Genomic DNA, 72089 nt, shown 5'->3' with positions numbered 1-72089 from the left:
TGCTCCACCACATTACTGCTTTGCTGCCTTCTGCTGCTATGAACAGTTTCTCCTCTGCACTGCCCCTCTGCCATGCCCTGCTGCCTTGGGGCCAGCTGATTTTGGACTGACACATCTACAAACTGAGTTACAATAAGCCTTCCCTCTAACTTTGAGTGTTGGGTATTTTGTCTCTTCAATGAGACAAGTAACCAAGACAGCTAACTAACCAGAATTAAACATTATACAATGTGTATTAAAACATCACACTGTACTTCAGAAATATGTACAAATATGTCCATCAAGAAAATAAAACACAGAGGAAAGGAATATGGCAGACCAGAGGTAGCATGTACACATGATCTACTCTGGGATATTCACTGAAAAGCAACATATATACAAATCTGTGAGGAGAGAGGTGCAAGAGTCATGAAACTTCATCTTCTGAGAGCTATCATTCAGGTAAAACCCAGAAACACTTATAATTAGAGGTATACTTTAATAAACTGAAGCAAAGCATTCTGGCATTGAACATGCAGCCATATGGAGTGGGGGTGGGAGATAGTCCTCTTTCATAAAATGGAAGAAGGAATGACACCACATTTTCCTATTAGACCTGGCTCTTCTTCAGGATGGACATATGGCCTATGCAAACAGGATACAGCTAATTGAATGCAGGCTCTCATTGTGTCCCTCCAGATTTAGACAGGGTCAGATTGGGTTATGATCTATTTTCTTCTCCTAATTCCCACAATAGTTCTCATCATTACTATTCTTTTGTTTCCCTAGGTATTTGGGAGAACTGAGAGCATTTTAAAAATTTTTAAATTATAGGTTGATATATGGTTGGTTCTTTGGATGTTGATATAACTGCTAGTTGTTATCTCTTTACAATGCAATGAGTGCTATGGTTTTAACAGAGTACTTTGAACAGATTATGTGGGTGCCTGCACACTGAATCATACCCAAAGCCAAGAGCAAAACAGGGAGATATACACTGACTAAAGTGATCTCCACAATAGTGTCAGAGCTTTCTATATCAACTGATCTACAACCTTCAGCACAAAAATACAAGAATTATGAGAAAACAAGGACAAAAGATGGCCCAAAATTTCATAACTCCCCAAAAGCTGATCTCACAGATACAGAAGTGCGTAAAACTCCAGGAAAAAAAAAATCCACAAAATGAATAGTTAAAAAGAGAAAATTATGTGGCTGAATTAATTAATTACTAAGATGTTCAGTGAGTTTAAAGAAGCTAATAAGCAGGGGCCGGGGATTTAGCTCAGTGGTTCCACCACCTGCCTCAGATGCAGTAGGACCCGAGTTCGATCCCCGGTACCCAAAAAAAAAGAAGCTAATAAGGAGCTTAATTAATTAAAGAAGATAATGTTGGACCTGAAAAAATCACTTCAGATGTTATGAAGTGAAATCATGCCAAAATATTGAAACTTAAAAACTCAAGTAAAAACCAGCCAGAAAATAGAATATCAAAATGTGAGATAAGGTAGATGTAATAGTACATTTAGTCCAAAATTATGAAAATAGGGCTGGGGATTTTGCTCAGTGGTTCCACAACCTACTCCACAAACAAGTTCGATCCCCAGTACCAAAAAATGAAAATAAAAAGCAAGATGAGGCAGAAATATGATTCAAGAGCTCCTAGACAACTCTTAAACAACAAAAGCAAGGATAATCAGACTTAAAGAAAGGGAATAGGTGGTCTAGTGCTATAAAACATTTATTGACTGACATTTTTGCAAAAATTTCTCAAATCTGAGGAATAAAATGAATACCCAACTAAATGATTCATTTTGAACCCCAACTAGACATAACCAGAAAAGAAACTCTCCAGGAAACATAGTGGTCCAAATTCCAGGGATGCAGAAAAACTACAGGCTACCAAAAGCTGTTATGGAGAAGTAATAAATAAGTTCCAAGGGCAAGCCCATCAGAAGCAGAGTTCTCAACACAGACCTTTAAGATCACAAAAGCATGATGTAAGGATTTTTGAACCCTAAAAGAAAATAATTGCCAATCAAGACTGCTATACCTGCAAAGATAACTCTCAAATTTTAAGAAGAAATAAAGACCTCCCACAATAAATATGAACAAAAGAAATTCACCACTACATGAAAATTACAGAAAATAGTTTGGGAATCCTAAACAGAGATGACAACATTCACCAAAGGAAAGAATACTGTAAATCTCACTTGGAGTGTAATTTTTAAAAAACAGAAAAGGGAAGGGAATCAAGTGCTAGAAAAACAATACAACAAGAATTAATATGTATATGTCAATAATAACACTCAAGGCAAATGAACTTAACTCTACAGTGCAAATACAATCTGGCAGATTGGATAAAAGAACAATAAGAACCAACAATATGTTGCCTGAAAAAGACAAACCTCAGTAACAAAGAGATAAACAGATTGAACAGAAATGCTGGGATAATGACATTCATGATGACCAATAGCACTCCGAAAAGTTTCTGAAGGATATTCTAGAAAAAGACAATGAAAACAACAATTCCGTGAATCCCAGTAGAATGAATCCACCAGGCTAGGCAAGCAATTAGAGAGGAAAGAAGGGCAACCAACAATAGGAAAATTATATGACAAAGATAAGTCAATATGTATCAGTTTTAACCATCAACACACTCTCAATTCACCAATCAAAAGAAACAGATGGACAGAATCAATAAAGAAACAAGATCCAACAATATTCTACCTAAAAGAAACACATTTAACTGAGAAAGAAATGCATAGACTGAAAGTCAAAGTGTAGAAAACAATAATTCATGTGATAGGAATCCAGAAAAAAAACAAAGGTAGCTATTCTATTTGCAGACAAAGTGCATTTTAAGCCAAGACTGATCAAGAGAGACAAAGGAGGTAATTACATGCTTCTTAAGGGAACAACCCAAGAGGATGAGATAACAACCATAAATATATATGCATCAAATACAGGCACTCTCAAATATACTTAAAAAACTAATGAATATGAAAAATCAGATAAGCACTTATACAATTCCATTGGGGAACCTCAATACCCCACTGTCACAAATAAACAGATCAACTAGACAAAAAAAACCAAGAAACAAATATCAGAACTGAAACAAACATTTCAATGAATGGACTTAGTAGATATCTACAGAGTGTTCAAACCCACAACCTCAGAATACACATTCTTCTCAGAAGCACATAGGATGCTCTCCAAAGTAGACCACAAACTAGCTCATAGAACATGATTATGAAAATGCAAAAGAACTTAAACTATCTCATGCATATTAGCAGATCATAGTGCAATGAAATTGGAAATCAATAGCAAAAGAAACCACAAAAACTGCATAAACACATTTAAATTATATCCTCCTGAACAAAGAATGGGTCACAAATGAAATTAAAGAAGAAATGAGACAATTTCTACAATTAAATGATAATGCCAATACAACATACCAGAACTTATGGGACACATTGAAAGCACTCTTATGAGGGAAATTTATAGCAGTGAGTTGCCACATCAGAAAAATAGAGTGAGCTCAAATAAAGAATATAATGTTCAACTTCAAGCTTCTACAAAAAGAATAAGTCCATCCCACCACTCCTAGCACAGAGGAAAGGGCTTCTGAGCCACCGTCCCACCACTCCCAGACAGAGGAAGGGGCTTCTGGGATGCCGTCCATCCTGCTGCTCCTGGCCCAGTGGTAGGAGCTTCTGGGCGGCCATCCAGCTGATCCCAGTGCAGAGGAAGGGGATTCCAGGCTGCCATTCTTCCCACTGCTCCTGGCCCAGAGGAAGGGGTTTCCAGGCTGCAGTCCATCCACCCAGTCCAGGCCCACAGGAAGGGGCTTCCAGGATGCCATTCCTCCTGCCGCTACCAGCACAGAGGAGGTGAGCCACGCGGGTGCCAACAGCACACCCCACCCCCAGGGTCGAAATGAGAAGACACATAAACAAGTATCAAAATCAGACTTCCAGATAGCCTACAGCAACATAAAATGGAAATGAGATGGAACACTCTGATACTCAACCACCTGGACCCCTGAACAGGCAACAAAAGAGGATATGGGAAAAATGAAATCAGAAATAATTTTTCAGATATCAGCAGATGTTGTGATCATAGTGCAAGACATGATTAATAAATCTAGAGAGGAGCTGAGGAACATGATGGAATACCAACATAGGAAACAAATGGAATCCATAAAACACATGCAAATAGATTTCCAGGACATGAAAAACTCCATTGAAAGTCTACACAGCAGAATGAGACAATGTGAGGACAGAATTTCAGATATAGAAGATAATGTTGCAATTAGTGACCAGGAAAAGAAAAATTGCTTCAAAATTGTAAGGGACCATGAGAAATAAATCCAGTAGCTGCTAGATGATGCAAAGAAGAATAACATAAGACTGACTGAAGTCAAAGAAGAAACAGGAGAGAGTGCAGAAGACATAAAAAAAAAATCTTCACCAAAGTAATGGCAGAAAACTTCCCAAGCAGGGAAAAAGAACTTGACATGCAGATAAGTGAGGCATATAGGACTCCAAATAGCATTGATCAAAAAAACTCTACACATAGGCATATAATTATTAAGATTCCAGAAACTCAACAGGAGAACAAAATTCTAAAAGCAGTTAGAGAAAACAAACCAATCACATACAAAGGAAAGCCCACCAGAATCACAGCAGACGTTCAACACAAACCAACAAGGCAAGAAGAGCTTGGAGTGATATATTCCAAGCCCTAAAGGAAAATAGCCTCCAACCCAGATTGATGTACCCTGAAAAACTGTCTTTCAAACTTGATGGAGAAATAATATACTTTCATGACAAAGAGCACCTTAGGAACTTCATGAATACCAAACCAGCACTCCATCAAATTTTACACAATATCCTAGGAACCGACAATGAGGCTCACAACCCCAGGAAGCACAGCAGAATGAACCCGTCTGGCATGACAAGAATTTAAATGTAAAAGGGGAGAACCCAAAAAAAGAAAAAGTCATGGCAATGACAAGTTAATACATTTCAGTTATAACCATCAATGTTAATGGTCTCAATTCACCATCAAGAGAAATAGACTGGCAGAATGGGTCAAGAAGCAAAATCCAACAATATGTTGCATACAATAAATACACCTAAATCAAAATGAAACTCATAGACTGAAAGTAAAAGGGTGGAAAACAGTACCCCATGTGATGGGAAACCGAAAAAACACAGGAGTAGCTATCCTCTTTGCAGATCAAGTAGATTTCAAACCAACACTGATTAAGAGAGATGAAGAAGGACACTACATCCTTGTAAAGGGAAGAATCCAAGAGGAAGAGATGGCAATCGTAAATATCTATGCACCAAACACTAGTGTGCCCAACTATATTAAACAAATACTAACAAACATGAAAAGTCATATATGCACTAATACAATTGTAGTGGGGGACCTCAATAACCCACTGTCACAAATAGATAGATCAACTAGACAAAAAATAAGTAATGAAATACTAGAACTCAATCGAACTCTTGAACAAATGAATTTAACAGATGTTTACAGAGTCTTCCACCCCATAAAACAAGAATACACATTCTTCTCAGCTGCACATGGGTCATTCTCCAAAACAGACCACATGCTCATGCATAGAACATGTTTAAGTAAATGCAAAGAAACTGAAATTATCCCCTGTATATTATCAGACCATAGTGAGATGAAATTGGAGATCCATAGCAAAAGAAACAAAAAATTTCATAAACTTGTGGAAATTGAACAACACACTTCTGAATAACCAATGGGTCACAGAGGAAATTAAAGAAGAAATCAGACAGTTCCTTCAATTAAATTACAATGACAATACAACATATTGCAATCCATGGGATGCAATCAAAGCAGTCTTATGAGGGAAATTCAAAGCAGTGAATACCCATATTAGGGACACAGAACAAGCCTAATTAAATAACCTGATGCTGAACCTCAGGCTTCTAGAAACACAAGAGCAAGACAACCCCAAAGCTCATACAAGGGAAGAAATTATAAAGATCAGAGGAGAAATCAATGCAATGGGGACTAAGAGAATGATACAAAAAATCAATGAAGTCGAGTTGGTTCTTTGAAAGAACAAACAAAATTGACAAACCCTTAGCCAAACTTATCAGAGAAAGGAAACAAAAGGCCCAAATCCATGCAATTAGGAATGAAAAGGGTGAAATTACAACAGACCGAGCTGATATCCAGAGGATCATCAATACCTACTTCGAGAAACTATGTGCCTATAAAGTGGAAAACACAGAAGAAATGGACAGATTCCAAGATACATATGAATCACCAATGCTGAACGAAGAAGACCTAGAAATTCTAAACAACCCAATATCAACCAATGAAATTGAAAATGTAATTAAAAACTTATCAACTAAGAAAACACGGGGTCTTGATGGCTTCACTGCAGAATTCTACAAGACCTTTAGAGAGGAACTACTGCCACTACTGTTTAAACTCTTCAATGAAATTGAAAGGGAAGCAATACTCCAAAATTCATTCCTGGAAGCAAGCATCACTTTGATCCCCAAAGCAGAGAAAGACCTAACTGAAAAAGAGAACTATAGGTCAATCTCACTAATGAACATAGATGCAAAAATGCTTACTAAGATACTGGCAAATAGAATGCAGAAGATCATCAAGAAGATCATACACCCTGATCAAGTGGGATTCATCCCAGGGATGCAGGGATGGTTTAACATATGCAAATCAATAAATGTAATACACTGTATCAATAGGGTCAAGGACAAAAACCATCTGATAATCTCCATTGATGCAGAAAAGGCATTTGACAAAATCCAACATGCATTTATGATAAAAACCCTACAAAAAATTGGAATAGATGGTCTCTACCTCAAAATGATAGAAGCCATCTATGAAAAACCAACAGTCAACATCATACTAAATGGTCAAAAACTGAAATACTTCACACTCAAATCAGGAACAAGACAAGAATGTCCACTATCACCACTCTTGTTCAATATAGTTCTGGAAACATTAACCATGGCAATTAGACAAGAGAAAGAAATAAAAGGAATAAAGATAGGTAATGAAGAAGTCAAACTGTCATTATTTGCAGATGACATGATACTCTATATAGAAGACCCCAAGAACTCCACCAAAAGTCTTCTAGACTTAATAACCAAATTCACTCAAGTAGCTGGTTACAAGGTCAACACATAAAACTCAATAGTTTTCCTCTACACCAATGACAGACTCACTGAGAGAGAAATAGGGCAAATAATTCCTTTCACAATAGCATCCAAAAAACTGAAATACCTAGGAATCATCCTAATGAAAGAAATCAAAGACCTCTTCTCTGAAAACTATGGCACTCTGAAAAGAGAGATTGAAAATGATATCAGAAAATGGAAAGACATCCCCTGCTCCTGGGTAGGAAGGATTAATAGAGTGAAAATGGCCATACTTCCAAAACTGCCTTATAGATTTAATGCAATTCCAATTGAGACCCCAGCAGCATACTTCATAGACCTCGAGAAAACAATCCAAAAATTCATTTGGAGCAAGAAGAGACCCAGAATAGCAAAAGCAATTCTAGGTAACAGAGACATGGCAGGGGCTATCACAATCCCCAACCTGTAACTATACTACAAAGCTACTGTGATAAAAACAGCATGGTACTGGCAAAGAAACAGACTTGAGGACCAGTGGAACAGATTAGAAGATGCAGAAACAATGCCAGACATACTCAGCCATCTCATCTTCGACAAAGGAACCAAACACCCTCACTGGAGGAAAGATAGCCTCTTTAATAAATGGTGCTGAAAAAATTGGGCTTCAACTTGCTAAAGATTAAAACTAGACCTGTATCTCTCACCATGCACTAAACTGAAATCAAAATGGATTAAAGATCTAAATATTAAAATAGAAACTCTGAACCAGTTGGAATAGAGGTTAGGTAGAACCCTTGAAGACATTGGTGTAGGAAAAGATTTTATGAACAAAACCTCAGTTGACCATGAACTAGCACAAACAATCACCAAGTGGGATCTCTTCTTATTAAAAGGCTTCTGCACAGCTAGGGAAACCACTAGCAGTGTGAAGAGACAACCCACAATGTGGAAAAAATCTTCACCTGCTCTTCCTCAGACAAAGGTCTATTATGTCGAATCTATAAAGAACTTAAAAAGATCAGACCTCCCAAATTTAAAGACCCAATCCAAAAATGGGCATCTGAAATGAACAGACATTTCTCAGATAAAGAAGTAGAAATAGCAAATAAATACATGAAAAAATGTTCAGCATCACTGGTCATTTGAGAGATGCAAATGAAAACAACACTGAGATTCCACCTCACTCCAGAAAGAATGGCTGCTATCATGAAATCACCTAATAACAAATGCTGGTGGGGCTGTGGGGAAAGAGGAACATTGCTCCACTGCTGGTGGGAGTGTAGACTGGAGCAACCACTATGGAAAGCAGTATGGAGATACCTCGAAAAACTAGGACTGGAAGTCCCATTTGACCCAGCTCTTCCCCTGCTGAGTATCTTCCTCAAAGAATTAAAAGAATCATACCACAGTGTTATATGTGCACCCATGCTCATAGCAGCACAATTTGTAATAGCTAAAACTTGGAAACACCCCAAATGCCCATGAACTGGAGACTGAATCAAGAAAATGTGGTTTTTTAATAAAATGGAGTACTACTCAGCCATAAAAATGAGAAATTAGAGACATTTATAGCTAAATGAATGCACATTGAGATGATACTCTTAAATGAAATAAATATGACACACATGTAAATACTGAATCATTTCTCTAGTGTGAGAAACTGAAAGTGTAAATGAGGACTAAAAGGTATAATAGATAATATGAAATAAGAAGAAAAGGGGCAAAATGGAAGGGGAAGTGGGAGGGGTAGGGGAAAGGAAAGAAGGGATTGGAATTAATATGAGAAAATGGAAAAATGGAAACAAAGTCTTTGTAAATAGGGAGGGATGGAGGGGTTGAAGGGAGGGCAGGAGAAGGGTGAAAAATAACAACCAAGAGAGATTATGTAAAGGTGCAAATTTCCAATGATGAATGTCATTGTATTGTATACCTAAAATGTACCAATGATTAGAATGAATAATCAATAATGTGAAACAGGAAGAAAAGGTCCAAAGGGGTAGGGGTAGTGGGAGGGGCACAGGAAAGGAAAGAAGGGAATGAAAAAAATATGAGAAATGGAAAAATGGAAACAAAATGTTTGTAAATAGGGAAGGGTGGAGGGGTTTAAGGGAGGGCTAGGAATGGGGAAAAAATAAGAACCAAGATGCATTATGTAAAGGTACAAGTTCCAAATGAGAAATGTAAATATGTTGTATACATAAAAGGTACCAATAAAAGAATTTTTAAAAAAGAATAAGTTAAACACAAAGCCCATATGATGGAGGAAATTATAAAGATCAGAGCAGAAATTAATGCAATTGAGACTAAGAAAATAATACAAAGAATCAATGAATCAAAGAATTGATTCTTTAAAATATGCAATAAAATGGACAAACTCTTAACAAAACTTACCAAAAACAGGAAAGAAAAGATTCAAATACAAATATTAGGAAATAAAATAGTAAAATCAAAATAGATCCTGCAGACATCAAGAAGATCATCAGTACCTGCTTAGAGAAACTGTACTCTAATAAGATGCAAAATGCAGAAGAAAGCAACAGATTCCTTGATACATATGAATTACCAAAGCACAATCAAGAAGATATAAAAATTCTGAATAAAAAATAGCCAATGAAATTGAAGATGTAATTGAAAACCTACCAACAATAAAAAGCCCAGGTCCTGATGGATTCATAGCTTAATTCTGCAACATATTTAGAGAAGACCTAATGCCACTACTCTTAAAATTCCTTAATAAAATTGAAAGTGAAGTAATACTACCAAACTCATTCCTGGAAGCAAACATTGCCCTGATATTAAAACCAGAGAGGGATCCAACCAGAAAAGAAAACTGAAGGCCAAACTCCCTAATGAATATAGGTGCAAAAATTCTCAATCAGATACCAGCAAATAGAATGCAGCAAATCATCAAGAAGATTATACACCATGACCAGGGATGCAGGAATGGTTTCCCATATGCAAATCAATAAATACAATACACCACATTAACAGAACCAAGGGGAAAATAATTTATCATCTCAATAGATGCATAAAAAGTATTTGACAAAGTACAATACCCATTCATGATAAAACCTACAGAAAATTGGAATAGAAGTTCTTTATCTCAATCTGATAAAAGCCATCTATGACAAACCAACAACCAACCTCATGATAAATGGTCAAAACTGAAAGCTTTCACTTCACTCTAAAATCAGGAACAAGACAAGGATGCCCATTATCACCACTTCTATTCATTATAGTTCTGGAAAATTAAGCAAGAGCAATTGAACATGAAAAAGGAACAAGGATTGAAAAGGAAGAATTTAAATTATCATTATTTGCAGATGATGTGATACTCTACATAGAAATCCTGAAAACTCCACCAAAAGACCTGTAGATTTAATAACAAATTCAGTAGCATAGCAGGACCCAAAGTCAACACTCAAAAATCAATAGCATTCCTATACACAAATAACAAACTCACTGAGATGAAAGTTAGGGAAACAACCTTTCACAATAGTATTATGAAAACTGAAGCACTCGAGAATCAATCTTACAAAGGAAACAAAAGTCCTTTACATTGAAAACTACAGTGCTCTGAAAAAGGAAATCAAAGAAGATATCAGAAAATGGAAAGATATCCTTTGTACTTGGATAGCCAGAACCATTATGGTGAATATGGCCATACCTTCAAAACTGTTATACAGATTTAATGCACTTCCAATCAAAATACCAATAGCATATCTCACAAGAGTAGAAAACACAATCATAAATTTCCTTTGGAATGAGAATAGACCTAGGATAGCAAAAGGAATTCTGGAAAAGAAAGGCAAGGTAGGTAGCACCCCAATCCCTCCCTTGAAATTATACTACAAAGCAACTATAATAAAAACAGCATTATACTGGCAAGAATATAAACCTAAAGATAATTGAAACAGAATAGAAGATGCAGAAAAAAAGGCCAAACATACTTGAAAAATGGGCCAAACACCTTCACTGGAAGAAAGATTGCCACTTTAATAAATGGTGCAGAGAAAACTGGCTTTCTATATGCTGAAGATTAAACCTAGATTCATATCTCTCATCAGGCACTAAACTAAAATTGAAATGGATAAAAGATATAAATATTAAAACAGAAAAGCTTAATCACTGGGAAATAGACTAGGTAAAACTCTTGAAGATATAGGTATAGGCAAAACTTTTATGAACAAATTCCCAATCACACAGAAAATATTAAAAACAATCAACAACTGGGATCTCATCATACTTTTTTCCTTAAATTCTTTTTATTGTTACATTTTACATATACAATATATTTACATTCATCATTGCATACTTATACCTTTACATGACATATCTTGGTTCTTATTTTCTCCCAATTCCCTGTACTTCTTCGCCCCTCCATCCTTCCCTATTTACAAAGACTTTGTTTCCATTTTTTGCTTTTCTCATAATTTTTCCTTTCCCTTCTTTCCTTTCCCATACCCCTCCGAATTCCCATACACCTTTGGAACATTTCATCCTATTTCACATTACCAATTATTCATTTTAATCCTTATTAACACTTTCAGTCTCTCACACCAGGAAACTATTTGGTATTGACACAAGTGTGTCCTATTTATTTCACTTTAGAGTATCACCTCAAAATGCATCCATTTAGCCATAAATGTTTCTAATTTCTCATTTTTTATGGCTGAGTAGTACGACATTTTATTTTTAAAAAAAAAAATCTCCTTTATGCAGGTAACACTTGATGGGCATTTGGGCTGTTTCCAAGCTTTAGCTATTGCAAACTATGCCACTATAAACATGAGTGCACATATTTCTCTGTGGTATGATTCTGTTCATTCTTTGGGAAGACACACAGCAGAAGAATAGCTGGGTAATGGAGCCTCTAATCCTAGTTTTTGAGGTATCTCCATACTGATTTTCACAGTGGTTGCACGAGTCTGCACTCCCACCAGCAATGGAGAAGGGTTCCTTTCTCCCCACAACCCTGCCAGTGTTTGTTATTGGTTGATTTCTTGATAGCAGCCATTCTTTCTGGGGTGAGGTGAAATCTCAGTGTTGTTTTCATCTGCATCTCTCGAATGACCAGTGATGTTGAACATTTTTTCATATGTTTATTTGCTGCCTTTACTTCTTTGTTTGAGAAATGTCTGTTCATTTCAGATGCCCATTTATGAATTGGGTCTTTGAATTGGGGGGGGGGTCTGATTTTTTCAGTTCTTTACATATTCTAGACAGTAGCACTTTGTCTGAGGTACAGCTGCTAAAAAAATTTTCCCACATTTTAGGTTGTCTCTTAGCTCTGTTGGTGGTTTCTCTTGCAGTGCAGAAGCATTTTAATAAGATTTTAATAAGATGAGATCCCAGTTGTTGGTTCTTTGTGCTAGTTCCCATGCTACTGAGGCTTTGTTCATAAAATCTTTTCCTATGCCGCTGACTTCAAGAGTTCTACCTAATTTATCTTCCAGCAAGTTGTGTTTCTGTCCTAATATTTAGATCTTTAATCCAATTTGATCTTAGTTTAGTGCATGGTGATAGATATGGGTCAATTTTTAATCTTTGACAGGTTGAAATCCAGTTTTTCCAACACCACTTATTAAAGAGGCTATTTTTTTTCCAGTGAGAATGGTTGGCTCCTTTGTCAAAGATGAGGTGGCTTAGTATGTCTAGAGTTGTTTCTGGATCTTCTAATCTATTCCTCTGATCCTCAGGTCTCTTCCTTTGCTAGTATCATACTGTTTTTATCACAGTAGCTTTGTAGTATAGCTTCAATTTGGGGATTGTGATACCCTCAGCCATGTCTCTGTTGCTTAGAATTGCTTTTGTTATGCTAAGTCTCTTCTGGTTCCAAATGAATTTTTGGATTGTTTTCTCTAGTTCTGTGAAATATATTGTTGGAATTTCAATCAGCATTGCATTTAATCTATATAGCAGTTTTGGAATTATGGCCATTTTCACTGTATTGGTTCTTCCTACCCAGGAACAAGGGATGTCTTTCCATTTTCTTAAATCCTCTTACATATCTTTTTTCAGAGTGCTGTAGTTTTCAGTGTAAAGGTCTTTTGCTCCCTTTTTTAGATGGATTCCTAGATCTTTCATTTTTTTGGATGCTATTGTGAAAGGAATTGTTTCCCTACCCTAATTTTTCTCTGAGTGAGTCTGTTATTTGTGTAAAACAGGCTATGGTTTTTTGAGTGTTGACTTTGTATCCAGCTACTCCAATGAATCTGTCAATTATGTCTAGAAGTCCTTTGGCAGAGATTTTTAGACCTTCTATGTAGAGTATCATATCATCAGCAAATAATGGCTGTTTAACTTCTTCCTTTCCTATCTTTATGCCTTTTATTTCTTTCTCTTGTTTAATTGCTGTGGCTAATGTTTCCAGAACTATATTGAACAGGAGTGGTAATAGTGGACATCCTTGTTTTATTCCTGATTTTAGCGTGAAGGTTTTCAGTTTTTGACCATTTAGCATGATGTTGGCTGTTGGTTTTTCATAGATAGCCTTAATCAGATTAAGATAAAGACCTTCTATTCCAATATTCTGTAGTAAATGTAAATGTAAATGTCCTGTAGAATTCAGCAGTGAATACATCAGGACCTGGGCTTTTCTTTCCTGGTAAATTTTGAATTAAGTTTTTAATTTCACTGATTGTAATTGGAGTGTTTAGAATTTTTATGTCTTCTTCATTTAACCTTGGCAATTCATATGTATCTAGGAATCTGTCCATTTCTTCTGTGTTTTCCATTTAATTAGAGTACAGGTTCTCAAAGTAGGTATTGATGTTCTTCTGGACTTCTGCTGAATCTGTTGTGACTTCAAGTTTTTCATTCTTAGTTGCATGGATTTGAGCCTTTTCTTTCCATTTCTTGATAACGTTGGCTAAGGGTTTATCAATTTTATTTATTCTTTCAAAAAACCAACTCTTTGATTCATTGATTTTTTTGTATCATTCTCTTCGTCTCCATTGCATTGATTTCTGCTCTGATCTTTATAATTTCCTCTCTTGTACAAGCTTTGGGTTTATCATGCCCTTCTTTTTCTAGGAGCTTGAGGTTCAGCATTAGTTTGTTTATTTGAGCTCTCTTTGTTTTCCTAATATGGGCATTCACTGCTATGAATTTCCCACATAGAACTGCTTTCATTGTGTCCCACAGATCCCTGTATGTTGTACTGCCATTATTGTTTACTTGTAGAAACTGTCTAATTTCTTCTTTAATTTCCTATATGTCCCATTGGTTGTTCAGGAGAGTGTTATTCATTTTCCATGTATTTGTAGAGACTTTGCAGTTTCTTCTGCTACTGATCTCCAATTTTATTGCACTATGGTCTGATAATATACAGGGGTAACTTCAATTCTTTTACATTTACTTAAACATACCCTATGAGCTAGCATGTGGCCCATTTTGGAGAATTACCCATGTGCAGCTGAAGAGAATGTATATTCTGATTTTCTGGGGTGGAACACTCTTTAAACATTTATTAAGTCCATTTCTTCAAAAGCTCGGTTCAGTTCTAGAATTTCATTGATTTTTTTGTCTAGATGATCTATTTTTGACAGTGGGGTATTGAGGTCCCCCACCACAATTGCATTAGTGGTTATTTGATTTTTCATGCCCATTAATATTTGTTTTGTATAATTGGGGGCATTTGTATTGGGTGTGTATATATTTATGATTGTCATCTCTTCCTCTTGGATTGTTCTCTTCACAAGGATGTAGTGACCATCTTTGCCTCTCTTAATTAGTTTTGATTTGAAATCTATTTTGTCTGCAAATAAGATTGCTACCTGTGCTTTTTTCTCTGTTGCTGTCACATGGTGAACTGTTTTCCATCCTTTTACTTTCAGTCTATGGATTTCTTTTTGAGTTAGGTGTGTTTCTTGTATACAGCATATTGGATTTTGCTTCTTAATCCATTCTGTAAGTCTATTTCTTTTGATTGGTGAATTGAGGCCATTAACATTCAGAGTTATAATTGATCAATATTGACTCATCTTTGTCATGATATTTTGCTGTTGTTGGCTCTTTTCTTTCTTATTTTCCCCCTTTCCGTTTAGTTTCTTATCTTGTCTGGTGGCTTCACTCTGTTGGGACTCATGGACTTATGAACTTCATTGTCTTTTTCTAGGCTATTGCTTAGAATTGTTTGGAGTGATAGTTTGGTGTTCATGAAATTTCTCAGGTGTTCTTTGTCGTAGAAGTATCTAATTTCCCCATGGATTTTGAAAGATAATTTTGCAGGATACAACAGTCTAGGTTGGAAGTTATTTTCTTTTAGGGCTTGACATACTTCACTCCAGGTTCTCCTTGATTGGAGTGTTTGTGTTGAGAAGTCTGCCATGATTCTGATGGGCTTTCCTTTGTAGGTGATTTGCTTCTTTTCTCTAACTGCCTGTAGGATTTTTTTCTTCTGTTGAGTTTCTGGGATATTGATTATTATAAGTCTACATGTAGATTTTTTTTGATCATGGCTAGTTGGAGTTCTATATGCCTCACTTATCTGTATGTCCAATTCTCCACCTCTGTCTGGGAAGTTTTCTACTATTACTTCTGTGAACAGCTTTTTTATGTTAATTGTACTTTGTCTTGTTTTTTCATGGACTATCAGTCTTATGTTATTCTTTCTTGCATCATCTAGCAGCTGCTGGATTGATTTCTCATGATCCCATACTAGTTTGAAGAGATCTCTGTTTTCATGGTCTGCATGCTTTCAGTGGAGTTTTTAATCTACTGAATATCTGTTTGAATCTGTTTCATGGATTCCATTTCTTTCCTCTTGTGCTATCATGGTTTCCATTTCTTTCTTATGCTAGGCATTCATGGATTCCATCATGGTCCTGAGCTCATCCTTTTTTTATCTGTTTTTGTTCTAGAGCCTCTAATCATGTCTCTCACTCTGCTAACTATCTCTGTGGTTATCTAGGAAATTATTTCTGCTTTGAATTTTTCTAGAGCCTCATTCATCTGTGTTGCTACTTCCTGGGCTATTGGTTCAGGGTGTCCACGTGGTTGATTATCATATTTTTCTTCCTTGTTTCTCCCCAGAATTTGCCTTTAGTGAGCTGGAAGTCTGTGTTTGTGTCCTGCCAAGGTGTCATCGCATTTTTAATTCTGTTGTTGGTGCTGTTTTTTGCTTTAATTCTTGGGCTGATACTACAATATTTCTTATTTTGAGTATCTTTATTACTGGTGTTTAGAGCCTCTATGGAGTGATTGCTTCTCAGAGATATCTTCCAGGTATAGCTGGACTTTTTAGGCTTTGAGTCTCTAATGACTCTTAGGCAATCTCATGTTCAGTATACCAGGGAGGACAACTGATTAGATCAATCACAACACCTTGGCCCATTTGACACAATCAGGATCAAATACAGCTTAGAAAATGACAACTTATGGCAGCAAATAATCTGTCACCCTTAACCACACGAGCTAGACCAAAATCTAGGGCCAGTCCAAAATATGTTTGTAGTATGTAAACCTTTCATTATAGCAAATTTTTCCTTTGGGATAAGGATTTAGCAAGGGTTGGGGATGGAGGGGTAGAGAGATAGAGGGAGAGTGAAAGGTTAGAGGTGAGGCTAGAGGACATGGGAAGATCATGCAAATTGTGGGGATCTGTTGAAGACAGGAGAAAAAGAGTGAAAGAACAGAGACAAGTACAGAACAAACTGACAACAATAGGGAAGCTAGAAATTGTATTCACCTTCCTATAAAAGTGACAGTCGGGGTGACAGAGAAAAAAAATTGAGACTGAGACAGGAACAGGAACAAAGAGGGAGAGAAATATAGAGCCAGAAAGGATAGAGAGAGAGAAAAAGGAAAGAAAAAAGAAAAAAATATATATATATATATAAAACAAAACAAACAAAAAAAGGTCTCCCTCAGGATATGTCTCTGCTGTCCTGGTAGGCAATGTGGGCTGCAGTGTGTGGGTCTAAGTGGATTAGTCTCAGCAAGCCAGCTGTAATCTACTGAGATTCAGGCTGATTTCTGGCTGCATGGTCCAAGTTGAGGTCCCTGACCTCCTGCAGAATTAAACTCTGCAAGGTTCTACTGCAGATTCCAGCTCTTGTCCCCCTATTCAAGTCTAGCTTTCTATGGGAAGTGCTGATCCCACCAACTTACCAACCATGATGGTCCAATGTGCTTTTATTTAAGAATTTTTCTTCACTTTCCCAGTGGGCTTTAATTTTCATTGAGGAGCATCAGAAAGGCCCTCTCTGTTGTTCACTTCTGCTCTATCTTCTGGGGCTCATAACCATGGCCTTTATGTTCCCCTGGCACCTCTGCTGTGCAGATTCAGATGCTGCGTGGGGTCCGTGCGGCATGGTTCTGGCAGGGCACCAGCTGTTGGTGTCCGCGGAACCCAGGATCTCATCATATTAAAAAGGTTTTTCACAGAAAAAGAAAACACTTACAGAGTTAACCCAAAGATACGACCCAAAGAATGAGAAAAATTTTACAAGCTATTCCTCAGACAAAGGACTATTATCTAGAATATATAGAGAAAACAAAAAAGTCAGACCCTCCAAATTTAAAGACCCAAACCAAAAATGGGTATCTGAAATGAATAGACATTTTTCAGATGAAGAAGTACAAATGGCAAACAAATATATGAAAAAATGTTCAACATCACTGGTCATTCTAGAAATGCATACTAAACAACACTGAGATTCTACCTCACTCCAGAAAGAATGGCTATCATCGAGAATTCAGTCAATAACAAGTGCTAGCAAGGCTGCAGGGGGAAAAAGGAACCCTTCTCTATTGTTAGTGGGAGTGTAAATTGGTGCGACCAATATGGAAATCAGTATGGAGATTCCTCAAAAAAACTGAAAGTAGAGGTTCTATTTGACCCAAATATTCCCCTTCTTGGTATCTTTCCAAAAGAGTTAAAAGCATTACACCACAGAGATATACGTATGCCCATGTTTATAGCAGCACAGTTTGTAATAGTTGAATCTTGGAAACAGACCAGATGGCCATCAACAGATTATTAAAGAAAATGTGGTATTTATATATAATAAGGTATTACTCTGCCATAAAGAAGCATATGCTTGAGACATTTTTGGTAAATGGATGCACTTTGAGACCATACTTTTAAGTGAAATAAATTGGAACACACATGTTTTAAATATCACATTGTTTCTCTGGTGTGAAAAATCAAAAATGCAAATAAGGACCAAAACGGATGATAAATATTGGGAAGTAGGAAAAAAACGTTCAAATGGGAAAGGGAACGAGGAAAAGGAGAGGGATAAGGAAGGAAGGAAAAGTAAAAGAGAATAGAAGGAAAGAATGGAAATAAAGCTTTGGTAAATAAAGAGGGGAAGAAAGGTTAAAGGGAGGGGAAGGAAACGAGAAAAAAATGAAGAATCAATATATATTATTACAGGTACAAATTCCCTACAATGAATGTGATCATTATGTATATCAAAAGAGTACCAATAATATTAATTAAGTTAAAAAATCACCTACCAAAAAAAAGTTTCAGTCAGCAGCTAGTTGGTTTCATATCATTTGGCATGTGTTGAAGCATCATATTAAGGCAATGAATATATGATAGAAAAACTGCTTACTTCATCCAACTGGGAAGTAAAAGAAAGAAAATAAAAGGTTGGATCTCAGAACCCTCTTTGATGGTAACTCAAAATGACCCAAATTCCTTCAACAAGGACCAACCTCTTAAAGGTTCCACCACTTTCCAGTAGCACCACATCCTGAGGATTAAGCCTGACATGTGGGATTTGGGGGAAAATTTCAGGTCCAAAATAAAGCACTAACCATGCCTCCCCCAGTACCAAGGCTACAAAGTATGTCAGTGTTGGAGAAAGAAAGAAGCTTTAAATTGAATGAGAATTTAGAATTATGTAATTATTAGACTAGATTGAATCCATGGTACACATGAAATTTTATCCAGGTGTAAGAAGTATTCCACAAAATGAGTTTATTTAATGGTGAGAAAGAACAAAATCACTTCCTTCTTGCACCATACTGAATGTAGCTATTTATTTATGGTGCCTACACCATTACTTTTACACTTACTGTCTTGTAAAGGAAAATAAGAAATCCATGTATTAAATTACTAATCAGAATGACGCTCAGTCTGGCGTGCTGACTCCTGAGTCAGTAAAGAGTGGGGCTGGGGGTACCCGGTTTGAAGTCGTGCGGGTCGGAGGACGCCCACATCTGACTCTGTCTCATACCCTTGCTCCCTGGCTGTGGTGGGAACAAACTCGGGTAGGTGGCTGGGCAGATGTCCAAGGGCCAGCGACCAGACGCCCCGCTCCTCACTGGCCGCTCCCCTCTGCTCCGTGGTCTGGGCTTGCGCCCCTCTGCTCTCTGGAAACTAGCGCCTCAGCGGCAGAGCGGCTCATAGCTCGCGGGAGCTGCGAACCGTTGGCGCCCGGCCATGGCCGTCTCCAGAGAATGAAGAATGGCTTTTTTCCCCTGCTAGCTCTTCTGTAAGAGAAGCTTTAACCAAAAGAATTATTGTGGCTTGATTGTCTTTTTATCTTACTGGATACTGGTACTACTCCAGTTACAAGAAAAGCTGCCGCTCAGCAACTTGGAGAAGTGGTGAAGCTTCATCCTCATGAATCAAATAATCTGTTATCTAAAGTATTGATATATTTAAGGAGTGCAAATTGGGATATCCACATTGCAGCAGGACAAGCTGTTGAAGCTATAATGAAAAATGTGCCTGAATGGAATCCAGTGCCAAGAACCAAACAAGAACCTACTTCAGAAAGTTCTATGGAAGATTCTTCTACTGCAGATCGATTGAATTTTGATAGATTTGATATATGTAGATTGTTCCAACATGGTGCATCACTTTTGGGGTCTGCTGGTGCAGAATTTGAAGTTCAAGACGAAAAATCAGGTGAAGTGTGTGGAGAGCGAAAGGTTGAAATAACCTTCAGAGACCTCTGAGTCTCTTGAGAACATAATGAATCCTGGATATGCAGCTGGCATAAAAACAAGGATGGTTACTTGTAACGAGAGTGGTTAAATAGAAAGAGTTTGAATGTCTGTAATGCAAGGGAATGTTATTCCCGGAGTTGTAAAGATACATTTGACCTTTTCCCTGGAAAATAGTTAGTCGCCGAATTATGTACAGAGGAGGGGTTGGGGGTTGTGGAAAAGGTATATAAAGGGCAATAAAGTGGGAAGAGGGGTCTCTCCTCTGCCTCTCTCTCCTTTTTCTTTTCCTCAGAGGTTTTGTTTTTCTTTCATCCTCTCCCCTCCTCTCAGGTACTGTTCGACTAGTGACGGCTGGCACCGTCACAAATGGCGCCCGAACAGGGACCTGAGCACGGAGGACAAGGTGAAGGACGCCGCCGGATTGTGAGCTCGGATAAGTAAGTAGGGGGCGGTGATATAAGGTATAAGGACTACTAGTAGTCGGATGCTATAAGATATGGGGACTACTAGTAGTCCGATGCTGTTTGCTCAGATATTAAAAAGGATGCTTCGGTCCCGTGGAGCTAAGGTAGGGCAACAGCAGTTAAGTCATTTTTTAGAATTTGTGGAGAGAGTCTGCCCATGGTTTCCCGAGGAGGGATCAATAATTTGGAACTTTGGCTAAAAGTCAGAAAACAATTACAAGATTATTATGATCAGGAAGGGCCTTCCAAATTCCCTATTGATGTGTTTAGCCTTTGGGGTCTTATCAAGGAGAGCTTAGATCCTCGTCAAGGGACTTTAGTGGGTAACTCACAAACAGACGCGGTTGCCTCTAGCCCGGAGGACATTCCAAATATAGATAAAGAAATTGAGTGCCCTTCTTCAGCCCCCCCCTCTTGTAGAAGGTTTAGATAAACCCCTTGACCCCTCTGGTGCCACAGATTTAGAGGAGGAGGCAACTAAATATAACTATGAGGAATGGCCTCCCTTCTCTCTAATAGCTCTTACTGAAAAAATGAAAATAAAAGATAAAAAAGATAAATCTGAAAATACCCATCCCTCAAATCCCTTAGATATGTTATGGTTTAATTGGAAATGGAAACAAAAGGAACAAGCACTGTTGAAAAAACGGTCACTTCAGCCCAGCGTCCTGGCAGGGCTTGATCCTTTTCCTGAGGTTGCCCGCCCCGATCCTCAGCTAGATTCCCCTCCGGTCCCACGACTCTCATCCCCAGCGCCCCGCCCTCTCTCGGCCCTGCAGGCTACTTTACAGGCGGCCGCCGAGAGAGGGGAGGATCTGGCTGGGTTCCAAATAGTCTGTCCTGTTTGAGTTCGCTACTTCCTTATCAAGGACTTGTAGTTCTTTTTATATTTACAGGTATAAAAGCGCTTTCATTCCTTCTGATTTTAATTTCAAGAGATCTCTGTTAATTGACTATTCCAAAGTTTTTGACCAGTCATACAATTATAAATGTAATAATCATAAAAAGGATATTACGATTCAATTTGGCTAAATATATTTGAGTGCACTCTTAATTTTATAAATTGTCTTATATGTTTGTCTGTTGTCTGTTGTTTGTCTGTTTATACAGTTGAGCTCAATTTTTTTTTCTCTTTTCCTTTTCACCTTTTGAAATTTTTTTTTTAAAAAAAGATATTCACCTATTGTTAAATTGGCTTACAGATAAATGTTATTAAATTAAAGGCATGCCTTCTTTCCCAGGTTGCTAATTGATCAAAGTGCCACTGAGATTTATTTTATAAAAGTAATGTGTATTGTCACCTACATGCAATAATCAAATTGCAATAAGCAGTTGTAAAATAAGAAGATATATATATATATTCTTATTCTTTGTCAAAATAGATAGAGACTGTGGGTACTCCCTTTGGTGAATAAAGAAGTGGCCACCCAGAAAATAATTATTCTGGTCTTAATTCACTAAAGGGACCCCCTAGTAATTTTTATAATCTTATGGGAGACACACCACAACAAATATTGTCTCAATATGTTGTTATAAATTGATTACATTGGTTATCATTGAAGTTTAAATTCTAAATATGTTATAAATTGATTACATTGGTTATCATTGAAGTTTAAATTCTAAATATGTTATAAATTGATTACATTGGTTATCATTGATGTTTAAGCACTAAATATGTTATTGTAAAATGTTTACATTGGTTAAGTTCTAAATATGTTATTGTAATATGTCCACATTGGTCATCTTCAAAAGCTTAATTTCTGTGTCATAAAACAGACAGTGTTATTAGAAAGATGGTTTTGGTACCAAACTACAGTGAAAAACATAAGGTTTTATGTAACTGTGATATTTATTACTGCTCCTTTTCTGGTGTTCAAAATGTATTCATGCCCTCTAATTATGTGGGTCTTCCAACATATTGTTTATGGTAATAACCTTTTGATTTGGGTATTTGCCCTTCTCTTATGCTCCAGCCACCTATGAAAATAGGCACACTTGTATGCTGATACATAAAACTGGTATACCCTATAATCCCCAGGGACAGGGGATTGTTGAACAAGCTCATAATACCCTTAAACATCAACTTCAAAAAATAAAAAAGGGGGAGTTATACCCCTTGTCTGCTCAGATACCCTTTTCATTTTGAATTTTCCAATGTATGAATAAGACACTCAACAATAACAGGATCATACCATGGGCCAGATGTAGAGTGGACTGGCCAGCCATCTATAACTTCACCAATCAACAAGAAGTGCTACAGGATTGGAGTGCCCAATTGGACAATTGTCAAGGTGGGGAGAACACAGAACAGCAGTTGACTGTGGGACTTTGGCGAGTGCCTTCCGGCCCTTTTCAGCCCATGATATGGAAACTTATGGTTGCTATGGGAGGAATAAAAAGGATTGGTGTGGGACCAGATTCCGGGTTGGAGGGAAACATTACGACTTGTGTGCCCCGGCCCTATTTACTATTATTGGAAGGTTTTAAGATTGAATATGAAAATGGAACTCATCAATTTGATGTAGTATGTGATAATTGTATATTGTCAAATTGTGTGAAATTTGGGTATCAAAATGTTTTAATAATTCATCAGCCCTCTTTTGTAATGTTGCCAGTTAACCTTTCAGAACCATGGTATGCAGAAAAAGGACTTCAAATATTGGAGAGTCTAAATGGTTTGTTAAAAAGAGAAAAAAGGGTGGCCGGCATGATTGTAGCCAGAATTGTTACTTTTATAGCATTTCTGACTAGCTTATCTACTGCTGCAGTTGCTTTATCTCAGTCTGTACAAACTGCAACTTTTGTAGATAATCTTTCAATGAATGTGTTTCAAGCCTTAGAGTTACAGGAAGACATTGATGTAAAAATGGAAGAAAAGTTAAATGCTGTTTTTGACACGGTAATATATTTGGGACGCTCCCTTGAAGCTCTCAAACATAGAAACCGTTTACAGTGCCATGCAGAATATCGTTGGATTTGTGTCACTTCACTAGCTTATAATGTGACAGATTATAATTGGCAAATGATCCAGGACCATCTAAAAGGGGCATGGTCGCATGGCAATAAAACCTCCGACCTAGTCAAGCTCCATCAGCAAATATTGAGTATTCAACAAACAAGAAAAACAAGTCTGTCACCTGCACAGTTGGCACAGTCCCTTTATGACTACTTGAAAACCTTGGTGCCTTCCTCACTTTTTGCTAAACAAATAGTGATATGCCTTGGGCTGTTGGCAGGTGGATTGTTACTTATGTTTCTTATTTTCATTATATTTGGCCAGTGTGTACGATCCATGTTCTCAATGATGGCTGTCCAGTTGCATTATCAGAAATTGATCACCCCTAAGCAAGAGGCCGGTTAGTCAATGACGGGTTTGAGACCAGGAGAATCTCTTACCAACCTAAGACAGGGAAGTTTCTCTTCCCAATGACTGGTAAGGTAGGATTCTGTCCTAGGATCTCACCTAAGACAGGCACGATCATCTAATAAATAAAAAAGGGGGAATTGTGGAGAGCGAAAGGTTGAAATAACCTTCAGAGACCTCTGAGTCTCTTGAGAACATAATGAATCCTGGATATGCAGCTGGCACAAAAACAAGGATGGTTACTTGTAACGAGAGTGGTTAAGTAGAAAGAGTTCGAATGTCTGTAATGCAAGGGAATGTTATTCCCGGAGTTGTAAAGATACATTTGACCTTTTCCCTGGAAAATAATTAGTCGCCGAATTACGTACAGAGGAGGGGTTGGGGGTTGTGGAAAAGGTATATAAAGGGCAATAAAGTGGGAAGAGGGGTCTCTCCTCTGCCTCTCTCTCCTTTTTCTTTTCCTCAGAGGTTTTGTTTTTCTTTCATCCTCTCCCCTCCTCTCAGGTACTGTTCGACTAGTGACGGCTGGCACCGTCACAGAAGTGGATCCTAAAGAGAGGATAGCTCGCCAACGAAAACTATTACAGAAGAAACTTGGCCTTAATATGGGAGAAGCAATTGGAATGAAGATTTGGTTTATACCCCAACTTCAGCAGCCCTTGTAAACAAACAACCTACTCTCCAGGCAGCTGAATTGATTGACTCAGAATTTCGAGCAGGAATGAGCAAGAGACAAAAGAACAAAGCTAAAAGAATGGCCAATTTATTTGCAAAACAGAGATCAAGGGATGCAGTGGAAACTAATGAGAAAAGCAATGATAGCACTGATGGAGAAAAGAGATGGAAAATACCAAATGTTATTAATCAGACTGCAAATGATTGCAAAGTCTTGATTGATAATGTTCCAGACAGCTGTTCCTTAACTGAAGAGACAAATGAATGGCCTTTGGAAAGCTTTTGTGAAGAACTTTGCAATGACCTTCCTGGGAGGTTCGACATGGTGCAGGCACTGGACTTAGGGAAATTCTTAAAGCTCATGGGAAAAGTGGTGGTAAAATGGGAGACAGCACCTTAGAAGAGATGACTCAGCAGCATCAAGGGTGGTTGGAGGACTTAGTTATTAAACTCCTTTGTGTTTTTGCATTGGACAGATTTGGAGACTTTGTTTCTGATGAAGTCGTAGCACCAGTTCAAGAAACTTGTGCTCAAACATTAGGTGTGGTTTTAAAACACATGAATGAAACTGGAGTTCACAAGACTGTGGATGTGTTGCTAAAATTATACAAGAACAATGGGAAGTTAGACATGGTGGTCTGCTGGGAATAAAATATGCTTTGGCAGTTCATGAGGATGTAATTAATACTTTATTACCTAAAGTTTTGACTAGAATAATTAAAGGAGTCCAGGATCTTGATGATGATGTCAGAGCTATTGCTGCAGCTTCATTAGAGGCTGTAGTAGAAAGCCTTGTCTATCTTCAGACATAAAAGTTACCCTTCATTATAAATACATTATGGGATGCTCTTCTGGAATTAGATGATCTAACAGCATCAACAAATAGTATTATGACTCTTGTTTCATCCTTGCTAAATTATCCTCAGGTCCAACAGTGCAGTATTCAGCAGTCACTTACACTTTTAGTTCCACGTGTCTGGCCTTTTTTGCATCATACTATATCATCACTTCTAAGAGCAGCATTGGAAACTCTGTTTATGTTATTATCAACACAGGACCAGAACTCTTCATCTTGGCTTATCCCTATCCTGCCTGAAATGCTCTGAAACATTTTTCAGTTTTGTGTTTTAGAAACCAGCCAGGAAATTCTGAACCTCATTCACAAGGTTTGGATGGAACTATTGAGCAAAGCTTTGGTTCAGTACATGGTAGCAGCTGCTTGCCCATGGATGGGTGCTTGGCTTTGTTTGATGATGCAGCCGTCTCATCTACCCATTGATTTAAACGTGTTGCTAGAAGTAAAAGCTAGAACCAAGGTAAAAACAAGGGTAAGGTACACCAAGCCCAAAACCAGAATAAAGAAGTACTTCAGGAGTATATTACAGGTGCAGACACCACCATGGAAAACCCAGGCACCAGGGACTTCATAGTTATTTGGGCCAGAATGATGGCAGTCAAGCTGTTAGGAGCACTTTGTTGCTGTATTTGTGAACCAAGTGTAAACATGATAACACAAGAAATTAAACCAGCAGAATCTCTTGGCCAATTACTACTTTTTCATTTGAGCTCCAAATCTGCTTTACAGAGGATTAGTGTTGCTTTGGTAATCTGTGAATGGGCTGCTTTACAAAAGGAATGTAAAGCTGTTACCCTAGCTGTGCAGCCACATTTACTTGATATCCTTTCAGAACATTTATATTATGATGAAATTGCTGTTCCATTCACATGAATGCAGAATGAATGTAAACAGCTTATATCATCATTAGCTGATGTACATACTGAAGTTGATAATAGAGTAAACAATGTTTTAACAATAGATCAAGCTAATGACCTGGTCACTACTGTTTTTCATGAAGCCACATCAACTTTTGATTTAAATCCTCAAGTGTTACAGCAATTAGATGGTAAATGACAGCAGGTCCAAATGACAGTTACAGAGACAAACCAAGAGTGGCAAGTGTTGCAGTTGAGAGTGCATACTTTTGCTGCATGTGCAGGTGTGAGCTTGCAGCAGCTTCCAGAGAAATTAAATCCTATCATAAAACTACTAATGGAGATGATTAAAAAAGAATACACTAGTGCAAAACTATGCAGCTCAGTGCATAACTAAACTTCTTCAGCAGTACAAGGACACCCTCTCCTAATTTAAAAATTATTAAAAACCTCTGTAGCTCACTTTGTGTGGATCCATATCTGACTCCTTGTGTAACATGTCCAGTACCAACACAGAGAGGCCAGGAAAATTTGAAAGGATCCAACTCAGAAAAAGATGGAATGCACCATACTATCACCAAGCACAGAGGTATAATTACACTCTATAGGCATCAGAAAGCTGCAGTTGCTATTACAAGTAGGTGAGGTCCTACTCCCCAAGTGGTAAAAGCTCAGATAGCAGATCTTCCTGCAGGAAGTAGTGGGAATATCCTTGTTGAACTTGATTAAGCCCAGAAGCCTTACCTGGTACAACAGAGAGGAGCTGAATTTGCTTTGACCACTATAGTAAAGCAATTTGGAGCTGAAGTGGCAATGAAGCTGCCAAATCTCTGGTATGCTATGGTTGACCCACTGAGGAGTATAATAGACCTAAATAATTTTGATGTAAAATCCCTCCTGGAAAGGGGAGGTGGCCCTGCTCAAGAACTGGTGAATTCTCTGCAAGTTTTTGAAATAGCAGCAGCATCAATGGATTCTGAACTCCATCGCTTGTTGGTACAGCATTTGCCTCATCTGTATATGTGCCTTCAGTATCCCAGCACTGCTGTGAGGCACATGGCTGATTGTTGTGCAGGTGTCATGAGCAAAATAGCTACCATGGAAGCCATGAATTTTTTTTGCAGATGGTATTTCCATGGCTGAGAGCAATTGAAGACAATGTCAAATAAGAGGGAACAATTGAAGCACTTGCCTGTGTAATGGAACAACTGGATGCTGGCATTGTTCCCTATATTGTCCTTTTAGTTATTACCATGTTAGGAAGAATGAGTGACCAGACAGACAGTGTAAGATTCATGGCTACCCAGTGCTTTGCAACACGAATTAGACTCATGCCACTTGAGGCAGGCATTTCAGACCCTCCAAACATATCAGAAGAACTAACTGAGTTGAAAGCTAAAGAATGACACTTTCTGGAGCAATTGTTAGATGGAAAAAAGTTAGAAAATTATAAACTCCCAGGAGCGGGTGAGGACCCCTGGGCTCACCCACCAGCCTCCAGCTTGGCCGCTCAGGCACCTGCAACAACAGCTTCCCCTGCCCCCATGCCTCTTGGCTGTACAGCTGCTTGGATCCACACTACAGAGGCACAGGGGAGCATAAAGGTGATTTCCCTGAGCTGCAGAAGTGAACAACAGAGAGAGGGCCTCTCGCAGGCTCCCTGATAAAAACTGAACACTGGAAAAGTGAAGAGAATCTCTGCAATAAAGGCACAAGAGACCACTGTACTTGGCAAGTTGGAGGGAATCTTCACCTCGCATTAGAACCTAGACTATCTTGAAGGGAATGGCATTTGGAACCTGCAGTAGAACCTTGCAGAGTTCAACCCTGCAGGAGGACAGGGAGCTCAACTTGGGACTTGCAGCCAGAAATCTGCCTGAATATCATGAGTCTGTGACTGGCTGAGACTCATTGACTTATAACTGCACACTGCTGCCCATGTTGTCTATTGTGACAGAAGGGATATACACTCAAGGAGACCCTTCATTTTTATCTTTTATTTGTTATTTTCAAAATTACCACTATTTTTTGCTCTTTTTAATTTTTTTCTTCTTTGCTACTTTAAATTTTTTTTAATTTTGATCTTTTATCTTTCTTTTCTTTTTTCTTTCTCTCTCTCTCTACCTTGCTCCCTTGCTGTCACACTTTGCTCTTTATTTCCCTTTGTGTTCCTATTCTGGCCCTTATTTGTGTTTTTTCTTTATCTTTCATTTATTCTCTCTCATTCTTCGCCTGTGCCCTCTGGCCTCAGTGCTAACCTTCCCCTATCCTTCTACTTACCTATTCCTCCCTAACCAACTCCTTCTAATTCCCCATCCTGAAGGGTAAAGTTGCTATATTGAAGAGTTTATTCACTATAAACATATGTTTAGTTGGTCCTTGATATTGATTTAATTCACACAGTTAAAGGTGATAGATTAATGACTATCACAAATTGTCATTTTCTAACACGTACTTGATGCTATTGTGTTGCTGATTGTATCACTTGGGCTAAGGTGTTGTGATTGATCTAATCAGTTGTCCTTCCTGGTATAATGAAAATGAGACAGCCTCAGAGCCATTAGAGGCTCAAAGCCTAAGGACAAGCTATATCTGGAAGCCACCTCTGAGAAGGAATCATTCTATAAGGCTTCTAAATACATCGACAAAGATACTTACAATAAGCAACTGAAAAGTATAATTCAATCTTGTTATTGTACTGATTAGTATTTTTCTGATTCTAGAGTTGCACACCTTTCCTTGTGCTGTACTATTTATCATCTTATGTCTACTTATTAATTGGGTTGTCTATTAATGAACTCTAAGAATTCTTTATATATTTTGCTCATAGGTTATATGCATTGTAAATATGGTCTGTTTAAGGACTACTTTTCATTTTAATGATGTCATTTAAAGTTCTAAATTTTGATGGAATCTCATTTATCAATTTTTTTCTTTTATACATCATGTCTTTTGTATACTAGATAGTTCCTGCCTACCCTGAGTTCATAAACATTTTCCCTTATAATTTCTTCTTAAAGTTTTATACATTTAGGCTTTCATATTTCAGTTCATGGATCGCTTCAAGTTATTTTCATGTATGGAAATCAAGGGTTGAGGTTAATTTTTTTATATACAGATACCAGGTGTTCTAGTGACATTTGCTGAAAACACTATCTCTTCCTCGGCTCTTGAATTGAGTTTATATTCTATAAAATGCTAATGTTAAATAACCTTTCAAAACTCAGTGGACCATATATGTGTGGTTCTATTTCTAGATTCTCTGTTTTATTCCAATGATCTATATGTCTTTCCTTACACCAACATTGCCTTGATTACTGTACCTTTAGAAGAAGTCTTAAAATTAGGTACTAAATGTCTTCCAACACTGTTTTTGTTTTTGTTTTTGTTTTTAACTTTTCTAGGTCCTTTGTACTCCTACATAACTTTTAAATTTAAATATCCAATTCTTCATTCATAGCAAGTATACACAGACCTGAATTTTTATATATACCTTGTGTTTTCTAATCCTGCTAAATTCAAATACAAGTTCTAGGGGCTCCTGGAGATTTCTTAGTATTTTCTCTGTAGATGATCATTTCATCTACATATAAAGATTTTGCTTCTACCTTGCCAATCCTATCCTAATTGTGCCATTTTATTGCCATAGTATTTTGGTAGGGCCTAGGTTTCAAAGTTTAATGGACAGATAAAGAGTAAGCATATCTTCCCTTGTTCCCCACCTTAAGGAAAAAGCATTGTATCTTCTCCATTCATATAAGGCGTTCTCGCTGGAAGTATGAAGTACATTTCTTTAATCTGTTGAGAAGGCTCTGTTCTACTTCTAGTATCCTGATAGCTTTTACCATGAACAGCTGTAGAATTTAGTCCAATGCTCTTTCTCCAACTAGTGACAGGATCATATGGCTTTTTCCTTTCCTCTGTTAAAATGATGACTTTTGGAGGTGGATCTTCCAATATTGAACCAACGCTGCCATCCCTATAACAAAACCACTTTCTACATACTGCCAGATCTGACTTCTAATAGTTTGTTTTGTTAAACAAATTTCTATCTATGTTCAGACTTTTTCTTCTATTATCTTTATCCAGTTTTAGGATTAGCACAATGTTGAGTTCCTAAAATGAGGGGAGAAGTGTTCCTTCTTTTTTCTGCTTTAATTGTTTGATATAATTTATCCATTAAAATGTATATGAGCCTGCTGTTGTCATATAGGTAGGTTTTCAAGCTAGGAATATACTTTCTTTAATAGGTGCTATTCAAATTTTATATTTCCTCCAGAGTCAGTTTCATTAATTTGTCTTCCAAGGTACTTCTTAGAAGTTGTCAAATTTATTACAAAACAGATTTTTGAAATATGCTTTCTATATCCTTTTAAATTCTGTAAAATCTGTGGTAATGTCTCCTAGATCTTGATATTGTAATTTAAAAATGTATAATTGATATTGTGTAACAGGAAAAAAAGGTCTAAAGTTGCAGGGGAAGTGTGAGAGGTAGGGGAAAGGAAAAAAGGGAAAAGAAAAAATATGAGAAAAGGAAAAAAATGGAAACAAAGTCTCTGCAAATAGGGAAGGGTGGAGGGGGAGAAGGGAGGGCTGGGGAAGGGGAAAAAAAAGAACCAAGATACTCATGTAAAGGTACAGGATCCCAATGATGAATGTAACTGTATTTTATATCTAAGATGTACCAATAAACTTAATGGGAAAAAGAAAAAAAAAGACACTTTGATGCATGAAAAAAAAAATAAGCAACTTCAAAATATCAACCCAGGAACTAAACCAAGGACAGTACCAAAAACAAAAGAGAAGACATTTAAGCAAGAAACAAACTCAGACTTCCAACCCACAAAAGGCAAATTCTGGGGGAAACGAGGTGGAAAAGTCTGATAATCAATCACCTGGACACCCAGAAATGATAGCACAGGAAGTAACAACACAGATGAATGAGGCTCTAGAAAACTCAAAACAGAAATAATCTCCCAGATAACTACAGAGATGGTGAGCAGAGTCAAAGACATCATTAGAGGATCTAGAACAGAAACAGATAAAAAAATAGATGAGCTCAGAAACATGCTGGAAGCTATGAATGCCCAGCATAAGGAACAATTGGAAACAATGATCACCCAACATAAGAAAGAAATGGAATCCATGAAACAGATTCAAACAGATATTCAGGAGATCAAAAACTCCATTGAAAGCATGTAGAGCAAATTAAGGGAACCTAAAATAGAATACCAGATATAGAAGACAGGATCACAGTTAGAGACCATGAAAACAGAGATCTCGTCAAAATAGTAAGGGACCTCGAGAAATCAATACATCAGCTGCTAGATGATTCAAAGAAGAGTAACAAGACTGATAGGAGTCCACGAAAAAACATTTGAAAGTACAACTGACATAAAACAACTGTTCACAGAAGTAATACTAGAAAACTTCCCAGACAGAGGTGGAGAATTGGACATACAGATCAGTGAGGCATATAGAACTCCAACTAGCCATGATAAAAAAAAACTACATGTAAACATAATAATCAAGATCCCAGAAACCCAACAGAAAAACAAAATGCTGCAGGCAGTTAGAGAAAAGAAATAAATCACCTACAAAGGAAAGCCCATCAGAATCATGGCAGACTTCTCAAAACAAACCTTCAAATCAAGGAGAGCCTGGAGTGAAGTATTTCAAGCCCTAAAAGAAAATAACTTCCAACCTAGACTGTTGTATCCTGCAAAATTATCTTTCAAAATCCATGGGGAAATTAGATACTTCCACAAAAAAGAACACCTGAGAAATTTCATGAACACCAAACCAGCACTCCAAACAATTCTAAGCAAAATCCTAGAAAAAGACAATGAAGGTCACAACTCTATGGGGCCCAACAGAGTGAAGCCACCAGACAAGGTAAGAAACTAAAGGGAAAGGGGGAAAAAATAAGAAATACAAGAGCCAACTACAGCAGAACATCATGACAAGGATGGGTCAATACCTATCAATTATAACTCTCAATGTTAATGGCCTCAATTCACCAATCAAAAGAAAAAGACTTACAGAATGGATTAAGAAGCAAAATCTAGCAATATGCAAGAAACACACCTAACTCAAAAAGAAATCCATAGACTGAAAGTAAAAGGATGGAAAACAGTTCTCCACATGAAAGGAACCCAGAAAAAAGCACAGGTAGCAATCTTATTTCCAGATGAAGTAGATTTCAAACCAAAACTAATTAAGAGAGACAAAGATGGTCACTACATCCTTGTGAAGGAAATGATCCAAGAGGAAGAGATGACAATCCTAAATACATATGCACCAAATACGAATGCCCCCAACTATACAAAACAAATATTAATAGACATGAAAAACCAAATAAACACTAACACAGTTGTAGTGGGGAACCTCAATACCCCACTATCACAAATAGACAGATCATCTAGACAAAAAGTTAACAAGGAAATTCTAGAACTGAACCAAGCTATTGAACAAATGGACTTAATAGATATTTACAGAGTGTTCCACCCCACAAATTTGGAATACACATTCTTTTTGGCTGCACAAGGGTCATTCTCCAGAATAGGCCACATGCTAGCTCATAGGACATGTCTAAGTAAATTTAAAAGAATTGAAGTTACTCCTGTATATTATCAGACCATAGTGCAATAAAATTGGAGATCAATAACATAAGAAACCGCAAAACAACAAACACATGGAAACTGAATAACACCTTCCTGAACAACCAATGGGTCACAGAGGAAATTAAAGAAGAAATTAGACAGTTTCTACAAGTAAATGATAATGCCAGTACAACATACAGGAATCTATGCGACACAATGAAAGCAGTTCTACGCGGGAAATTCATAGTTCTGAATGCCCATATTAGGAAAACAGAGAAAACTCACATCAATAACCTACTACAGACCCTCAAGCTCCTAGAAAAACAAGCCTATAACAAACCCAAAGCTCATACAAGAAAGGAAATTATAAAGATCCAAGCAGAAATCAATGCAATGCACACTAAGAGAATAATAAAAAAAATTAACGAGTCAAAGAGTTGGTTTTTCGAAAGAATAAATAAAATCGATAAACCTTCAGCCAATCTTATTTAAAAAGGGAAAGAAAAGGCTCAAATCCATGCAGTTAAGAAAAAGTGAAAAGGTGAAGTCACAACAGACCCAGCAGAAATCCAGAGGATCATCAATACCTACTTTGAGAACCTGTACTCTGATAAAATAGAAAACACAGAAGGAATGGACAGATTCCTAGATACATATGAATTGCCAAAGTTAAATGAAGAAGATATAGAAATTGGAAACACCCGAATTACAATGAGTGAAATTGAAAATGTAATAAAAAATTTACCAACAAAGAAAAGCCCAGGTACTGATGGCTTCACTGCTGAATTCTACAAGACATTTAAAGAAGAACTATCGGCCGCCGGCTTGGACCACGCCTAGGCCCAGGGCCGCTGCGCCCTCAGCCGCCGCCCCGCTGGCATCCGGGGGGCCTCGGCGGGCGGCCGTGAGCAGGACAGCGTGGGGCAGGTCTATGTCGCGGGCGGCGGCGGCGGCGCCCGCGGAGGGACGATGCGAGAGTACAAAGTGGTGGTGCTGGGCTCGGGCGGGGTGGGCAAATCCACCCTGACCGTGCAGTTTGTGACAGGCACCTTCATCGAGAAATACGACCCCACCATCTAAGACTTCTACCGCAAGGATATCGAGGTGGACTCGTCACCATCGGTGCTGGAGATCCTGGACACGGCGGGCACCGAGCAGTTCGCGTCCATGCAGGACCTGTACATCAAGAACGGCCAGGGCTTCATCCTCGTCCACAGCCTGGTCAACCATCAGAGCTTCCAGGACATCAAGCCCATGCGGGATCAGATCATCCGCGTGAAGCAGTATGAGAAAGTGCCAGTCATCTTGGTTGGGAACAAAGTGGACCTGGAGAGTGAGAGAGAAGTATCTTCCAATGAAGGCCGAGCCCTTGCCAAAGAGTGGGGCTATCCCTTTATGGAGACTTCTGCTAAGAGTAAAACAATGGTGGACGAACTCTTTGCAGAAATTGTGAGGCAGATGAACTATGCTGCTCAGCCTGACAAAGATGATCCATGCTGTTCTGCCTGTAACATACAATAGCATCCAAATTTGGCCGTCCTGTATAGGACTTGCCCGGTATCATAGGCGATAGACTTTGCCTACCACATTGCAGAGTTGGCAGGATGTGTATTGTGAAACTACAGTGCACTGCAGCCCTTATTCAGAAATGAGCAGTGATTGTCAGTTGATGTCTTTGAGTACATGTGGGTTCAGTAACTACAGTTTTCACCATTGTCCTCAGCCTCCTTTATGCATCTGCAACTTGAAGGCGTAGCCTATCGATCTACAGGGTGATCTCATTTGAAAGCGATGATGGCATTGTCCCTGAGTTGACAGAAGCAACTATTGTATAAATTCAACTGAATCAGGAGGGAGAAACCAGAATTCCTCTGACCACTCACAGTTAAATATTTTGTCTTCTTTACAAAAAAACATAACTAAAGGAGAATATTTTCCTATGAGAGTACTGAATTTCAGGAATTGGGAGAGAGCTCCTAACCAGTGTATTCCGTCAAGTAACATAACAGCTGGCCTGCCAACAGCATTGCAGGGAGAGTTTGCACAGCTGACACGTGTCTGTTTTTCAAAATTGCTTAATTGTAGATGTTATCCTAATTTATGACCTAGTACTAACTCACACATCAATCCTGATAGAGCAAAAGTCAGAACAAAGTTGTGTGAAAATACAGTCTGGCTTTGGAATTTGCTAAGTCACCTGCTTTGCCACAGAAAATGGAGGCTCTCACAAGGGTTTGACCAGAATTAAAATCCCAAACCCACCCTCTGTTAACCAAGCAGGGATGGTCTTTATTTCCTGAACAAGAAGGAAGCAACTGAGATGGAGAGATTGCCTAGCCTTACTAACAAGAAGCATTCTAGTAGCTTAACTAGTACCATCATGTAAGGAAAATGAAGCCATGTTGCAGCCACATGTTCCCGTTTGCAGAAACCTCACAGGACAGTACAAATATCTGGCATTTTTATGTTCGTTAAAGCAGCAAATTCCTTCTTGCATTTAAGGGCTATGGTGTGATGTGACCCTTGGCTAACCTGCTTTGGAAATCCAGTTTGCTGTAGCAGAGCTTTACTGCAGGCATTTAAACAATTGAATAACCATGTGAAATAATTTGGGCTTAAAAGTAGAACATAAATTATAGTGTGGAAGGTGAGGGACAAAAAGCCTTTTATCTTTAATTTTCCTGGAGAATTATATAAAGGTTTTCTTATAACAATTCTGCCCTGATTACTGAAGTGGCAAATAAAGCTGGGGTGAATATTTTGTTTTGAAAAGGTGCTCAAGCTCTGACATTTTTGGTTTTGATAGCCGTGAGGTATTTATCATTTGCATGAGTAATGGCACAGGAAAAACCTATTCAAAAGTTTTACAATCAAATGTGGAAAGGTTTTCACCTCACTTCAGATTTAGAAATGCTGAAGCTTTGATCTTGAGCCCACTCTCTGGAGAGATATTTGGCTTTCAGAACTGCAATATCACTGAGCCTGTGATATACTTAGCACCCAAATTTTCTTGGTTCCACAGTCTTGTGCAAGTAACCTCTGGTCTTACATGTGTAACTGAGAGAAGAGTGTGTGTCTGTGTGTGCATGTGTGTTTATTGTTCCTAAGAATTTGGCACAAGTCAGAGATAATTACCTATACTGAGAATCTATACTGCAGAATATAGTGTATCAAAAACATTTTTTTCTTTGAAATTATTTAAGGATCTTTTCTACATCCTGGAAATCATCGGTAACCCCCAAGTGTTTAGTAACTGGCATCAGGCTTTAAAGGTAGGAAAAGAGTTGATAGTATTTTTCATAGATGAGAAAACTGAAGCAAAAATGTGAATAAAACTAGACAATGTTTGTTAGAGAATCTTTGAATTGTGAATATTTACATTCTTCAGTATAAATTTCTTTATAATCTTCGATTACAAAGCACCTTGTTTATAGGACAAAAAAGTTTTAACCAATTTTCTTCAGGCAAATTTCACCATGTAAAAGTTGATTTGACCCAAACAGAATAATCAAAGATTCAAGAAGTATGATTTAACTACTGAAATAGAAATATTTGTTAGTAAATTGGTTGAGTTTTGAAGCTTTTAACTTCTAATAATGATTCTGTGTTTTAGAATTCCATAATACCAATTTGTGACAACTAATGTTGTGTGTTAGAAACAGCCCTACAGACTCCACAGTTTTATATCATGGATTGCTATGCAGACACGAAAAATAGGTGAAATAATGTGAAAGGTCTGGCAAAATGAGGTGGAAAAGATTGTCAAATTTGGAGTTTTGACTAGAAATGTTTGTCAGACAGTAAGGTGGGCTTTTACTGTGAAGATGTTGCTGAGAACTGATTGGCCGCCTGATGGGTGTTTGCACGCAGCCCTACGTGTGTAGTGACAAGACATCAAAACTTCCCAGAAACGGAGGCCTCCTGCCTCTGCCATTGTTGGCACGAATCCAAATCACTGAGAAACCAAATCAGCAAGAATGAATATGCTTGCAGAGATGGGAATAAAAAGCTCAAGAGCAGGACGGTTACACTTGTTGGCACATGAAATCATAGTGGCTACAGAGGAAAGTTGGTGACCTGGGTCACTGCTTACATTATGCCCTGATCAGATTAGCATCTAGATAAGTGAAAGTTTTTCTAACATGCCTTAAAAATATTATGGTTTGATCCAAAGACCCACTATTTCTTTAGCTGTTGTGGTCAGGTTTTTCTTTTCTTTTGTTTTTTACTTTTATATAAAGGCAGCATTTTTTCTTAAAATTTTTTTTCTCTTACTGTTGCGACTTTTGGGTTCCTTTAAGCTCTGATAGTGATGGCAACTGATGCCTTTCATTTTATTCAACTTACACAAAACAAGCCGGCATCTGATCAGAAGTATTATATAAAATCTTTCCTTAAACTGTTGAAAGGTGCTTTGATGATTTTTGTCCTTTGGTTTGTAGAATTAGAACTGAACCTTTGGCTCTGCTACAGTTGCCATCATTTTTCTGTGGTAAAATTACTGATACTTGCTTTTCTATATAAAGAAATGTTGCCTAAGGATGTCTGGTATTTGTTTTCAAGGGTGGATTTTCCCCATATGAATGTTGTCAGTGTCTGTGTGAACTGAGCGTTTTGTTTCTCTCTGTTGGGTTTTGTTTTTTAGGCTTTTTTGTTCCTGTCAGTAGTCCTGTGTTAGCACTGGTTAAGCTTTAATTGTCTCTTTAGCCAATCAAATGTTAAAGACTATGGGGGTCTTTTCGTTTCTTTTTCTTCTTGTTGTTTTTTTTAACTGTCATCGTGCATCTATTAAATCTTGATCAGGGTTTCAAGAATGACTGCAGTAGGTTTTGAAAACAGACTTATCACTATTGATTTGGGGTTTCCCAGAGATTATAGTTCACAGTTAGTTGTTGAGCTTTAATACAACTGACCATTTAAAATTGAACAACCATTTTTTGTTTTATAACAATGTCAGTTGTTAAACCTTGACATTTCAATTAAAAAATGAATTGTAGTTTTAACTCAGTGCAAATTCAACAGTTGTATTTGGAGTTAAATTATTTTAACAAATAAATTTATTTAATGAAAAAATAAATAAATAAATAAAATAAAGAAGAACTATCACCATTACTCTTTAAACTCATCAAGGAAATTGAAAGGGAAGCAAGGCTTCCAAATTCATTCCTGGAAGCAAGTGTGACTTTGATTCCAAAACCAGAGAAAGACCCAACCCAAAAAGAGAACTACAGGCCAATCTCCCTAATGAACACAGATGCAAAAATCCTCAACAAGATACTGGCAAATGGAATACAGAAGGTCATCAAGATCATACACGCTGACCAAGTTGGATTTATCTCACGGATGCAAGGATGGTTCAACATTTGTAAATCAATAAATGTAATACAATATATTAACAGAGTCAAGGACAAAAACTATATGATCATTTCAATAGATGCAGACAAAGCATTTGACAAAATCCAACACCCATTCATGATAAAACCCCTACAGAAAATTGGAATAGAAGTTCTTTATCTCAACCTGATTAAAGATATTTATGAAAAACCAACAGCCAACATCATACTAAATGGTCAAAAACTGAAAACTTTCATGCTAAAGTCAGGAACAAGACAAGGATGACACTATCACCCCTCCTGTTCAGCATAGTTCTGGAAACATTAGCCACAGCAATTAGAAAAGAGAAAGAAATAAAAGGAATAAAGATAGGAAAGGAAAAAGTTAAACTGTCTTTATTTGCTGATGATATGATACTTTATACAGAAGACCCAAAAAATTCGGCCAAAACACTTACAGACTTAATTGATAGCTTCAGTATAGTAGCTGAATATAAGGTCAACAATCAAAAAACAATAGCCTTCTTGTACACAATGAGCAGACTCACAGAGAGAGAAATTAGTGAAACAATTCCTTTTACAATAGTATCCAAAAAAATGAAATATCTAGAAACCAACCTAACAAAGGAAGCAAAAGATCTCTACACTGAAAACTACAGCACTCTGAAAAAGGAGATCAAAGAGGATATAAGGAATGGAAAGACATCCCTTGTTCCTGGGTAGGAAGAACCAATATAGTGAAAATGGTCATACTTCCAAAACTACTATATAGATTTAATGCAATGCCAATTGAAATTCCAACAATATACTTCACAGAATTAGAGAAAATTATCCAAAAATTCAGTTGGAAAAAGAAGAGGCCTAGAATAACAAAAGCAATTCTAGGCAACAGAGACATGGCTGGGGGTATCACAATCCCCAACTTGAAACTATACTACAAAACTACTGTGATAAAAACAACATGGTACTGGCAAATAAACAGACCTGAGGATCAGTAGAATAGATTAGAAGATGCAGAAACAACTTTAGACATACTCATCCATCTCATTTTTGACAAAGGAACCAACCACCCTCATTGGAGGAAAGATAGCCTATTTAATAAATGGTGCTGGAAAAACTGGATTTCAACCCACCAAAGATTAAAACTAGACCCATACCTATCACCATGCACTAAACTAAGATCTAAGTGGATTAAAGATCTAAATATTAAGACAGAAACACTAAACTTGCTGGAAGATAAGTTAGGTAGAACTCTTGAAAACATTGGCATGGGAAAAGACTTTATGAACAAAACCACAGTAGCATGGGAATTAGTACAAAGAATCAACAACTGGGATCTCATCTTATTAAAAAGCTTCTGCAGTGCAAGAGAATCCACCAACGGAGACAAAGATCTACTATCTAGAATATTTAAAGAATTGAAAAAAAACAGACCCCCCAAATTCAAAGATACATTTCAAAAATGGGCATCAGAAATGAACAGACATTTCTCAAAGAAGTAGAAATAGCAAATAAACATGTGAAAAATTGTTCAACATCACTGTTCATTAAAGAAATGAAAACAACACTGAGCTTCCACCTCACCCCAGAAAGAATAGCTGCTATCATGAAATTAACCAATAACAAATGCTGGTGGGACTGTAAGGAAAGAGGAACCCTGCTACACAGCTGGTGGGAGTGCAGACTGGTGCAACCACTGGGGAAATCAGTATGGAGATACCTCAAAGAACTAGTACTAGAAGTCCCATTTGACCCTGCTATTCCCCTGCTGGGTATCTTCCCCAAAGAATTACAAGAATCATAGCACAGTGATATATGTGCACCCATGTTTATAGCAGCACAGTTTGTAATAGCTAAAGCTTGGAAACAGCCCAAGGGCCCATCAACTGGAAACTGGATAAAGGAGATGTGATTTTTTTTATAACATGGAATACTACTCAGCCATAAAGAATGAGAAACAAGAGACATTTATAGCTAAATGGATGCATATTGAGGCCATCCTGTTAAGTGAAATAAATAAGACGCACACTGAATAGTTTCTCTAGTGTGAGAAACTGAAAGTTTAAGTAAGGATGAAAATTATTAAAATGAATAATGAGACACACCGAATCAGCCCGCTGCAGACAGGCAGGTCTGTGCACACACTGCCGAGGTCCTGATTTGCACAGAACATGCTGAATCAGCCTACTGCACACAGAAAGGTCTGTGCACACCCTACCGCGGTCCTGAGTCACGCGGAAGACACTGAATCACCCTGCTGCAGACAGGCAGCCACATGGTTACACACTACAAAGATGCAGAGGACACCAGACCACCAGACAAAGGTACTGAGTCCCAATGTTCCTGGCCCTGTAGGGGCTTCTGAGCTGTCATCCCACTGCTCCTGGTCCAGGGAAGGGGCTTCCCAGTCACCATCTCTCCTGCTGCTCCCACCCCAGAGGAAAGGGCTTTGGGGCCACCTTCTGTCCCGCTACTCCTGGCACAGAGGAAGGGGCTTCCAGGCCACCATCACTCCCAAGGCTCCCAGCCAAGAGGGAGGGGTTTCTGAGCCGCAATCCCACTGCTCCTGGTCCAGAAGAAGGGGCTTCCCGGCCACCATCCTTCCCGCTGCTCCCAGCCGACAGGAAAGGGATTTGGGGTCACCATCCCTACTGTTGCTCATGGCCCCTGGCCCATCACACGCAGCTCAGAGGAGGTAATCTGTGCAGGTGCTAACAGCCCCCCATCACAGTTGAAATGAGAAAACACATAAATAAGTCTCAAAACCGGACTTCCAGATCACCTACAGCAACCCCAAACAGAAATGAGATGGAACACTCTGATACTCAACCACCGGGACCCACTGAACTGGCAACAAAAGGGGATCTAGAAAAAATGAAATCAGAAATAATTTCTCAGATAACAGGAGAAATTGTGCGCCTACTGCAAGACATGATTAATAAATCTAGAGAGGAGCTGAGGAACATGATGAAATCCCAATATAAGAAAAAAATGGAATCCATAAAACACATGCAAATAGGTTTACAGGACATGAAAAACTCCATTGAAAGTCTACACAGCAGAATGAGCCAATGTGAGGACAGAATTTCAGATATAGAAGATAAGATTGCAATTAGTGACCAGGAAAAGAAAAATTGCTTCAAAATTATAAGGGAACATGAGAAATCAATCCAGCAGCTGCTAGATAATGCAAAGAAGAATAACATAAGACTGATTGGGCTCAATGAAGAAACAGGAGAGGGTGCAGATGACATAAAAAATCTCTTCACAGAAATAATGGCAGAAAACTTCCCAAGCAGGGGAAAAGAGCTTGACATACACATAAGTGAGGCATATAGGACTCCAAATAGCCTTGATTAAAAAAATCTACATATAGGCATATAATTGTTAAGATTCCAGAAACACAACAGAAGAACAAAGTTCTACAAGCAGTTAGAGAAAAGAAACAAATCACATACAAAGGAAAGCCCATCAGAATCATAGCAGACTTCTCAACACAAACCATCAAGGCAAGAAGAGCTTGGAGTGACATATTCCAAGCCCTAAAAGAAAACAGCCTCTAACCCAGATTGATGTGCCCTGCAAAACTATCTTTGAAAATTGATGAAGAAATAAGATACTTTCATGACAAAGAGCACCTAAGGAACTTCGTGAATACCAAGCGAGCACTCCAAAGAATTTTACACAATATCCTAGGAACAGACATTGAGGATCACAACCCCAGGAAGCAAAGCAGAAGGAACCCATCTGGCATGACAAGAAATTAAATGTAAAGGGGGAGAACCCAACAAAAAGAAAAAGTCATGGCAATGACAAGTCAATACGTTTCAGTTATAACCATCAATGTTAATGGTCTCAATTTACCAATCAAAAGAAATAGACTGGCAGAATAGGTCAAGAAGCAAAATCCAACAATATGCTGCATATAAGAAACACACTTAATTCAAAAGGAAACTCATAGACTGAAAGTTTAAGGGTGGAAAACAATACTCCATGTGACAGAAACCCGAAAAAAAGCACGAGTAGCCATCCTCTTTGCAGATCAAGTAGATTTCAAACCAACACTGATTAAGAGAGATGAAGAAGGACACTACATCCTTGTAAAGGGAACAATCCAAGAGGAAGAGATGACAATCATAAATATCTATGCACCAAACACTAGTGCACACAACTATATAAAACAAATACTAACAGACATGAAAAGTCATATATGCACTAATACAATTGTAGTGGGGGACCTCAACACCCCACTGTCACAAATAGATAGATCAACTAGACTAAAAATAAGTAATGAAATACTAGAACTCAATCAAACTCTTGAACAAATGAACTTAACAGATGTTTACAGAGTCTTCCACCCCACAAAATCAGAATACACATTCTTCTCAGCTGCACATGGGTCATTCTCCAAAATAGACCACATACTCACACATAGAACATGTTTCAGTAAGTGCAAAGGAATTGAAGTTATCCCCTGTATATTATCAGACCATAGTGCAATGAAATTGGAGATCCATAGAAAAAGAAACTCAAAAAATTTCATAAACATGTGGAAATTGAACAACACACTTCAGAATAACCAATGGTTCACAGAGGAAATTAAAGAAGAAATGAGACAGTTCCTTCAATTAAATGACAATGACAATACAACATATCAGAATCTATGGGACACAGTGAAAGCTGTCTTACAAGGGAAATTCATAGCAGTGAATATGCATATTAGGAAAACAGAATGAGTCCAATTAAACAACCTGATGCTGAACCTCAAGCTTCTAGAAAAAGAACAGCAGGACAACCCCAAAACTCAAACAAGGGATGAAATTATAAAGATCAGAGCAGAAATCAATGCAATGGAGACTAAGAGAACAATACAAAAAATCAATGAAGCCAAGAGTTGGTTCTTTGAAAGAATCAACAAAATTGACAAACCTTTAGCCAACCTTGTCAGAAAAAGGAAAGAAAAGGCCCAAATCCATGCAACTGGGAATGAAAAGGGTGAAATTACAACAGACTCAGCAGAAATCCAGAAGATCATCAGTACCTACTTCCAGAACCTATACGCCAATAAGATGGACAACACAGAAGAAATGGACAGATTCCTGGATACATATGAATTACCAAAGTTGAACGAAGAAGACCTAAAAATTCTGAACAACCCAATATCAACCAATGAAATTGAAAATGTAATTAAAACCTTATCAACTAAGAAATGCCCAGGCCCTGATGGCTTCACTGCTGAATTCTACAAGACATTTAGAGAGGAACTGCTGTCACTACTGTTTAAACTCTTCAATGAAATTGAAAGGGAAGCAGTTCTCCCAAATTCATTCCTGGAAGCAAGCATCACCTTGATCCCCAAAGCAGAGAAAGACCCAAATGAAAAAGAGAACTATAGGCCAATCTCACTAATGAACATAGATGCAAAAATCCTTAATAAGATACTGGCAAACAGAATGCAGAAGATCATCAAGAAGATCATACACCCTGATCAAGTGGGGTTCATTCCAGGGATGCAGGGATGGTTCAATATACAAAAATCAATTAATGTAATACACTATATCAATAGAGCCAAGGACAAAAAATTTATGATTATCTCCATAGACGCAGAAAAAGCATTTGACAAAATCCAACATGCATTCATGATAAAAACCCTACAAAAAATTGGAATAGATGGTCTCTACCTCAAACTGATAAAAGCCATCTATGAAAAACCAACAACCAATATCATACTAAATGGTCAAAAACTGAAATCCTTCACACTCAAATCAGGAACAAGACAAGGATGTCCACTATCACCACTCTTGTTCAATATAGTTCTGGAAACATTAGCCATGGCAATTAGACAAGAGAAAGAAATAAAAGGAATAAAGATAGGTAATGAAGAAGTCAAATTGTCATTATTTGCAGATGACATGATACTCTATATAGAAGACCCCAAGAACGCCACCAAAAGTCTTCTAGACTTAATAACCCAATTCAGTCAAGTAGCTGGTTACAAGGTCAACACACAAAAATCAATAGCTTTCCTCTACACCAATGACAGACTCACTGAGAGAGAAATAGGGCAAATAATTCCTTTCACAATAGCATCCAAAAAACTGAACTACCAAGGAATCATCTTAATGAAAGAAATCAAAGACCTCTTCTCTGAAAACTACAGCACTCTGAAAAGAGAGATTGAAGATGATATCAGAAAATGGACAGACATCCCCTGCTCCTGGGTAGGAAGGATTATTAGAGTGAAAATGGCCATACTTCCAAAACTGCTATATAGATTTAATGCAATTCCAATTGAGATCCCAGCAGCATACTTCATAGACCTTGAGAAAACAATCCAAAAATGCATTTAGAACAAGAAGAGACCCAGAATAGCAAAAGCAATTCTAGGTAACAGAGACATGGCAGGGGGTATCACAATCCCCAACCTGCAACTCTACTACAAAGCTATTCTGATAAAAACAGCATGGTACTGGCAAAGAAACAGGCTTGAGGACCAGTGGAACAGATTAGAAGATGCAGAAACAACACCAGACACACTCAGCCATCTCATCTTTGACAAAGGGGCCAAACACCCTCACTGGAGGAAAGATAGCCTCTTTAATAAATGGTGCTGCAAAAACTGGGCTTCAACTTGCCAAAGATTAAAACTAGACCTTTATCTCTCACCATGCACTAAACTAAAATCAAAATGGATTAAAGATCTAAATATTAAAATAGAAACTCTGAACCAGTTGGAACAGAGGTTAGGTAGAACCCTTGAAGACATCGGTGTAGGAAAAGATTTTATGAACAAAACCTCATTTGCCCATGAACTAGCACAAACAATCAACAAATGGGATGTCTTCTTATTAAAAGGCTTCTGCACAGCAATAGAAACCACCAGCAGTGTGAAGAGACAACCCACAAGGTGGGAAAAAATCTTCACCTGCTCTTCCTCAGACAAAGGTCTACTATCTTGAATCTATAAAGAACTTAAAAAGATCAGACCTCCCAAATTTAAAAACCCAATCCGAAAATGGGCAGCTGAAATGAACAGACATTTCTCAGATAAAGTAGAAATAGCAAATAAATACATGAAAAAATGTTCAACATCACTGGTCATTCGAGAGATGCAAATGAAAACAACACTGAGATTACACTTCACTTCAGAAAGAATGGCTGCTATCATGAAATCAACCAATAACAAATGCTGGCAGGCCTGTGGGGAAAGAGGAACCCTGCTCCACTGCTGGTGGGAGTGTAGAGACTGGTGCAACCACAGTGGAAATCAGTATGGAGATACCTCAAAGAACTAGGACTAGAAGTCCCATTTGACCCTGCTATTCCCCTGCTGAGGATCTTCCCCAAAGAATTAAAAGAATCATATCACAGTGATATATGTGTGCCCATGTTCATAGCAGCACAGTTTGTAATAGCTCAAACTTGGATACAGCCCAAATGCCCATCAACTGGAGACTGGATAAAGAAAATGTGGATTTTTATAAAATGGAGTACTACTCAGCCATAAAAAATGAGAAATTACAGTCATTTATAGCTAAGTGGATGCACATTGAGGTGATACTCTTAAGTGAAATAAATAGGACACACATGTCTAAATACCAAATAGTTTCTCTTGTGTGAGAAACTGAAAGTGTAAATAAGGACTAAATGTATAATAAGTGATGTGAAATAGGAAGAAAAGGGGCAAAGGGGAAGGAAGTGGGAGGGCTAGGGGAAAGGATAGAAGGGAATGTGATTAATATGAGAAAATGGAAAAATAGGAACAAAATCTTTGTAAATAGGGAGGACTGGAGGGGTTTAAGGCAGGGCTGGGCAAGGGTGAAAAATAAGAACCAAGAGAGACTATGTAAAGGTGCAAATTTCCAATGATGGATGTCGTTATATTGTCTACCTAAAATGTACCAATTATTAGAATGAATAATCAAAAATGTAAAATAGGAAGAAAATGTCCAAATGGATAGGGGTAATGGGAGGGGCAGGGGAAAGAAAGAAGGGAAAGGAAAAATGATGAGAAATGGAAAAAATGGAAATAAAGTCTTTGTAAATAGGGAAGGGTGGAGGGCATGAAGGAGGGCTAGGAATGGGGAAAAAATCAGAACCAAGATGCATTATGTAAAGGTACAATTCCCAATGAGAACTGTAATTGTGTTGTATACCTACAATGTACCAATAAAAGAATTTAATACAAATAAAAATGAATAATTGATAATTTGAAATAGGAAAAGGTCCAAAGGTGTAGGGGTGGTGGGAGGGAAAGGGGAAAGGAAAGGGAATGGAAATATTATGAGAAAAGAAAAAAATGGAAAAGAAATCTATGTAAATAGGGAAGGGTGGAGGGGGTGAAGGGTGCACAGGTAATGGGGAAAAAAATAAGAACCAAGATACATCACGTACAGGTACAAGCACACAATGATAAATGTAAACATATTGTATACTTAAAATGTACCAATAAAATAATTTTTTAAAAAAGAAAATTATAAAATCCCAGTGCCCATCAATGCTGAACTAAGAAAATATCAACAGGATGGTGTGAACTCATTAGCATTTCTCAATAAGTATAAACTTCATGGAATACTGTGTGATGATATGGGTTTAGGAAAAACTTTTCAGTCCATCTGCATTCTAGCAGGAGATCATTGTCACAGGCCCCAGGAATATGTAAATTCAAAATTGGCAGAATGTATACCACTTCCTTCCTTGGTGGCTTGTCCACCAACCTTAACAGGTCATTGAGTAGATGAAATAGGTAAATTTTGCTCCAGAGAATATCTTAATCCATTGCATTATACTGGACCTCCCACTGAAAGAATAAAGTTCCAGCATCAAGTAAAAAGGCATAATCTCGGGCTGGGCATTTAGCTCAGTGGTTTTGCCACCTGCTGCACAAGCACAAGGACTGGAGTTCGATCCCTAATACCCCCCCCAAAAAAGGAATAATCTGATAGTGGCTTCATATGATGTTGTGAGGAATCATATAGATTTTTTTAGAAATATTAAATTAACTACTGTATTCTTGATGAAGGCTATGTCATCAAAAATAAAAAACAAAATTGTCAAAAGCAGTAAAACAACTGACTGCTAATTATAGGATTATTCTTTCTGGAACACCAATCCAGAACAACGTTTTGGAACTGTGGTCTTTATTTGATTTCCTCATGCCAGGATTTTTGGGTACTTTACTCCTGTTTGCTGCTCGATATAGTAAACCTATATTAGCAAGTAGTGATGCTCGAAGTTCCAGTCGAGAACAAGAAGCAGGTGTTCTTGCAATGGATGCATTGCACTGCCAAGTCCTGCCATTTCTTTTGAGAATGAAAGAAGATGTTCTGCAGGATCTTCCACCTAAAATTATTCAAGACTATTATTGTACTCTTAGTCCTCTCCAGGTTCAGCTCTATGAAGATTTTGCTAAGTCACATGCCAAATATGATGTTGAAGGAAAAGTTTCTTCAGTTGCACTTTCTGCAGAAACTGAAAAACCAAAGATTAAAGTGTACTGGCCATGTATTCCAGGCATTACAATACTTACGTAAACTCTGAAACCACCCAGCATTAGTCTTAACACCTCAACATCCAGAATTCAAGAACATTATTGAAAAGCTGGCAGTTCAGAATTCTTCTCTTCATGATATTCAACATGCGCCCAAACTTTCAGCTTTGAAACAATTGCTATTGGACTGTGGTTTGGGAAATGGCAGCACTTCAGAGAGTGGCACAGGGTCCAATGTGGCCCAGCACAGGATACTGATTTTCTGTCAGCTTAAAAGCATGCTTGGTATAGTAGAACATGATTTGCTCAAACCTCATCTGCCTTCTGTCACTTATTTGAGATTAGGTGGCAGCATACCTCCTGGTCAGAGGCATTCCATTGTTTCCAGGTTTAACAATGATCCATCCATAGATGTGCTGTTACTTACAACTCATGTTGGTGGCCTGGGGCTTAATTTGACAGGCACTGACACAGTTGTGTTTGTGGAGCATGACTGGAATCCTATGCGAGAGCTACAAGCCATGGACCAGACCCATCACATTGGGCAGAAACGTGTCATTAACATTTACCAACTGATAACCAGAGGAACACTGGAAGAGAAAATAATGGGTTTGCAGAAATTCAAGATGAACATAGCGAATACTGTTATTAGCCAAGAGAATTCAAGTTTGCATAGTATGCGGACTGATCACCTTCTTGATCTGTTTACTCTTGATAAGGATGGTAAAGCAGAAAAAGCTGATACCTCTACTTCTGAAAAAGCAAGTATGAAATCAATTCTTGAAAACATGAGTGATCTTTGGGATCAAGAGCAATATGACTCAGAGTACAGCCTGGAAAATTTTATGCATTCACTCAAGTAACTATCAAATATTGTAAATTCAATTGCTGCAAGTTCAGTTACATTTCTGATGATATTCAGCAAATTTCTAAGTTTATTGTGAACTTTTAACTCAATGTGTAAATAGATATGAAGAATATTAAGTATAATGCTGGCTCTTGTTTCACTGGGGGGAACAAGTTATTCTCAAATATTTGCACTGTGTTAAATTTAAATGTTAATGTGAAATGGTTTAAATTTTACATGCTGAATAACTGCAGAGCAGAGGAACTAAACCAGGTTTACATGTGCTACCAGAAGGTGTTCTTATTGGGAATGAGCCTCCTCTCCACAAAGTCACTTTGTACAGGATGAGATCCATGAGTACTTTTAGTGTTCATGTACATTTTTTTCTTTTAAATAGAACTTGTTTTTATAATTGATTAAAATAGAGCTTTTTGTGTGAAAGCCTTAATAAGCCATAATTTTAAGACTATAAGAATAATGACTAAGATATTAGTCAATCTTGGAACATAAAAATGTTAGACAATGAAATGAACCAGACCCTTAGTAAAAACCTTTATATATTTAATGCAGATGCATAGTGTTTTACAAACCTGCAACATCATTTTGTCAACTTTTAAAATATAAATCAACTATTCTAAGTACAGGTACTGGTATATTTAAAGTTACCATAACATCCAATAAGAGGGTGTTTTGCTTTTAAAAAATTTGTTTAATGGCTAGGTTTTAGCCAGATTTAAAGAGCATATGTACTCAATAGGTTTTGATCATATATATATTTTGTAACTATGAATACAGTTTTCCAAAAGTAGATTTAGAATTCCAAAACTATGGTGAAGAGACTGTTTATTGGAATAATGCATTACTGAAGCATAAAAGGGAGAAACAGTTCCTTTATAAACACAAACATACATGAACACACATATCTATATGCACAAATATCTATCCTGTACCCAAGAAGATGTCTCGTTTTGGTGCTAAAAATCATGTAGTTATATAAGACAGCGATAATAATTGGGCATGGAACTGATTAGTGCTACAAAAGTGAGCTCAATGGTGAGTGTGAGTATGTAAGTATAGATAAGCATGTATGTGTATGTATATATAATTTTATAAATTTCACATATAAATAATACATGCCTTGTGCATAGATTCATATGGGATATATTTGTATATAAGTGTACAGGTAATAAACTTCCCCAAGGTTTGTGGCTGGCCATACAGATAGGCATCAGTTTAAAAACCAACAAACCTCAGCTATACAATTACCAGTGTTTGTTTAAAATCTTTATAGTTATACTGTTCTGCAGCACTTAGACATGTACATTTGTCACATTTCAGTAGCTTAGACAACAATATTGTAATACTAAACCTAGCATTCCACATGAGAATAAACATGATTGAAATTGTAAAATAAATGCAATTGTGTGTTATTTGTAGGAAATGATTAGAAAGAGAAGATTAAAATAGTTTAGACACACAGGTTTTTAAAAGCTAAACACTTCCATTGTACAGATTTAGAAGACCAAATGGCTTTACATAGAATATCCACCGTACTTGAGTTGAATGTTTTTTATTAACTATTTATTTACTATTTCCATAAACCAGCTATTTAACATAGCTCATAGAAAGTGATATTTTCTTAGAATATATGAGAAAGAATATCATTAAAGAGCTAGTAAGGGACAGAAGAATTAACACCATACCATAAAAGTTTTCCCTCTAATTTGAAAGGTTGGGTACAACTAAAAATATTTAAGCAGTTTAAATTGTAAGAGTTTAATTTCAAAGTATGTGTGTTTGTCTTTAGTAAAATATTTCTAGAAGGATAGACTAGAAAATAGTGGTTATCTCTGAATGAGAAGTAGTGTGGCATATTAACATTTTAAAAAATAATAGTTTGAGTTGTGAAATATTAATTCACACCCTGCAGTTTTTCAAATAAAAGGAAAGAACTAAGATTCTTAAGTGTTCTAGTCACAGTAGTACGTATTAAGAATGGAGACACCAGAAAAATTTGATAATGAATACTACTAAAGAACTGCTGTAAATTTTATGGATGAGATGATATGATAGTTATGTCTTTAAAAATGTGTGGTTGTAGGAAATAAAACAAGCATGAGAGAACACTGATGCTATTTTAAACTGGGTAATGGGTTCATGAATATCCATTGTATTGTTTCCCTATTTTTTGTGTTTTTTAGAGAACATTTCACTTTTTAAAAAAACAAATTACTAATCACACTTCTTTTAGTGCAATAGTTCTACAAATAATTTTTATGTTTTTCTTTTTACCTAGTGGTGTACTTAAATTTTTCTTTATGAGCATTTGTTTGTTTTATGATAATAAAACACAATGCTATCTTTAAATTGTAAAAGATAAAAATGCATATAATAACTTTACATAACTTCTTACATTTATATTTTTATTTAGGGCTCTTTATGTCTCAGCCTTTATTCAAGTCTTCTTAGCCTTCTAATTTATATCCAGATTATGTTCAATAAGCATTCTTGTTTTCAACAATTTAAGAGTTTTTTAGAAATTTAAAATTTTCCACACTTACCTAAGCACATATATTTTATAACCATAAATGATTATGTAACTCTTGACCATTATGAGTCGTTCTCATGGAAACACTTCAATGTGACTTAACAAAATTTTGTACAAACTCTTTAATTTGGACTCAAAACAATATCTCTCTGTAGCTAAGTAAGCTTCTGAAGTATAACTAAGTCATGCTTTACCCTTCTTAGAAAATGAATTGCTTATTTGTTCAGACATATTATGTTAGGTCAATGACTTTTGTTAAAATATATGACTATACTTTCTTGAGTTTTATATACTCATTATGACATTGAACACTTTCATAGCTTTGTTCATTTAAATTACACACTGAGAACCTAGTATGTGACAGATACTGAGTGAGGCAGTGAGGATGCAAATATAAAACCTCAGCTCTTTACATCAAGCTCACAGTTAAATGGGGAAGAAAGGTAAAAATACTATCAATTAAAACATATTATAATAAGTTTTGTGCTGGATAATATAAAGATTTTCTTGCTATGTCATGATCTCAAGGTTTTCCACATTGCCTTTTTATAACTTTTTGTTAGAAGGGTATACATGTGGCAATAAATTGTAAATGAACATAGCAAAAGGCAATCAAAATGGGAGGAGAAATTAAGAACATGAGGATAGGGTCTGGGGATTTAGGTCAGTAGCACAGTGCCTGCATGGCAAGTGAGAGGTCCTGAGTTTGATCCCTGGTACCAAAAAAAAAAGAACATGAGGACAGGAGCTGTTCTGAGGCTGGTGAAAGACTAAATGTGAAAAAAGAAAAACAACCGCCATCACCAGAACAAGTCCACAGACTGAAATACATAAGGAAACACTAGCCTAATAAAAAGATACTATCTTAGGGCTTAGAGTTTAAATTAGCTTCTCTCCAGATAAACAGTGAGTAAATCATCAAAACCATTAAAATAGTAGAGATTAAACAAAAAATTAGAAGACTGGCAGAAAATTGAGAGGTGGAGAGGAAAGAAAGAGAGAGAAATTCACAAAGAAAAATGTACTGGGACTATATTAGTAAAATAAATCAAAATTTGTTTCACATTCCTTAAAATAAAAGATTCTTCTTGTTATGATTTGGGCCTAGATGTCCCCCCAAAGCCTCATGTGGTCATAGGCTTGACCTACACTGTATGAAGCTGGAATTGATTCATGGTGCAATGCTATGCTAGGAGCACTAGGATTAAGGGTGTGAGTGCTACCCAGCCTAAGTAGTCTGAATAAGATAAAAGGAGGGAAAGATGCTATTAAACCCTCTTGTTACCTTTGCTACCTTGTGTGTGCCATGTTGCTTCTCCTCTGCAATGCTTGTTTGCCGTCCCTGCCTTGGATCCAGCTGATTATGGACTGAAACCTCTATGAAATATGAGCCAAATAAACCCCTTACCCCCCCAACTTTGGGTGTTGAGTATTTTGTCCTAGCAATGAGAGAAAAGTAACTAACATACTTCTGTACTTACCTCACTAGTCAGCAACACTGAAAAGTGATGTTTTAACTTTATATCTCCTTATTTTTCTATAAAAGTAGGAAGGTTAAATCTATTCCTTTTATGAGACTGCTAGGTAACTCAAGAAATAAATAATATGTAGGAAAACTGGTACTCAGATTATGCTCTTTAGCCTATAATTATAATTAAAGTCATAAAAATTTATTTTCTTGAATGTCTAGCTGTTCTTCTAGACTTTTAATTGTATGCCTAGTATGGAGTTCAATGTGTTTTTCTCATTTTGAATATTTAACTATGGAATTATATAATTTTACCATTGATATAATGTTAAATATTCCAATAATGAAAGTAACCATTCTATTACATAAATAAGAGATATACATCTCAAATCTGTAATAAGCTCAAATCAGTAATCCTTAGTACAAACAAATTTATTGTTAGACATTTGCTTGTTAGAAAAACTTTTCTATTGTGAATTGGAACTAGCTCCTCTTACTTGTTCCCTGTTGGTTCCAGTTTGCTCCAGGAAGCTAAAATCATTGCTTTCATTCTGCGATGAATTTAAACTTCCTTGTTCATCTTGTAATTTTTGTTTCCTCCTAAAGTGAAGGTTTAGACCAGGCACTACCACAGGCCTCAGAAAGCTCAATTTATCAATCTATAAAGTGAGAATAATCACAATTATGTAGTAAGGATAAATGAAATAGTATTTAACTATCCTTGAAAAAATATGGATCTATGCAAAGGTACCTCACCACAATGGAACATTTTATATGAGTAGTCTATATTTAGGTTGATTCCAACCAATGGAGAATATTACTAATAAAATAAGCTTGAGAAGCAATTAGGATACAAAATTTTAAATTAGAGACATGGGTTTGGAAAACTTCACATTCCTTTTCTTATCTGTCTCTCAACTTATTATTCATCAATTAGAATTATATTTCTTAGTTTTCCAACTAATTCCTCTGATTTTTTCTTTAGTATATAATTCAACTTGCTTATGATTCATTTGGCTCTGTTTGTGTATAAATTACAGTTCTCTAGGGGAACAGATTCAATATAAAACATAAGCATGATCATACAAGATATTTATTAGGTAGGTTTACAAGTCTAGAAGTGGAAGAGTCTCAATGACCATCTGCCAGATCAAAGACAAAATAATCCAAAATGGCCATCTATTTGCTGGAGACCCAGAGGATCCAGTAGCAGTCAAAAGCTGAAAGCCTGGAAGCTCACCACAGAGTTACCAGTGCAAATCTATTATCAGAAATCTGTAAGCCTGCATTGGAAGACTGAAGAGTCTGTACTGGAAGGCTGAAGGAACTGGAGACCAACATCCAAAGGCAATAGTAAAGACCAGAGCCCCTCCAAAAAAGGGAAACCTTCCTTTTCCTTTATATTTTTATTTTGTCCAAACCACAAGCCTTTTGGTTGGTGCCATCCACATGTGGGGTGGGTCTTCCCTTCTCAGTTTGCTGGCCTGCATGTCAGTCATCCACAGACACACCCAGAACTTATTAATCTGCTAGGTGGTTCATACTGAGGTCAAGTTGACATATCACAATTAGCAATCATTTCAAAGCAAATGAGTCTAATATCTTATGAAAGTCAAGGTTGCTTAGAAACTGTTAAACTGAACCTAAATAATAATATATTTAACATCATAAGGCATGGAAAGGGTTTTAATAGATAAAGTCATAAAGAATACTTTTTTAATCAAACTAAAACATCTGAACTCTGGTCTCAGGCAAGTGCTGCTGCCAAAGTGGGGCCAGTCAAAGATGGAAGGCTTGAAGCTCACTGTAGGGTCCCATGCAAGTCCATATCAAGAAGGCAAAAGGCCTGTGGTAGAAGGCTGAAGTTCTGCACTAGAAGGTTAAAGGATTTGTTCTGGAGGGGGACAGAATCTGCACTGGAAGCCAGGAGACAATGTCCAAGGTGAAGGTGAAGACTGGAACTCCTCCAAAGAAACAGAAGTGAGACTTCCTTCTTTGTTATCCTTTTATTACATTTGGGCAACAAGCCTACCCAGGGTGGGTCTTTTGTCTTCAATAAATCCCTTCAGCCATAGCCAAAACTATGCTGATCCAATTTAGTTGGACATTTCTTACTCAAATTGACACAATTAGTTAACTATCACATGAGCTAAAACTGATCAGAAATGACAAAGAAGGACACTACATATTGGTGAAGGGAGCAAGAGTTAAGAATTATAAACATATATGCACCAAATTCTGGTAAACCTAACATCATAAAATAAACACTAATGAACATGAAAAATCAGATAAACATTGTCTTGGTTAGTTTTCTCTCATTGTTGAGACAAAATATCCAACATCCAAAGTTAAAGGGGGAAAGGTATACTTAGTGCACAGTTTGTAGAGGTTTCAGTCCATAATTGGTCGGCTCCAAGGCAGAGTGGATGGCAAACAGACATCACAGAGAAGAAACAACATGGTGCACACAAAGTAGCAAAGCAACAAGGGAATTTAACAGTGTCTATCTACCCCCTTTATCTTCTCCAGGATACTTAGTGTGGGTAACACTCACATCCTTAATCCTAGTGCTCTTGAGCTTAGTATTGCATCATGAATCAGTTCCAGCCTCACACACTCCAGATCAAGCCACTTCAGAAAAAGTCTATGACCTTGGCATAGGAAAAGACTTTATGAGCAAAACTTCAGTAGCGTGGGAGCTAACACAAAGAATCAACAACTGGGATCTCATCTTATTAAAAAGCTTCTGCACTGCAAGAGAAACTACCAACAGAGCTAAGAGACAACCTACAATACGGGAAGAAATTTTTAGCAGCTGTACCTCAGACAAAGGTCTACTATTTAGAATATATAAAAAATTGAAAAAACTCAGACCCCTCAAATTCAAAGACCCAATTCAAAAATGGGCATCTGAAATGAATAGACATTTCTCAGACAAAGAAGTAAAAACAGCAAATAAATGTATGAAAAAATGTTCAACATCACTGGTCATTCAAAAGTTGCAGATGAAAACACTGAGATTCCACCTCACTCCACAAAGAATGGCTGGAATCAAGAAATCAACCAATAACAAATGCTGGCGGGGATGTGGAGAGAAAGGAACCCTTCTCCATTGTTGGTGGGAGTGCAGACTGGTGCAACCACTGTGGAAATCTGTATGGAGATACCTCAAAGAACTAGGACTAGAGGTCCCATTTGACCCCGCTATTCCCCTACTGGGTATCTTCCCCAAAGAATTAAAAGAATCATACCACAGCAATATATGTGCATCTATGTTTATAGCAGCACAGTTTATAATAGCTAGGGTTTTGAAACAGCCCAAGTGCCCATCAACTGGAAACTGGATAAAGAAGATGTGATTTTTTTATAAAATGGAGTACTACTCAGCCATAAAGAATGAGAAACTAGAGTCATTTATAGCTAAATGGATGCATATTGAGGCCATACTCTTAAGTGAAATAAATAGGACACACATGTGTAAATACTGAATAGTATCTCTAGTGTGAGAAACTGAAAGTGTAAATAGGGATGAAAATGATTAAAACAAATAATGGATAATTTGAAATAGGAAAAGATCCAAAGGTGGAGGGGTGATGGGAGGGGAAGGGGAAAGGGAAGAAAGGAAAGGAAAAATTATGAGACAGAAGAAAAAAAAATGGAAACAAAGTCTATGTAAATAGGGAAGCGTGGTGGGGGTGAAGGGTGCATAGTTAATGGGGAAAAAATAAGAACCAAGATACATCGTGTTCAGGTACAAACACCCAATGATAAATGTAAATGTATTGTATACCTAAAATGTACCAATTAATATATAAATAAAAAAAGAAAGAGCCTATGACCACAAGATGGTCTGAGGAGACATCTAGACACAAACCATAACATTCCACCCTGGCCCCCCAAAGACTCATGTACATTCCTTTATACAAAAACCATTTAGTCCATCTCTAAGAGTTGCCAAAATCCTAACAGTTTCAGCATTGCTGAAAAGTCCAAGTCCAAAGTCTCCTCTGAGATTTAAGATGAACTCTTAGCTGCAGAACCCCATACAAATGAGAAGAAAGTTAAACACTTCCAACATTCAATGGCACAAGATAGACATTTCCATTCCAAAAGTAACAAAATGGGGGAAACAAATCAGAGCAAAGCAAGACCAAATTCCAGCAGGGCAAACATTAAATCCTGTACTTCCATGTCCAGCATCCAAGGCAATCAGTGGCAAGTTGTGAACTCCAAAGGGCTTGAGTGGCTCAGCCCCTTGCCCCACTGGCAGTGGTTGTAGCTCCTATGACTTCTCTCTTGGGCCAGGTCTGCTCTCTCCTTGCAGTTTTTCTCAGATAATCCATGCTCCTGGATCCTCCAAACTTCTATCTTCACTGCACTTTTGGCTTCACATTCACAGCTTCATACATTGCCCTCTCAGGGGCACACTGCCTGGCCTCCCAGGCCTTCTTCTGAAATCTGAGTGGAAGACTTCTTGATCCCACAACTCTTGCATTATTCATGCACCTAAAAGCAGCGCCACATTGATGATACCAAGGTCTGCCACCAGCTGGAGCACTAGCCAGGATTCCTTCTGTTTTGGCTGTAGGGGCCAAGTGCCTATGAACCAAATCTTGAGGAACAACTTCTCTAGGCTGTTGCCATTCTGGGACATGGTGCTCTGGGGCTTTCTTCTCAAAGTAAAATCTTTCATTTTTGCAATTTGCAAAGGGTGGAGTCCTGCTGCTTCTTGTGATGCCCTGAGGCCATCTTTTCTATTCTCCTGTTCCTTCTCAGCCATCAAGATTTCTTCTGCTCTCTTTCCAGACCACAACTTTACTGGGGCTCTTTTCTGGCCAAACTCAAAATGTTTTAAATCATCCTGTTGGGCTCTTTGCTCTTGATTCTCAACATAAATCTGGCTAAAAACCCCAACAGTAGCTATGCCACTGCCTGAACATTAGATTGCCTTAAAATATCTTCTGCCAGATTAGTCCAACACCCTTAATATGTCTTAAACAAAGTCTCTGGACATGAGTAAAATGCAGAAAAACTTTCTGCCAAGCCTTAATACACGTCTGGAGTCCAGCAGCCAATGAAATCCTTCCCAGCAGAAACCTCCTGAAACTAGTCTTTACTGGCTTTCTGGTGTTCTGATCTCTGACCTGAATCTCCCATACAATACTACCTAAGGAATTCCAGATCTACTTTTTCATCCAGCATCTCCAAACCAGTCCAAACTCTTCCCACCAGCAAGTCCCAAAGGCTCCTGAACCACAGGGTCAGGTATAGTCACAGCAAAAACCCCTACTTCTCTGGTACCAAATTATTTTTCTCTCATTGCTGAGACAAAATACCTGACACCCAAAGATAAAGGGGCAGGGGTTTATTTAGCTCACAGTTTGTAGAGGTTTAAGTCCCTAATAGGCTGGCTCCAAAGTAGAGTGACACATTGAAGAGGGGTTTCACAGAGGGGAAACTGTTCATGGCACTCACATGGCAGCAAAAGCATCAAGGACCTTAACAGCATGTTTCTGACCACTTTATGTTAACCAGACTACCAAGATTAGGGCAGTGCCAAATGAATCAGTGTACTGGTTTATTAATCACATGACATTAATTCAATCATCACACACTCTAGATTCAACCACATCTGAAAAAACCCTATGACCACATGAGGCTTTGGGGGATCATCTAGACACAAGCCTTAATAAACATCAATACAATTGTAATGGGGAAACTATATGCCCCACTGTCACAAATGGACAGATCAATATGACAAAAGCTATCTATGACTAACCAAGAGCCAACATCATACTAAATGGATACAAGCTGAAAGCTTTTCCTCTAAATTCAAGAACAAGGATGTCTTCTATCACAACTTCTATTCAATATAGTTCTCAAAATATTAGCTAAAGCAATAGGACAAGAGGAAGAAAGAAAAGGGATATGGAAAAAATTTAAAAGAAAAGGGATATGGATAGGGAAGGAAAAAGTTAAATTATCATTATTTGCTAATAACATGATTCTCTATATAGAAGACCCCAAAAACTTCACCAAAAGACTCCTAGAATTAATATGCAAAGTTGGGCTGGCAATTTAGCTCAGTGGTTTTGCCTCCTGCTGTGCAAGCGCAAGGACTGGAGTTTGATCCCCAGTACCAAAAAAAAAAAAAAGTTGAAACAAAGTTGGCAGCATAACAGGATACAAAGTAACCACTCAAAAATTAATAGAAGTGGTCCCTCTGCTACCGGCCCAGAGGAAGGGGCTTCTGAGCTACTGTCTCACTGCTCCTGGTTCAGAGGAAGGGGCTTCAGGGCCACCATTCAGCCTGCCACTCCTGGCCCAGAGGAAGGGGCTTCCCGGACACCATCCCTCCCACTGCTCCAGGCCCAGAGGAAGGGGATTCCGGGATGCCATCCATCCCTCCACTCCCAGCCCCATCCCACATCTCCCAGCTTAGAGGAGGGGAGCCACGTAAGCGCCAACAGCACCACCCTGCCCCCACAGTTGAAATGAGGAAACACGAAAATGAGTCTCAAAACGAGACTTCCAGATCACCTAAAGCAACCCCAAAGGGAAATGAGATGGAACACTCTGATACTCAACCACCTGGACCCACTGAACTGGCAACAAAAGAGGATCTGGAAAACATGAAATCAGAAATAATTTCTCAGATAACAGGACAGATTGTGCTCTGACTGCAAGACATGGTTAATAAATCTAGGGAAGAGCTGAGGAACAACATGGAATGCCAACATAGGAAACGAACAGAATCCATAAAACAGATACAAATACATTTCCAGGAGATGAAAAACTCCATTGAAAGTCTACAGAGTAGAATGCGCCAATGTGAGGAAAAAATTTCAGATATAGAAGATAAGATTGCAATTAATGACCAGGAAAAGAAAAATTGCTTCAAAATTATAAGGGAACATGAGAAATCAATCCAGCAGCTGCTAGATGATGCAAAGAAGAATAACATAAGAAGGGTTGGAGTCAAAGAAGAAACAGGAGAGAGTACAGATGACATTTAAAAAAACTCTTCACAGAAGAAATGGCAGAAAAATTCCCAAGCAGGGGAAAAGAACTTCACATACAGATTAGTGAGCCATATAGGACTCGAAATACCTTTGATCAAAAAAAAATCTACACATAGGCATACAATTGTTAAGATTCCAGAAACTCAACAGAAGAACAAAGTTCTACAAGCAGTTAGAGAAAAGAAACAAACCACGTAGAAAGGAAAGCCCATCAGAACCACAGCAGCCTAATCAACACAAACCATCAAGGCAAGAAGAGCTTGGAGTGACATATTCCAAGCCCTAAAAGAAAACAGCCTCCAACCCAGATTGATGTACACTGCAAAACTATCTTTCAAAATTGATGGAGAAATGAGATACTTTCATGACAAAGAGCACCTAAGGAATTTCGTGAATACCAAACCAGCACTCCAAAGAATTTTACACAATATCCTAGGAACAGACATTGAGGACCACAACCCCAGGAAGCAAAGCAGAATGAACCCATCCAACATGACAAGAAATTAAATGCAAAGGTGGAGAACCCAACAAAAAGAAAAAGTCATGGCAATGACAAGTCAATACGTTTCAGTTATAACCATCAACGTTAATGGTCTCAATTCACCAATCAAAAGAAATAGACTGGCAGAATGGGTCAAGAAGCAAAATCCAACAATATGCTACATACAAGAAACACACTTAATTCAAAAGAAGACTCACACACTGAAAGATAAATGGTGGAAAACAATACTCCATGAGAAGGGAACCCGAAGAAAAGTAGGAGTAGCTATCGTCTTTGCAAATCAGGTAGATTTCAAACCAACACTGATTAAGAGAGATGAAGAAGGACACTACATCCTTGTAAAGGGAATAATACAACAGTAAGAGATGACAATCATAAATATCTATGCACCAAACACTAGTGCACCCAACTATATAAAACAAATACTAAAGGACATGAAAAGTCATATACCCACTAATCCAATTATAGTGGGGGACCTCAACACCCCGCTGTCACAAATAGATAGATCAACTAGACTAAAAATAAGTAATGAAATACTAGAACACACTCGAACTCCTGAACAAATGAACTTAACAGATGTTTACAGAGTCTTCCACCCCACAAAATCAGAATACACATTCTTCTCAGCTGCACATGGGTCATTCTCCAAAATAGACCACATACTCACACATAGAACATGTTTAAGTAAGTGCAAAGAATTGAAGTTATCCCCTGTATATTATCAGACCATAGTGCGATGAAATTGGAGATCCATAGCAAAAGAATCTGGAAAAATTTCATAAACACATGGAAATTGAACAACAAATTTCTGAATAACCAATGAGTCACAGAGGAAATTAAAGAAGAAATCAGACAGTTCTTTCAATTGAATGACAATGACAATACAACATATCAGAATCTATGGGAGACAATGAAAGCAGTCTTATGAGGGAAATTCATAGCAGTGAATATGCATATTAGGAAAACAGAATGTGCCCAATTAAACAACCTGATGCTGAGCCTCAAGCTTCTAGAAAAAGAAGAGCAGGACTACCCCAAAGCTCATACAAGGGAGGAAATTATAAAGATCAGAGGAGAAATCAATGCAATGGAGATTAAGACAATGATACAAAAAATCAATGAATCCAAGAGTTGGTTCTTTGAAAGAATCAACAAAATTGACAAACCCTTAGCCAACCTTAGGAGAAAAAGGAAAGAAAAGGCCCAAATCCATGCAATTAGGAATAAAAAGGGTGAAATTACAACAGACCTAGCAGAAATTCAGAGGATTTTCAATACCTACATTGAGAAACTATGTGCCAATAAGATGGAAAACACAGAAAAAATGGACAGATTGCAAGATATGTATGAATTACCAAAGTTGAACGAAGAAGACCTAAAAATTCTAAATGACCCAATATCAACCAATGAAACTGAAAACATAACAAAAATCTTATCAACTCAGAAAATCCTGGGCGATGATAGTTTCACGGCTGAATTCTATGAGACATTTAGAGAGGAACTGCTGCCACTACTGTTTAAACTCTTCAACAAAAGTGAAAGGGAAGCAATACTCCTGAAATCATTCCTGGAAGCAAGCATCACCTGAATCCCCAAAGCAGAGAAAGCCCCAACGTAAAAAGAGGACTATAGACCAATCTCACTAATGAACATAGTTGCAAAAATCCTTAATAAGATAATGGCAAACAGAATGCAGAAGACCATCGAGAAGATCATACAACCTGATCAAGTGGGATTCATCCCAGGGATGCAGGGATGGCTCAACATACACAAATTAATCATGTCATATGCTATACCAATAGAGCCAAAGACAAAAACCATATGATTATCTCCATAGATGTAGAAAAAGCATTTGACAAAATCCAACATGCATTTATGATAAAAACCCTATAAAAAATTAGAAGAGATGGTCTCTACCTCAAATAAAAGCCATCTATGAAAAACCAACAGCCAATATCACACTAAATGGTCAAAGACTGAAATCCTTCATACTAAAATCAATAGCAAGACAAGGATGTCCACTATCAACACTCTTGTTCAATATAGATTTGGAAAGATTAGCCATGGCGATTAGACAAGAGAAAGAAACAAAAGGCATAAAGATAGGAAATGAAGAAGTCAAATTGTCATCATTTGAAGATGACATGATACGGTATATAGAACACCCCAAGAACTCCACCAAAAGTATTCTAGACTTAACAACCAAATTCAGTCAAGTAGCTGGTTACAAGGTCAACACACAAAAATCAATAGCTTTCTTCTACACCAATGACAGACACACTGAGAGAGAAATAGGGCAAATAATTCCTTTCACAATAGCATCCAAAAAACCAAAATACCTAGGAATCAACCGAATGAACGTCATCAAAGACCTCTTCCCTGAAAACTATAGCACTCAGAGAAGAGAAATTGATGATATCAGAAAATGGACAGACATGCCTGCTCCTAGGTAGGAAGGATTAATAGAGTGAAAATGGCCATACTTCCAAAACTGCTCTGTAGATTCAATGCAATTCCAATTGAGATCCCAGCAGCATACTTCATGGACATTGAGAAAACAATCCAAAAATTCATTTGGAACAAGAAGAGACCCAGAATAGCAAAAGCAATTCTAGGTAACAGAGACATGGCAGGGGATATCACAATCCCCAACCTTCAACTATACTACAAAGATACTGTGATAAAATCAGCATGATACTGGCAAAGAAACAGACCTGAGGACCAGTGGAACAGATTAGAAGATGCAGAAACAACACCAGACACACTCAGCCATCTCATCTTCGATAAAGGAGCCAAACACCCTCACTGGAGGAAAGATCACCTCTTTTATAAATGGTGCTGGAAAAATTGGGCTTCAACTTGCCAAAGATTAAAACTAGACCTGTATCTTCACCATGAACTAAACTAAAATCAAAATGTTTCAAAGATCTAAATAGTAAAACAGAAACTCTGAAACAGTTGGAATAGAGGTTAGGTAGAAATCTTCAAGACATTGTTGTAGGAAAAGATTTTATGTACAAAACATCGGGTGCCCATGAACTAGCACAAGCAATCAACAGGTGGGATCTCTTCCTATTAAAAAGGTTCTGCACAGCAATAGAAACCACCAGCAGTGTGAAGAGACAATCCACAATGTGGGAAAAAATCTTCACCTGCTTTTCCTCAGACAAAGGTCTACTATCTTGAATCTATAAAGAACTTAAAAAGATCAGACCTCCCAAATTTAAAGACCCAATCTGAAAATGGGCATCTAAAATGAACAGACCTCTCTCAGACAAAGTAGAAATAGCAAATAAATACATGAAAAAATGTTCAACATCACTGGTCATTCGAGAGATGCAAATGAAAACAATGCTGAGATTCCACTTCACTTCAGAAAGAATGGCTGCTATCATGAAATCAACCAATAACAAATGCTGGCGGGGCTGTGGGGAAAGAGGAACCCTGCTCCACTGCTGGTGGGAGTGTAAACTGGTGCAACCACTGTGGAAATCAGTATGGAGATACCTCAAAGAACTAGGACTGGAAGTCCCATTTGACCCCGCTATTCTACTGCTGGGGATCTTCCCCAAAGAATTGAAAGAATCATACCACAGTGATATATGTGTGCCTATGTTCATAGCAGCACAGTTTGTGAGAGCTAAAACTTGGAAACAGCCCAAATGATCATCAACTGGAGACTGTATAAAGAAAATCTGCTTTTTTTGTAAAATGGAGTACTACTCAGCCATAAAAATGAGAAATTAGAGACATTTATACCTCAATGGATGCACATTGAGGTGATACTCCTAAGTGAAATAAATAGGACACAGATGTATAAATACTGAACAGTTTCTCTGGTGTGAGAAACTGAAAGTGTAAATAAGGACTAAAATGTATAATAGGTCATGTGCAATAGGAAGAAAAGTTGCAAAGGGGAAGGAAGTGGGATGGGTAGGAAAAAGGAAAGAAGGGAATGGAATATGAGAAAATGGAAAAATAGGAACAAAATCTTTGTAAATAGGGAGGAATGGAGGGGTTGAACGGAGGGCTGGGTAAGGGTGAAAAATAAGAACCAAGGAGGTCCTGAGTCACGAGGAAGACACCGAATCAACCCGCTGCAGACAGGCAGGTCTGCCCATGCCCTACCGAGGTCCTGAGCGACACAGAACACACTGAATCAGCCCGCTGCAGACAGGCAGGCCTGCCCACGCCCTGCCGAGGTCCCAAGTCCTGCAAAATACACTGAATCAGGCAACTGCACACAGGAAGGTCTGTGCATGCCCTACTGAGGTCCTGAGTCATGCAGAAGACACTAATTCACCCCGCTGCAGACAGGCAGCCACCTGGTTCCATACTACAAAGACTCAGAGGACACCAGACCACCAGACCAAGGTACAGAGTCCCACTGCTACCGGCCCAGAGGTAGGGGCTTCTGAGCCATCATTCCACAGCTCCTGGTCCAGAGGAAGGGGCTTCCAGGCCACCATCCCTCCCACCACTCACGACAAAGAGGGAGGGGCTTCTGACCACCATCCCACTGCTCCTGGTACAGAGGAAGGGGCTTCCGGGCCACCATCGCTCCCACTGCTCCCAGCCAACAGGAAAGGGCTTCTGGGGAACCTTCTTCTATCCCGCTGCTCCTCGCGCACAGGAAGGGGCTTCTGGGCCACCATCCTTCCCACCACTCCCGGCCCATAGGGAGGGGCTTCTGAGACACAATCTCACTGCTCCTGGTCCAGAGGAAGGGGCTTCCCAGCTACCATCCCTCCCACTGCTCCCAGCCCACAGGAAAGGGCTTTTGGGTCACCATACCTATCGCTGCTCTCAGCCCCTGTCCCACCTCACCCAGCTCAGAGGAGGTAATCCGTGCAGGTGCTAACAGCCCCCCATCACAGTTGAAATGAGAAAACACGTAAATAAGTCTCAAAACCAGACTTCCAGATCACATACAGCAACCCAAAAGGGAAATGAGATGGAACACTCTGACACTCAACCACCTGGACTCACTGAACTGGCAACAAAAGGGGATCTGGAAAAAATGAAATCAGAAATAATTTCTCAGATAACAGGAGAAATTGTGCCCCTACTGCAAGACATGATTAATAAATCTACAGAGGAGCACAGGAACATGATGGAAGCCCAACATAAGAAACAAATGGAATCCAGAAAACAGATGCAAATAGATTTCCAGGACATGAAAAACTCCATTGAAAGTCTACACAGCAGAATGAGCCAATGTGAGGACAGAATTTCAGATACAGAAGATAAGATTGCAATTAGTGACCAGGAAAAGAAAAATTGCTTCAAAATTATAAGGGAACATGACAAATCAATCCAGCAGCTGCTAGATGATGCAAAAAGGAATAACATAAGACTGATTGAGATCAATGAAGAAATAGGAGAGAGTGGAAATGACATTAAAAAAAACTCTTCACAGAAGAAATGGCAAAAAACTTCCCAAGCAGGGGAAAAGAACTTCACATACAGATTAGTGAGCCATATAGGACTCGAAATACCTTTGATCAAAAAATATCTACACATAGGCATATAATTGTTAAGATTCCAGAAACTCAACAGAAGAACAAAGTTCAACAAGCAATTAGAGAAAAGAAACAAATCACATACAAAGGAAAGCCCATCAGAATCATAGCAGACTTCTCAACACAAACCATCAAGGTGAGAAGAGCTTGGAGTGACATATTCCAAGCTCTAAAAGAAAACAGCCTGCAACCCAGATTGATGCACCCTGCAAAACTATCTTTCAAAATGGATGGAAAAATAAGATACTTTCAGGACAAAGAGCACATTAGGAACTTCGTGAATACCAAACCAGCATTCCAAAGAATTTTACACAATATCCTAGGAACAGATATTGAGGATCACAACCCCAGGAAGGAAAGCAGAATGAACCCATCTGGCATGACAAGAAATTAAATGTAAAGGGGGAGAACCCAACAAAAAGAAAAAGTCATGGCAATGACAAGTCAATACATTTCAGTTATAACCATCAACATTAATGGTCTCAATTCACCAATCAAAAGAAATAGACTGGCAGAATGGGTCAAGAAGCAAAATCCAACAATATGCTGCATACAAGAAACACACTTAATTCAAAAGGAAACTCATAGACTGAGGTAAAGGGTGGAAAATAATACTCCATGTGACAGGAACCAAAAAAAAAAGCAGGAGGAGCTATCCTCTTTGCAGATCAAGTAGATTTCAAAGCAACACTGATTAAGAGAGATGAAGAAGGACACTACATCCTTATAAAGGGAACAATCCAAGAGGAAGAGATGACAAACATAAATATCTATGCACCAAACACTAGTGCACACAACTATATAAAACAAATACTAACAGACATGAAAAGTCATATATGCACTAATACAATTGTAGTGGGGGACCTCAACACCCCACTGTCACAAATAGATAGATCAACTAGACTAAAAATAAGTAATGAAATACTAGAACTCAATCAAACTCTTGAACAAATGAACTTAACAGATGTTTACAGAGTCTTCCACCCCACAAAATCAGAATGCACATTCTTCTCAGCTGCACATGGGTCATTCTCCAAAATAGACCACATACTCACACATAGAACATGTTTCAGTAAGTGCAAAGGAATTGAAGTTATCCCCTGTATATTAACAGATCATAGTGCGATGAAATGGGAGAGCCATAGCAAAAGAAACTCAAAAAATGTCATAAACATGTGGAAATTGAACAACACACTTCTGAATAACCAATGGGTCACAGAGGAAATTAAAGAAGAAATCAGACAATTCCTTCAATTGAATGACAATGACAATACAACATATCAGAATCTATGGGAAACAATGAAAGCAGTCTTACGAAGGACATTCATAGCAGTGAATATGCATATTAGGAAAACAGAATGAGTCCAATTAAACAACCTGATGCTGAGCCTCAAGCTTCTAGAAAAAGAAGAGCAGGACTACCCCAAAGCTCATACAAGGGAAGAAATTATAAAGACTAGAGCAGAAATCAATGCAATGGAGACTAAGAGAACGATACAAAAAATCAATGAAGCCAAGAGTTGGTTCTTCGAAAGAATCAACAAAATTGACAAACCTTTAGCCAAACTTGTCAGATAAAGGAAAGAAAAGGCCCAAATCCATGCAACTGGGAATGAAAAGGGTGAAATTACAACAGACCCAACAGAAATCCAGATGATCATCAATACCTACTTCCAGAACCTATACGCCAATAAGATGGACAACACAGAAGAAATGGACAGATTCCTACATACATATGAATTACCAAAGTTGAACGAAGAAGACCTAAAAATTCTGAACAACCCAATATCAACCAATGAAATTGAAAATGTAATTAAAACCTTATCAACTAAGAAAAGCCCGGGCCCTGATGGCTTCACTGCTGAATTCTACAAGACATTTAGAGAGAAACTACTGCCACTACTGTTTAAACTCTTCAATGAAATTGAAAGGGAAGCAATACTCCCAAATTCATTCCTGGAAGCAAGCATCACCTTGATCCCCAAAGCAGAGAAAGACCCAACTGAAAAAGAGAACTGTAGGCCAATCTCACTAATGAACATAGATGCAAAAATCCTTAATAAGATAATGGCAAACAGAATGCAGATCATCAAGAAGATCATACACCCTGATCAAGTGGGATTCATCCCAGGGATGCAGGGATGGTTCAATATACAAAAATCAATTAATGTAATACACTATATCAATAGAGCCAAGGACGAAAAACATATGATTGTCTACATAGATGCAGAAAAAGCATTTGACAAAATCCAACATGTATTTATGATAAAAACCCTACAAAAAATTGGAATAGATGGTCTCTGCCTCCAAGTGATAAAAGCCATCTATGAAAAAGCAATGGCCAGTATCATGCTAAATGGTCAAAAACTGAAATCCTTCACACTAAAATCAGGAACAAGACAAGGATGTCCACTATCACCACTCTTGTTCAATATAGTTCTGGAAACATTAGCCATGGCAATTAGACAAGAGAAAGAAATAAAAGGAATAAAGATAGGTAATGAAGAAGTCAAATTGTCATTATTTGCAGATGACATGACACTCTATATAGAAGACCCCAAGAACTCCACCAAAAGTATTCTAGACTTAGTTACCAAGTTCAGTCAAGTAGCTGGTTACAAGGTCAACACACAAAAATCAATAGTTTTCCTCTACACCAATGACAGACTCGCTGAGAGAGAAATAGGGCAAATAATTCCTTTCACAAGAGCATCCAAAAAACTGAAATACCTAGGAAGCCACCTAATGAAAGAAATCAAAGACCTGTCCTCTGAAAACTACGGCACTCTGAAAAGAGAGATTGAAGATGATATCAGAAAATGGACAGGCATCCCCTGCTCCTGGGTAGGAAGGATTAATAGAGTGAAAATGGCCATACTTCCAAAACAGCTATATAGATTTAATGCAATTCCAATTAAGATCCCAGCAGCATACTTCATAGACCTCAAGAAAACAGTCCAAAAATGCATTTGAAACAAGAAGAGACCCAGAATAGCAAAAGCAATTCTAGATAACAGAGACATGGCAGGGGATATCACAATCCCCAACCTGAAACTATACTACAAAGCTACTGTGATAAAAACAGCATGGAACTGGCAATGAAACAGACCTGAGGACCAGTGGAACAGATTAGAAGATGCAGAAACAACACCAGACACACTCAGCCATCTCATCTTCGATAAAGGAGCCAAACACCCTCACTGGAGGAAAGATAGTCTCTTTAATAAATGGTGCTGGAAAAATTGGGCTTCAACTTGCCAAAGATTCAAACTAGACCTGTATCTCTCACCATGCACTAAACTAAAATTGAAATGCATTAAAGATCGAAATACTAAAATTGAAACTCTGAACCAGTTGGAACAGAGGTTAGGTAGAACCCTTGAAGACATGGGTGTAGGAAAAGATTTTATGAACAAAACCTCAGTGACCTATGAACTAGCACAAACAATCAACAAGTGGGATCTCTTCTTACTAAAAGGCTTCTGCACAGCAAGAGAAACCACCAGCAGTGTGAAGAGAGAACACACAATGTGGGAAAAAATCTTCACCTGCTTTTCCTCAGACAAAGGTCTACTATCTCGAATCTGTAAAGAACTTAAAAAGATCAGACCTCCCAAATTTGAAGACCCAATCAAAAACTGGGTATCTGAAATGAACAGACATTTCTCAGACAAAAGAAGTAGAAATAACAAATAAATACATGAAAAAATGTTCAACATCACTGGTCATTCAAGAGATGCAAATGAAAACAATGCTGAGATTCCACTAAACTCCAGAAATAATGGCTGCTATCATGAAATCAACCAATAATAAATGCTGGCGGGGCTGTGGGGAAAGAGGAACCCTGCTCCACTGCTGGTGGGAGTGTAGACTGGTGCAAGCACTGTGGAAATCAGTATGGAGATACCTCAAAGAACTAGGACTGGAAGTCCCATTTGACCCTGCTATTCCACTGCTGGGGATCTTCCCCAAAGAATTAAAAGAATCATAACACAGATATATATGTGCGCCCATGTTCATAGCAGCACAGTTTGTGATAGCTAAAACTTGGAAACAGCCCAATTGCCCATCAACTGGAGACTGGATAAGAAAATGTGGTTTTTCAAAATAAAATGGAGTACTACTCAGCCATAAAAAATGAGAAATTACAGTCATTTATAGCTAAGTGGATGCACATTGAGGCGATACTCTTAAGTGACATAAATAGGACACACATGTCTAAATACTGAATAGTTTCTCTGGTGTGAGAAACTGAAAGTGTAAATAAGGACTAAATGTATAATAGGTAATGTGAAATAGGAAGAAAAGGGGCAAAGGGGAAGAAAGTGGGAGGGCTAGTGGAAAAGATAGAAAGGAATGGGATTAATATGAGAAAATGGAAAAATAGGAACAAAATCTTTGTAAATAAGGGAGGAATGGAGGGGTTGAAGGCAGGGCTGGGCAAGGGTGAAAAATACAAACCAAGAGAGATTATGTAAAGGTGCGAATTTCCAGTGATGAATGTCATCATATTGTATACCTAAAATGTACCCATGATTAGAATGAATAATCGATAATGCAAAATAGGAAGAAAAGGTCCAAATGGGTAGGGGTAGTGGGAGGGGCAGGGGAAAGGAAAAATGCTGAGAAATGGAAAAAACGGAAATAAAGTCTTTGTAAATAGGGAAGGGTGGAGGGCGTGATGGGAGGGCTAGAAATGGGAAAGAACCAAGATGCATTATGTAAAGGTACAATTCCCAATGAGAAATGTAATTGTGTTGTATACCTACAATGTATCAATAAATGAATTTAATACAAAAAAAAAAGAAAATTAAGAACCAAGAGAGATTATGTAAAGGTGCAAATTTCCAATGATGAATGTCATTATATTGTATACCTAAAATGTACCAATGATTAGAATGAATAATAGGTAAAGCAAAATAGGAAGAAAATGTCCAAAGGGGTAGGGGTAGTGAGAGGGGCAGGGGAAAGGAAAGAAGGGAAAGGAAAAATGAGTCTTTGTAAATAAGGAAGGGTGGAGGGGGTGAAGGGAGGGCTGGGAATGGAGACAAAATAAGAACCAAGATGCATTATGTAAAGGTACAGTTCCCAATGAGAAATGTAAATGTGTTGTATACCTAAAATGTACCAATAAAAGAATTTAAGAAACAAATTAATAGTATTCCTCTGTACTAATTACAAACTCACCAAGGGGGAAATTTGGGAAACAGTTCCTTTCATTATAACACCAAGAATAAATGAAATACTTAAGAATTAATCTAATCAAGGAAGTGAAAGACCTCTGCAATGAAAACTATACTACTCTGAAAAAATGAGATTGAAGAGAGGCAAGGCATGGGACATCACAATACCAGACTTCAAGTTATACTACAAAGCTACAGTGATAAAAACAGTATGGTATTTTTAAAAAGACTGTGGATCAAGAGAACACAATGGAAGACACAGAAACAACTCCAGGCACACTCAGCTACATTATCTTTGACAAAGAGGTCAAATGCCTTTGCTGGAGGAAAGACAAACTCTTTAACAAATGGTGCTGGAGAAACTAAGTATCCACATATTGAAGGTTGAACCTAGACCCATATCTCTTACCATGCACTGAACTAAAATCAAAATAGATCAAAGATCTAAACATTGGAACAGAAACACTTAATCTGCTGGAAGAAAGAATAGGTAAAACTCCTGAAGACATAGGAGAAGGCAAAGATTTTCTGAACAAAACCCCAGTTGCACAAGACATGTTACAAAGAATCAACAAATGGGATCATTTTAAATTAAAAAGCTTCTGCACAGCAAAGGAAACTACTAAAAGAGTGCAGAGACAACCTACAAAATGGGAAAGAAATTTTTCCAGCTACTCCTCAGACAAAGGACTTATATCAAAGTACATTTTTAAAAACTCTAAAAAATGAGACTCCCCCCAAATTTAAAGACCCAATCAACAAAATAGTCACCTGAAATGGACAGCCACTTCTCAGATAAAGAAATACACACAGCCAATAAATACATGAAAAACTGTTCAACCTCACTGGCCATTCGCAAAATGCAAATTAAAACACTGAGCTTCTATCTCACTCCAGAAAGAATGGCTACCATCATGAAATCAGCCAATAATAAATTCTGGCAAAGCTGTGAGGAGAAAGGAACCATTATTCATTGTTTGTAGGACTGTAAACTGATACAACCACTATGAAAATCAGTATGGATACTCCTCAAAAAAATAAAAATAAAAATTACATTTGGCCCAGCTATTGCCCTACTAGGTATATTCCCCAAAGAATTAAAGACATCATATTACAGTGATATCCATACCCATGTTTATAGCAGCACAAGTCATAATAGCTAAATCTTGGAAACAGCTTATATGTTCATCAACAGATGAATGGGTAAAGAAATTGGGTATTTACACACAATGGAATACTACTCTGCCATAAAAAAGGATAAACGAGTCATTTGTAGGAAAATGGATGCACCTTGAGAACATGGTA

The 72089-nt window shown here is 37.8% G+C and overlaps 2 pseudogenes; both read left to right on the top strand.

Annotated features, from left to right (window-relative positions):
* The first annotated feature begins 19610 nt into the window (after positions 1-19610).
* LOC101704673 (TATA-binding protein-associated factor 172-like) lies at positions 19611-48555 on the top strand (annotated as a pseudogene).
* On the top strand, positions 33986-34390 carry LOC101712840 (ras-related protein Rap-2a pseudogene; annotated as a pseudogene).
* Positions 48556-72089: the final 23534 nt, after the last annotated feature.

This window comes from Heterocephalus glaber, unplaced genomic scaffold (genome assembly GCF_053883595.1).
Source record: "Heterocephalus glaber isolate CG9 unplaced genomic scaffold, H.glaber_assembly_v1.0 deba00001613, whole genome shotgun sequence".
Classification (NCBI taxonomy): Eukaryota; Metazoa; Chordata; class Mammalia; order Rodentia; family Bathyergidae; genus Heterocephalus; species Heterocephalus glaber.
The sequence above is the reverse complement of the archived record's forward strand: the minus strand, read 5'-3'. Positions and strand labels throughout refer to the sequence as shown.